General features: G+C 47.0%; 1 protein-coding gene across 1 annotated transcript; it reads right to left on the reverse strand.

The window, feature by feature from the left end:
* Positions 1-14491: 14491 nt before the first annotated feature.
* Positions 14492-39387, reverse strand: LURAP1 (leucine rich adaptor protein 1). The gene is made up of 2 exons (XM_088471614.1): positions 38999-39387; positions 14492-16048 (listed from the first exon to the last, which is right to left on the reverse strand). Exons 1-2 carry the CDS (start codon positions 39197-39199, stop codon positions 15377-15379), a joined length of 873 nt encoding a protein of 290 aa, XP_088327740.1. The 5' UTR covers positions 39200-39387; the 3' UTR covers positions 14492-15376.
* Between the last annotated feature and the right edge of the window lie 32702 nt (positions 39388-72089).

Genomic DNA, 72089 nt, shown 5'->3' on the forward strand with positions numbered 1-72089 from the left:
CCAAGAGTATACGGGTATACAGCCCAAGAGGTGTGTTCACATCCCATCAGGGGCATGTCCAGGATTATAAAGCGCTGCCCCCTTCAAAAAACCCTTTTAATACCGTGATCGTCAATGGCAGGTACACACAGTACCCATTTTATGCAGTGCAGTTGTGAAAGGGATATACCTACTGATTTTCCAAAAGCTGTCTTCAAATTGGAACTGTCCTACCAAACTGAAGACAATTGGGTAGTATGTACAAGGATGTACGTTCAACTTTACTAAAGCTCCATAGTGCAAACAGAGAAGCGGATGGACTTCCGCTGGTCACAGGGATCAGCAGATTAGTTCCAGACATAGACAAATCTTGATTTAAAGCAAGTAGCAAAGGCATACTTGCCTACTTTTGAAAAAGTATTTCAGGGAGATTGTGAAAGCAACACCTACAAGCGTGCGTTAAACTGGGCGTGTACTGCTACATCTGGGGGGCGTGTCATAAAATTGATTTACATCCACATGTAAATGAGCCCCAAAGCTGTTACTAAGATCTACTTGTTGATGAAAATATACTGATACTTCTCAGAAAATGCCTGTAGCAGTAGGGATCATTGTGCCTTATACCCAATACAGGGAAATTATACTAATGATACCATTTGAATGTATATATCTCTGTTTTTTCTTTTATAGAACAGTATCATAATGGGGGTAAGGTGAAATGAGGGAGATTACTGGACTCTTCAGGGAGACAGGGAGATTGCGGCTATTTCAGGGAGTCTCCCTGACAATGAGGGAGGGTTGGCAAGTATGAGCAAAGGTGACAGGTAAATATGGGGTTGAAGATGCTCGGCTAGTTTTAGGCCTCGTGTGCCACTTTGTAGCTCTTCCCTAATCTGGACGGCCGCTTTTCTGCTCACTAGAGATTATTCCCACGGTCACAACACACTGCGGCTGGGGTCAGCACGTTGTGGTGGAAAGATTTCCATGATAGAGGATCAGACTGCAGTTTATTAGTTATCTGGCCATCTGCATTTCATCAGACTAAGTTGTCACCAACACACATTACATTTTAATAATTTTATATCTTAAATGGTTAGAGTGAAGCATATGGGACCGTATTGGGATGTCATTTCCTTGACAATCCCCAATTTTGACCACAACACAGAGAACCTAAGGCAGAGCTGCAGGTAAATCCAATGTACTTTGTTCCAATGAAGAGTTTACATAAAACATGCGTTAAGCACGCCCTAACGCGCAAAGGCGTACAATTGTCTTGTGATACGACTGCCTCTAAGTGTGCGCCTGATTTGCTGCTAATTATCATTATCATCTGTGCGAACTTGCTCATTGCCCATGCTTGCTTTCACCCATTCCTGGAGCACGCACAATGTGAATTCACACTATAGGCAGATGTACTAAGCCAGAGGTTCCGAAACACGGTCCTTAAAGCTCCCCAACAGTTCAGGTTTTACTAAGGTACTAATTAAGTCATCTGTGGTCAACATGGATATCCTTAAAACCGGGCCTGTTAGGGTGCCTTGAGGACAGAGGGCCTGATTCAGACCCAGTCGCTAAGCTGCGAAAGCTCGCTAGGGGCGATTATCGCACATATGCGTATGCCTCAAAGTACACATGCGCGAACCAGTCACTGCAGCTGGGAATCGTGCGCTCGTTGTACACAGACTGGACACTACTTTGAGTGACAGATAGCGCCATTTGTGGGTGGTGACAGGGGAAGGTGCTTGTGAACGGGGGAGTGGATATGCGAACGCAGGCGTGTCTGAGCGTCAAAACGGAGTTTAATGGGTGTGCATAATTAGCAAAGTTGCGTCACTGAACACGTCACTTGGTTGTTTTTTAGCCTGAACTGGTCGCAGTGCTTGCGGTGGGGTAGGGGCTACCTCAAGTGCTGCGCGCAGCTCCGATGGGTCTCCTTGTTACCGATTAATCAGACACTTCCTGGAGATGACGTGTGCTAAGAGAGAAAGGTGGGCGGCTTTATACTCCTGCGTACGCTCACTGCCGTCGCCCTCTAATACATAGAGGGCGTCCTTAAGTCAGACAGTGCGATCGGGGGCTTTGCATACCGGCCCCTTTTGGCAGCGAGCGATCGCAGCTTAGCGACAGGGTCTGAATCAGGCCTAGAGTTTGGGAAACTCTGTACTAAGCTCTGGAAAGTGATAAATTACCAAAAAAATCAGCTCCTGTCATTTTTCAAACACAGCCTGTAACATGACAGTTAGGAGCTGAGTGGCTGGTAGTTTATCACTTTCCAAAGCTTAGTGCATTTCCCCCTAGATATGTCCCACGTATGAGAGTACGTTCAACCCAGCATCAGCCCCCGAGATATTCTATAACCGGCAGGTGACACCAGGTTTATTACTATAATGAATGAAGCATAGCTTTCTGGCATCTTTTCATTTACTAAGTGAAACATTTTTATTGTTTAGCGCAGAAGTTCCCAAACTCCACCATTACAGTCCACGTTTTAAGGATATCCATGCTTGAGCACAGGTGACTTAATTAGCACCTCATTCCATTTGATTTAATCATCTGTCCTCAAGCATGGATATCCTTAAAACCTGGACTGCAGTGGCGGAGTTTGGGAACCACTGGTTCAGAGACTTTCCATGGGTAATTATTGGACACTGTGGTGAAAGCACAACCCCCTCCAATCATGAAACACATGCCCATATAGCCTCCATACATCTACACGATTTTCAAGCAATCGTAAGATGGATCTTGTAAAAATCGTGTCTTTTTTTAGTAACTTATGATCCGATGCGCGCTCCCGCTGTTCGTACAATCGTGTCTTCTGATCATATGTGCAGTACATCTTGCCCGTCATATCCGTATGAGGATCGTGCCGCTTATTTTGTTCATGCGTTCCATCGTGTGGCATTTCAGTGACTGTTTCCCTGAGCCCCTGATGAGCCCGTGAGACAAAGGATCGATCTTACGACTGATCCTGTGCTAGAAAAACCACAAACATGCTGCAGGGACTGCCAGGGAGCTCCGGGAGAATCGTAGGGAAAACGTATAATTCATCTGATCTTAATCTGGACGTTTAGGTGTATGGGCCCTATTAGTCTCCATATAGACTACCTTCCGGCTGACGCAGTGTATTACGCCATTTTCCGCAGCGTGATTTGGCACCGTGCAAACTCAGGAAGCGATTGAACGCAGATGCGCCTATGAAGACTTGTACACATTTTGAACACATCTCATCTTACCACCGGAGAGTCGGATCAGGGGCAGGAAGAAACGTTCTCATGTAGGCTCAAAAAGGGCGTCTCACGCACCTCATCAGTTATACATATACTATTACTCACCTTTTCGGAGGCGTATCATCTTTTGCACCTATAGGCAAGTACACACTGTTGATGATCTCTAGGCTCATATACCGCTATTGCGGAGAAGTAAGTAATTCCAAATGTGCGCGGCACAACCCTTTTCTTTTAAACAACTTTTCTTTGGAGTCTATTTTGCTACCAAGTCTGCACCATCCCAATGTATCTCATTTGTTTATTGATTTATTCATGTTTGAACCTTAAGCACCATCAGATTCTGCTGCCTGGTGCTGTCCGACTGACTACTGTCTCTAATAATATAATATGACTATTGCAGTCATCTTTTTTATCCCTAGATATTAGGATGTAGGCAGCGTGCGAGCCATTAACAAAAGAGAATCTGCAGAATGTGACTAATGCACTAATCGATCCCAATTACTCCTAAAGTTGCTGCATTCAGCGTGGTCCAAATCAGTCATAGCAAGGTCATTCAGTAGATGGCTGGATTACAATGCCCAGAGGACTCTGAGGGCTGATAATTAATAGGGGGCAGTTTTGTACCCTGAACTCAATATTCCCTCCTTCCTCATACTAAGGAAAGAGAATTGATCCTTTGTCCGTCCAATTACGGCAGACAGAATACCCATTGTCCTCATTCCACGTCATTTTGCATGTTTAATTTCTCATTTATTTTTCAGAGAAATGCGATAAAGTGTCCTTTCCCTCGGGAAGACCCTGGTATAGACGCTTTCTGCATGATATGGAGTCAAATAAGGTTACAGAAAATGAACAGGCTTTTATTTCAATTGAAAATGAACGGTCATCTATTCAACTAATAAAATGCTTTCAGGATCATGTGTAAAAGTACCGGGGGGGTGGGGGGGATTGTCTGTATTCATAGGAATTGCATCTGTAGAGGTTTATTTAAATTGGGTTGGGTACACAATCTCGGCGCTGATAATGCCAGCGCACAGAATCCCGGCAACGTATTCCTGATGCATGCAAGTATTCTAAACCTTCCCCATGCCCAACTTTCCCATAGCCTAAAGCCGGGTACACGCTAGACGATAAATTGGACGATTTGAAGATTTTAGACAAAACGTCCTCATCGTCTAGTGTGTATGCTGAATTGCGCGCTCCTGTGCATCGTTCATCGCATATACAGATCTGACAGGAGGCAATCGGGAAGCCGACTGCCTAAATACCGGCAGCCGGCTTCCCGACTGCCATTTCCCGGCAAGGGTGAAATGCCGGGCGTCTAGATGTAGACGCCTGCATTTCCCCGACGCCGGGAGACCGGCGCCCGGCATCCCGATCGTAGGGATGCCAGGCGCCGCGAGCGGACAGCCGCAGGGTGGGGAAGGGTTAGGTTTAGGGCTCCCGTGGGGGACTTAGGGTTAGGCACCCCCCGGGAGGGTTAGGCTAGGGGGAGGGAGGGGTTAGGGTTAGGCACCCCCGGGGGGGATTTAGGGTTAGGCACCCCCCCGGGGGACTTAGGTTTAGGCAGCGGGGAAGGGGGTGGTTAGGGTTAGGCACTTAGAGGGGGGATTGGGTTAGGCACTTGGGGGGGAAGTTAGGGTTAGGCACCCCTAAGGAGGGTTAGGGGGGTTAGGTTAGGTTAGTAAATACTTACTTATCCACGATCGGGATTTCCAGCGCTGTCGGGCTTCCGCTGCGTCACACTCTGCTCCTGTCGGGCTGCCGCTGACGGTATTTCATACCAATTCCGATCTGAATGCGGTGCAGGCATATCTAAAGATATCGCATGCGGTGCAGAGCATATTAACTCAGGTAAATACCCCGACCATCGGCAAGTTTTAGAGGGGAATTCAATATGAAACGTAAACTTCGCTGTTGAAGTTTACGTTTCATATCGGCGCTTTTACCAGGGATAAAGTATCGGTCGCGCGCCCGCTTATCCCTGTATTCAATATGAAACTAACGAAAATGGGAGCCTGCGAAGTGGGATTTGCGTAAAGTTATGAAATTTTCCTTAAAGAAATTGTAGGACCCCCCTAAAGTTGTAAAAACATGGGGGATCACTATGGGTACCCCCGTTTTAGCCTGTAAATGAAAGTCGGGGATTTAAATACCCGCAGGTGTTTTTTCCCGACATTGAAGAAGTGTTGCAGAAGAGCACTTAGGTTATTTTTTTCGTTTTTTTAAGTGGTCCCATCAAATTTGGGGTACATGAAAATGGGTACTAGCATATTTTGAAGTCCCTAAAGTAAGTTTTTAAAAATTCTGCACCTGCCGCTATAAATCTATTCTAGAAAACACCTGTCGCATACTTGCAGAATAGCCCTGAACCTATTTCCCTATTGTTAAACAATTTTTTCCCATTTTTTTTTTTTTCACTTCTATTTTTAAATACATTTTTTGTGGTGTCCCTATTTTTTTTAAAACTTTTTTTGACACAGTTCTTTTTTAAATGTCATTCCCAGGGGTGCAGGCTAATTTTTTAAGCCTGCACCCCTAAACCCCAGTTCTGCACTTTTTTTCGACACCTATTCAATGGTGAAAAGTTATCCCCGTTTTTTATCAAAGACTTTTCGAACCTGCGAAAAGTCTTTGAAATTGAATACGGTGTAAAACTAAAACCTGCGATAATGACATCATAGGTGCTATATTAACGCAAAAACTGAGTTTTCGCTCCCATATTGAATACCCCTATTAGTGTGTACCCAGCTTAACACTAGCTGTCCCGTTTAACAGCCTAACCGTCCCCTCCCACAGCCTAGCCCTAACCCTAATACAGGATGCGGTTAACATCCGAACAACTGGGATGAAACCTGCCTAAACCCCGGCATCGGAATCTCGATCGCTGAGACAACACCGGTGCTGAAATCCCGACATGACGTGGGATGTCAATGCCTGGATCTCGACAGACGGCATCCCGATCGTAAGGACACCGGGGAAAGGTAAGTGTCAGCAGCGCTTGTTAGGTTTAGGCAGCCCGGTGGGGACTTAGGGTTAGGCTGCGGGGGGGGGGGGGGGGGCAGGTTCAGGCACCACCAGGGGGGTTAGGCACTAAGGGGGAGGGTTAGGTTTAGGAACTTACCGGGAGGGTTAGGGTGCGGGGTAGAGAGGTATGTTTAAGGGTGCAGGAAAGGAGGGCTAGGGAGTAAATAGGACAGGGAAACATTACTTACTGTTCCCCTGTCGGGATTTGAACCATCAGGATGCCGCTCTCAGCATACTGACAGCCGGCATGCCGTCCATCGGTATTTCCCCCTAATACACACTGTCGGAATCGCAGCCATCGGGGTTTTGTCGGCTGGCATGCTGACTACATCCCCTGTACATGAACAGATGTCATGCAGTTAGAGGGTTGTGGGTTTTTCTGCATAAAATACAAACTGACATACTGCAGCCCAAAGATATAGATCTGCATGCCAAGTCTGTATGAGATTTGGTAACATCTTACACTTAGAACTCCTAATGCTGCGTACACATGGGACGATCTGTTCAGTGATCGATATCGCTGAATGATCTCCCTTGAAATTCCCGGTGTGTTGGTTGAATGATATAATTCATCCCCACACCAACAATATCACCCACGACCGTTGACCATTCCCTCCTGGAGTCACTGATAGATATTGTCCAGGTTGACCTGCGTGCATGGACGATTAACGATATCATTATTCTCCATGCGGGAACGCGCATCGTTGGCAGCATAAAAATTAATATGAATGATTTAATGATGAACGATATCGTTATTGTTCATATAAATCGTACCATGTGTACGCACCATTACTCTTACAATCACAGACTAACAGGCAAGGGATGGCATGGCAATGGAGCAATGACGTGCGTGAAGTGAGATCAATGGCTGGGGAGGCACACATGGAGATGGGTCTGAGTGCTGGGAGCCTGTTTCACCCCCTACCATACTTGCCTACCCTCCCGATTTGGTCCGGAGCCTCCCGAAAATCTGGTGCCACTCCCGACCTCCCGGGAAGGCAGGCAATCCTCCCGGCCCCCGGCGATGTGCCCGCACCCCCCGCGCTTTTCAGTACAAACGTCGGCAGCAGGGGGGCCGGTGACGCAATTCGTGCTGAATCGCATCATCGTGGCTCTGCCCCCGGCTGCACAATGCCATTAATCACAGCATTGTGAAGAGGGGGCGGAGCCACGATGACGCGATTGTGCTGTCACGCCCCCATGCCGCATCATGTGCCGGGCCCCGCCCCCAGCCCTGTAAGCCCGACAGCTCCCTCCCGGAAGGAGGGAGCTAAATGTCGGCAAGCATGCCCCCTACTCACTGCTGCTGCTGACTGAGCTTTAAACACTGCAGTGCACTTCCTGGTCACATTGCACATCCAAGGTGTCCATAAGTGCTCAAGGCACACACCCCCATACTCAGAGGCATGCCTCCATTAGCTCTCTTGCTGTGCACCTTACTGCCCTTAGTGTGTGGCCCCGCCCCCAGCTCTGCAAGCAGTGTCTGACTACACAGAAGCGAGGCTAAGTTGTTGCTCCAGTCCCAGGGAGCTTCACAAAGCTGGTGAGTGTTAACTATAAAAAGGATTACAATAAACAAAGATGTTATACGTTATAAATATCTTCTTTGTATTATTCTAATAATTTTTACATCAAATTTCTGTAGTATGACAGAAGAGGCTGACTGCACGCCCCTGCAATGAAGTACAGCAGTGCTTCCCAAACTCATTCCTCAGGGAGCACTAACAGTCAGGCTTGCTGACTTTGATAGGTCGGCGCTGCGGGGGCAAGGCGGCAGTGCAAGGCTGTGACTGGTGGGCGGTGAAGGGGCGTGGTGGACTGTGTCATCACAGTCCCGCCCCTTCTATACAATGTAGATCAGGCCTGGCCAACCTTCGGCTCTCTAGCTGTTGCAAAATTACAAGTCCCAGCATGCACTGCCACAGTTTTAGCATACCCCAATTGCAAAACTGTGGCAGGGCATGCTGGGACTTGTAGTTTCACAACAGCTGGAGAGCCACAGGTTGGCCAGGCCTGATGTAGATATTTAAAGCAGGGGGAAAGATACCATGATTCAATTCAGTGTGAATTGCGCCATCGGACTCCTCTGGACAACCCACTTTCGAAAGGTAAATGCGGGGGAAAGTAGTGAGGGTGTGAGGGGGGGGGGCTGGTAGCCAGTCCGGGAGACTTGCCCTCTCCCACAGGGGAATGGAAGTGCTATCCGATTCACGGGAGTCTCCCGGTCATTGCGTGGAGAGTCGGCAAGTATGCTAACAGTGCATGTTTTCCAGGTCTCTTCACAGAATCACAAGTGAAACAATTAACTCCATCTGTTTATCTTTTCAAATGTGTCAGCCAGTAATGAATCCACCTGTGCACCAACTAGGAATAATGGAAACTAATGTATGCACTGTTAGTGCTCCTTTAAGAATGAGTTTGGGAAACAATGGAGTACAGGGTACAGGCGAGTTCATGTAAGTGTGAAAAGGGTCCTTGACAACTCTAACGTTACTGCGAGCAGACGGAGTACCTCCTGCTCAGGTCTGTGATGCATCAGTGCACCCGCTGAAAAGCTGGATCGCATTAAAGCTGCATACACACTTGACGATATTTATTAACGATAACAACATCTTTGATCGATATATCGTTCAAATCGTCCAGCGTGTATGCACTAAGCGATGAATGATGCGCGGGGATAATGTTAAGGATGTCATGGTGCCGAATGCAGCATGGCCTTGCACCCCCACCCCTTCTTCTAGCCGTTGTTGCCGGCGTCAGCAAGTGTGGATGCACTTACCGATGCTGGCACCCCCGCCGGGCCCACCGCTGCAGATATCGCTCAATACACAGATCGTACAGTGTGTATGCGGCTTAAGGCATCATTTAAGGGAGAGATTTACCAAACTTTCTGAAGAGGCAGGTGGGGAAATTGGCCATAGCAACTTTCAATTTTTAGAATGTAGCAGAATAATGATAGTTAGATTCTGGTTGCTATGGGTAACATCTCTACTAATCCTCTTTAGCATGTTTGATAAATCTCCCCCATAGTATCTTTTACCTGTAAGGAGTTTACTGACTTTCAGACATATCCCCTCTGAAAGGGAAAGATGCACTAAGCACTGGAGAGAGATAGAGGGCCTCATTCAGAGGCGGTCGGAGGATGCAAGCGGTCGCTCAGAAACTGGGTGGCTGCTTGCATCCTGACCGCCCGCCTCTGTTTCGGTCGTTAGGCTGTGGGTTTACACCCACAGCCTAACGACCGCTAGGGTGATGGTCGCGATGGTCAGAGACCATCGCGACCATCGGGGCTTACGACGAGACCCTAGGGTAGGGTCTCACTTGTCGTAAGCCCCGGAGAGCTTCTGGCTCTGTCAGAGCTGGAAGCTCTCCACTGACATCACTAGTGATGTCAGTGGGGCCTCCCCCAAACGGTAGGCGTTCCCATGGGAACGCCTCCGTTTGGGCAAACGGTAGGCGTTCCCATGGGAACGCCTCCGTTTGGGCTGCCACCCCCCCGGCCCGCCTTCCAAACGGGGCAAGCTGTCAATCAACATCGACAGCTCACCCCCTTTGGAAAGAGACCCGCTACGACCGGCGCTGTCGGTCGTAGCGGGTCTCACGCATGCGCACGAAGGAGCCGGCTCCCTCGTGCGCATGCGCACTTGACAAACATCGAGGCGGCCGTGCGGTCGTAGACCGTACGGCCGCCTCTGAATGAAGGCCAGAGTACCAGCCAACCAGCTCCTAACTGCCACTTTCCAAACACAGCCTGTAAACTAACAGTTAGGAGCTGATTGGTTAGTGCATCTCCCCCAAAGTACCAACCAATCAGCACCTGTCATTTTAATGCTGTGTTTGGAAGATGGCAGTTAGATGCTAATTGGTTGGTACTTAGGGCCCGATTCAGACCCGCTACGTAGGCTGCGTTCGCACGTAGCCTGCCGATGTTTGCAACCTGCGCATGCGTATAAGATGCAGTGCGCGTGCGCAAACCAGTCCATGCTTTCAAAAACTGATCGCCCCTTGTACATAGACGCCTCACTAGAATGAGTGAACCCGTAATTTGTGGGTGGTGACAGGGGGTGGTGCAAACGCAGGCGTGTCTGTGCGACTGAACGCCGTTTCAGGGGTGTGCATAATTAAGACGCAGCATCATAATACACGTCACATGTCTGAATTACACACAGCAGCACTCGCAGTGCTTGCGGTAGGGTATAGTCAGCCACAAGTGCTGCGTATGAGTCCGATGTTACCGATTGTTTAATACACTTTCTGGAGATGACGTGTAATACTAAGGGAAAGTTGGCATATTGTGACAGGCTGGTGGGCGTCTAAATACACACCGCGATCGCATGCCAAGACATAGTGGGCGTGCTAATGTCTTGCTGAGCAATCGCGGGATTTGATTACTTTGGCAGCTGACGGCTGCGTGTGAACACATCTAGCGAGCAGGTCTAAATCGGGCCCTTAGTCTCTCTCAAAACTTTAATAAATCTCCTCCTAGGAGAGATCTAATTTTGAGTAGTTGCCCAAAGCAACCAATAAGCTTCTAATGGTGGGTACACACCTAGCAGATATATCTGTAGTTGATAGTCGTTCATATACACTGAACAACCATCATCTCCTAGGTAGCCGCGGCCGCATGCGTAAGAGCGGTCGGCAGACCTTCTGTACACACTTGCCGATGGACAGATATATCTGCAGATATATCTGTCCATCGGCTGTGCAGCACATGTCTGTGAAGGAATGGGATTGAAATACTGGCGGCTGGCTGTTCAGCTGCCGGTTTAAATCCCAACTACGGAAGCCCTAAAGCCCCCCCCCCCTTACCCTAGCCTAACCCTCCCCTGGGGGTGTTTAACCCCAAGTCCCACCAAGGGTGCCTACACCGAACTCCCCCCAAACGGCTAATCCCCCCACGGCTAACTACTAAGGCGCTTCGGACTTACCGCGTTTGGGATGGCATCTGACAGGATTCCAGCGTCGGGATTAAGATAGGTGTCGGTATTTCAATGGCTATCTTTCTTAAGTTCCGTGTTGGGCTTGAAGTTGAACCATTGGCATTTAGACCACCGATCTACTAACTACATTCCGTCTGTGAACTACATCGTTCACAGACATATCGCTGGTACACACTGGCCAACAGCATAGGCAAACGCAGGGGGGGTTTCCATCTGCCTGGAAACCCCCATCCCCAGCACACACCATGGCCACAATAGAAATAGTAATATAATAGAATGTTATTAGTGCTGCATGTTCTTCTCAGTATCACAAATTAAATGATTAGCACCAACTGTGGATCTTTTAAAATGTGTCAGCCAGTAATAAATACACCTGTGCACCAACTAGGAGATGTGGAAAACATGCACTGTTAGGGGTGTACTGCTATAAACCATCAATAGGGTTAATAATTAATACTGTATAATAATACACAATCCAGTACATAAGGAGACCGATATGTATATATAAATGTCCAGGGCAGTGCTAAGTTCTTCTGCTGTTACCCCAGACTCCCGGACTTGCTCCAATGCTCTGGAATGGTGCCCACATCTGAAATAAAACCATTCAGCTCAGGCAGGATGGCCCTACTGCCGCATCTAATGGCTCACTGTGATCACTGGTTCTGTATATGCTGGAATTATGCAACACAATATACTTTGTATGTAACATATTAAAGCTGGATAAGTGCTAATTCTGCCCTCTTCATGGACCGGCCACACTCGCTCTAAAATCAAGCATTTGGAAACCCCCCCTCTAGAAATCCTGCGTTTGCCACTGAACGGGCACCGGATATATTGGCCATTATATCTGCCAGTGTGTACCCAGCTTAACTGTTAGTTTATAGACTGGGCTAGATAGATGTTAGCTAGAAGCTGATTGGCTGCTATGGGTGACCTCCACATCTCTGAGACATGGGTGTAAAGTGACAGGAATAAGCAACACACAGTATTGTACATACAGATAAGAGGTTTATTCTATGGCTGCATAGTGACAGAAATTATTATTATTGCAGCTTTCGAGTGGCGCTGAAAGACATTGTCCTCTTCTCTATATGAGCATGGTACACGGCACATCAAGGAAATACATCAGCAGCAACTGACACAAATCAGCCTTATATACAGAGCTGGAAAATAACATTTAGGAAGGGTCAATATAAACAAAAGAATTAACCGTCAACCGGACAAGGAAAGTAAATCCAGTAGCATTTTCCGGATTTACAGAATGAGAGAAATAGATTTGTAAGTGATCCTTAATGCCACAAAAATCTTATGTAAGTCACCAACCAAATGGAAATGCAGATTTCCTCCTGACACACACGGCTGCATTTAATGATTGCGTTTCAGACTTTTGTAAACTGAGTTTTAGGTATTAAAACAATTAAACATTTCTAAAAAAAAGTCATATAAAACCTTACAGAGATATTTAATATTAAATCGATTGGTTTAATAAGGACAATGTATATTGCAGTCTCATTCTCCTAGTGGGTTTCATCCTATTTCTCAAAATGAACATGTCACAAAACATTATTACTAACAAGGATTGATTTAAATATCCGCAGAACTCGGGTCTATTCTGCGGAGATAATGGACCCGATTGTGCCCTTGCGCCTGTTGTTGGGAGTGGCAGCTGCGAGTATATGCAAATGTTAGTATCAGCCGTTCCCTGGTGTAGATGCCTGCGTCTAGCGTTCCCGCTAGGCTGTTTTAGCGGGGTGCCACGCCCTGCCCAATTTCAAAAGGGGAGAATGCGCCCTGCCCTTTTGGCGGTGGCCCGCTAAAACAACTTGGCAGGTACCGTCCACATCTGTGGGCCTCAGTGTCCCCCAGGTGGGAAAAATTGCAGTGCAGTTATCACCGCCGGTGAATAGATGTCGGACGCATGTGTAGGATATCTATTCACAAAGACAGGAGAGCTTGGGGGCAGCACATCTTGGCCGTAAGTGCCGGGCACGCCATCAAGAATGATGAAAAGGGGGCGCATATCAAAGACACGTCCCATTTCCATTGACCACGCCCTCTTTTCGGGCACACGCAAGTCCTGCGGTATACCTATTGTGCATATAGATTGGTCTATATTAAGGGACCAATTAACATATAACTTTTATTTCCATTTACTAACAGATTCACCATGTAAAATGTAGGTTTGGTAAAACCGCAGCTCCGATACTTGGTACATGAGATGGCGCAATGCAGAGACTTTGGGAAAGATCTTACTAGCTAAATAGTTAATTCAGGCTCCAATTATTTGTCATAAAGAGGAAGGTACGTCTAACCAATACCTCTTTTCCACCAAAAACCCGGGTCCGACCTGGGTTTTCAGACATGGTTCCAAACCAGGTCAGACCCAAGTCAGACACAGTTTACACAGCACCATCGATCTGGGTTATTCTCAGGTCAACCCCATTCACACTGAACTTGGGTCTGCCCTGCTAGACTTGTGAGGTCATAAAAAGTGGGAGGTAACTGCTCCACAACCACCAATCAGCTCATTTTAGGCATGACCCAGGTCAGATAACACGGGTTGCGCCGTTTACACTGCACCATTACCCAGGTCCACCCTGTGTCCGACCCTGGTAGCTACCTGGGTTGGATTGCAGGGTCACTTGACCCGGGTTATTTTTCAGGGACCCTTTTACCCTGAGCTGTGACCCGGGTAGACCCAGCAAAAAACCAGGTTTTTGCTCTGGTGTGAAAGGGGTATAACTAACATACAAAATGTATGGCACCATTAAATCCTGTCGGCGGTGAATATGTTCACTCACTCTTATATGTGAGGCGGTCACCGGAACAATTACCTCGTCCCATACACAAACCATCTGCCATATGTATATTAGTGTACGTGATAATGGAGTAATGTCCCTTCCCTCAATATACGATCTTGTAATAAGGTAGAAACAAGCACTTTGCAGGTAAAACATTTGTATATTATAATTTTTTATTATTATTCATTTAGTAAATGTAACTGTCCCTAAAACCTGAGATTCTGCATTTTAAAGGCAACCTGTGGGCACCTTTAGATAATATTGCCTAATTGAACCAGGATCACAATTATTCATATTAATTGCAGTTAGGCTCATTACCTAAAACAGCATCTGTCCTGTGAAAGTCGACCCATTTACTTATCTGCTGCACATATTATAGTAATGGGAACTTAGGGGTATATTTACTAATGTGCGGGTTCATAGAAATGGAGGTGTTGCCCATAACAACCAATCAGATTGTAGCTATTATTTTCTATCTAGTAGGTGCTAGATAAATGATAAGTACAATCTGATTGGTTGCTATGGACAACACCTCCACATCTATAAACCTGCACTTTTGTAAGTATACCCTTCAGAGTAACCTAGGAGGAGGTTCGAGCTCCATGTGCATTATAATTAATATACAAACATCATTCATGTCTCTGTCGCTGTAAATAGCAATTGTTTTGTCCTGAAACCCTGGTATAACCCAGGTGATTGAGAAGAGCCTGTTCCGAATAATCAGGGTGATCTTGGGGACAAGCAGGAAAAATTTGGGACCCTCGGGTTTAGACGATCGTGCAACAAACCTATCTTGTTTAAGCATACACGGAGACCAACTTTACAGCCTTATTAATAAACACTTCTAATGAATTCACTTAGGGAAAGTTTTATACCGTATGGTAATCCATTTTATCAGTGGGATATCATTTTTGTCTCAATGATTAATTCCACAATAATAAATCACTGTACAGGCAAAGTTGACATTGTGAAAATCCCAACAACCAACGTTTTTTTTTTGTTTTTTTTTTAGTTCTGTCAATCTAAAACTTCTGGATTCCCATCATACAGTAGAAGCTAAACTCTGTTTTCAGTAAAGTTTGTACATATGCTGGTTATATTATTTAATTTTCCCTGGATAAATGTACATATATTAATATTACTTCTTAACAAAAAAAATATATAGAAGATAAAACCTTTGAATAATGTTAGGGGACTTTATAGAAAAGGGAATACATTTCTAGATCTTTAAAACCTGTTCACATCAGCATTACACAAGGACTAAAGGAAAACAGAAAGTTCCATTGCTAGTGTTCTATTCCAATCATCTGGTGACGATTAGCTCAAGTACTCGGCTATCAAGGACACGGCACAATTTGCCCCTGAGATCACATGGTCTGCGGTATATCATCACTGCTGGTTATAAAAACGTCACATCGTCCTGAGACTGCACCCAGCGCCAGTGAGCGTCGTACTCCAGGTGGATCTTGCTGGGCAATTTCACCCTGTCCAAGTCCACCCTCCCATTCTGGCAAGACTTCATTTTAGGCTTTGTCTCTGAAGGTCTGACCTCAGTGCACGCCTCCGGCCCATGTTTCAAAGAGCCATTCGGAGTTGGACCAGGAAGACTACCTTGCGAGAGGCCATGCTGCCTGGACAACTTACTTTTGTCTGTGTTACTCTGGCCCATTGGGGTCATCGCCATATAATCTACTTGATCCATTCTGGAAAATGCATCTTTGTCACCATCCGGATCAGCAACGGTCAGGGGGAGCCCATGTCGATGTGGGGTGGAGGACACGACAGGTTCACTGATGCTCAGACTGTACTCATCCATGTCGTCAGCCAGCGTGTCCAGGTAGCTGCCGATGGAAATGCTGTCCAGTTTATCTGTGGGATCCTGTAGACTGTTCCAGCTTCCGCGGCGAGAGGTTTCCTGGCTCTCGGCCAAACTGTACTGACTGCTGGTCAAACTGCTGCAACGGCTGGTCAAGGTCCCCTTATCCTCTAGGATCCATTTCACAGCCTCAATCCCTTCGTTAACAGCCAGGAGCTGCTGTAGTATCTGGACATCGATGGCTCGCAGACAGGCCTGCCAACAGAAACGTAGCATGTAAGAAAGAAATCACAGACAATACCCTGCACACAGTGACTGGAGTTTTTATATTCATGTTAACTTTATTATGTGTCATTAGTCAGTGACTTGAACCCATTTCTGTCAAATTTCAGTCATGTTCTTGTAAGCATTAAATATAAATGACCATTGTGCAGGTTTGTAATTAACTACAGCACATTTTATCATTAACTATTATGCACCAACAAACTATCAGCTGGTGATTTAAAATAAAAAATTAAAATATAATGGAGCTTTGTAATTTATTTCAGTACACAAAATGCATTGTTTTAAATGTTGTATTGTTTGCGGTCATTTTTTATTGGACACACCAAAAATGCGTCACCGGGTCTTATGGCGGGATGCGTTTGGCATCCCGCCGGTCGGGATGCCAACACTTACATTATTGGCGCCAGAAGACAGTCGCTGATCAGAATCCCAGCGCCAGCATCCCGACCGCCAGGATGGCAAAGGTAAGTAGCTGGGTGGGGGAGGAGGGTTAGGAATAGGCACTAGTGACAGGGTTAGGCACTAAGGGGGGAGGGTTAGGTTTAGGGTTCGGGGAGGGTTAGCTTTAGGGTACGGGGAGGGGAAGGTTAGGCAAGGCACCAAAGAGGGAGGTTTAGGGTAGGGACAGGGAGAGGGTTAGCATACCGACCAACAAGTGTCTGTATGTTAACCGTTTCGGGATTCTGACCGCTAGGATCCTGACTGTCGGTATTTCATAACGATTCCCTTATGGGACCCACAGTACAATTCTGCTGGTCAATTTAGTTGTTTGACAAGCAATTGGTAACAGATAAGTGCATATAGGCCCAGAGAGACTGCAATCCTGATACATATTATCTAGATTGGGTCGGCTGTGAATACAGGGCCTGATACAGTATTGGATGGAATTGCAAAGCTGCAGGCAAGAAACTTTGCAATTCCGTCCTTGCTATTATGTTAATACAGCAGGAGGCGTCGTGCCTCCTGCATGCATTAATAATCCGAGCTGTGTCATGGACGCAGCATTGGATCATCTGCGTGATCCTTGGCCGGCTGAATGATCATGGGGGTCACACAGGCCAGTCATCGCAGATTAGGAAAAGAGACCAAAAAATCTCAGTCAGCCAACGGAGATCTTCCCTCCTCCTCAACGGCGGAGACACGTCTCAGTTTGCAAAACGGAGGCAGTCACCGCCCATCCTCTCCCCCAAACAACAGCAGACTGTCAATTACTGCCAGTCTGCTGCCAGCCTGCATGCGAACACGCAGGACCTGTGCTGCACTGTACGGGTTCGGCGCCTGCGCAGATTCCCGATCATCAGGATAAGGTCCTCAGTGCCTGACTACACTTACTGTGCCCCATAGGTTTCAGCTGTTGGGTCGGAGTACTAAACAACAATATACCTTTCAGATTGGCTACAATGTCTATGGCCAAAGTTAGGGGTCTGATAGGCCCGTGAAGTTTTCATGGCCAAGATCTCAGATTCCCATAAAATCCCCCCTACACAGGTAATTATATTCAATGAATAGCCGAAAGTCACTGCTATACAGATAACTCAAATGTCTAATCAGAGTAAGTTCAATACAGCGAATAAATGGAATAAAGAAAATCCACTTACTGAGACAAACATCACTATAAAGGGACCATCCGATTGCTATAACAGGTAACGGAAGGTGACCTTCCAGGTTTGTGGATCAATAGTAAAACTACATTTATCCAGCATAAGAGAAGAGCATTATCCTGATATAAACTTCCTTACTGGTTGGAGTTTTATCCCCCTGTGACATCGGATACGTTTAATGCAACTGTACTGCAAATTCAGATTTAGGATGACATGTATATGACCATTTTTACCCCTTACTTATATATATACATATATATATATATATATATATATGCTATGGTTATTGAAAGCTGTGTACTGTAAGTATATCAAGCTCAGACTAAACATCTCAAGAAATCACAGAACTCTGGAAATTTTTGAACGATGGACGTTAGCGTCCACATGGACAGCGCTGTGTAATATGATGGCACTGTATATAAATATTCCAGTCATTAGGAACCAGCGTCACTTACAGACTCATGTGATTTTATGTTTTATGAGATATCAGCATTACACCTATATAAAGACCTGCTGTATAAGGGGAGACGTCACTCTAAGAAACCAGCAGAGATATGGTTACACCACCGAGGGCCCCCTCCCCAGGTGGTAACAAGATTTTCAGTCCACGGCCTCGTGTCACTTGGATTAAAGGGTCTAGTTGGGAAGAAATAATCTCAGAACTGCTCTATGGAACGGTATGAGATCCGTGGAAATGTACTAATGATTCCACATTCCTGCAGTCAGTCTTTTCAATATATCAATAAACAATAAATACAATCCTTCTACAAAACTACTGCCTCCTATGTTTATATTAGGACTGTATTCATCATTGGTGCCTCGGGGGTGCATATCGTAGCATTACAGAACGCAATTTACTCTCTATTTATCAATCTGGGGACTCCTTTTAGAAACCCCCTGGGGAAAATCCCGCTGCTACAGTATGTGGGGGCTTTTTCCATCTCACCAGCAGCCTGATGCTGCAGCGAGTTCAGCCAATAAGCTGGGTGCACATGCTCATTGCCACTCCCCCGGAGGGGATCCTGCAAAGCTCTCTGGCACCACAGATCCCCCACTGAAGGGCATAGATAAATTGCACTTACTCCGCAATCCCCATAGCAGACGATGGGTGATGTGGAAACTAAGAGGGACTGCAAGAGAAATCATTGACAAAAAACCCAGAGAAAGGGGTCATCATGGCTTCCTAAATAGCCTCCTTATTCCTGCATCCTGATTGGTGAGTAATGAGACGGTTGGTAGCTTAAGCACATATTGGATCATTCGGTACAGTGAGACGACCCTCATTAGCACTTATTCATCATCTGAACCGGGAAGGAAAAGGAAGGACCCTGGATACTCATCAGCCACTCCAAAGGCTCCTCTGTCCTCCCCCTGCCTTTAGGGAGAGACTGGTAACTAGTCATTCAATGATTGATTCAATTATCCAGATCACATTGTGTGTGACCAGCATGAAGATGCACATTGTAAAGTCACGGATGGTAATTGTTCGCAAATTACAAAGCTGCAGCCACCGTTAAGCCGATGCTATTTCTCTCTATCTATCCAACACTGTGGTCTTTCTAAACAACCATAATAATAATACAAATAAGTTATGCCCGAATGTGACATAAATGAGGTTAAAGTACTGTGCAGTACTTTGGGAGATAGCAGGAGAGTTTGGAGCACTGGCATAAAACAGAATATTCTGCAGACGAGCCATCCACAAACCGGGAAAATGAGGCAATTTACTTTGCACATAAAGATGACCCGGCTACCAGGACGAGAGACAGGATCATTTTCAAATGGTCCATTCATATGAATGGCCAAACTGGGAGGAGTTTCCTGTTCCGCAGGTCAGTCTATCGGCTGGCAGACATACAGGTGGATAATGGTGACTTGCTGCTGTGTTTACTAGTGACATTATACAGAATATTCCCTATATGTTTGTGTTCAGCATTAATAAAGAGAAGGTTTCAGTGATGCCGAAAATAACTTCACTCCCCACCAATGTTCCCCTAACAAGCACAGGTTATGTTAGTAAATGGGTTCTACTGTCATATCAACGTCACATGATGTAAATCCATCAATCTATCGGTTAGTAGTTGATGACAGACACAATGGGCCTGATTCAGAGCCGTTCGCTATTTGTGGTCGTTCGTTCAAAAACAAGGGGTGGCTATTCAAATGATCCGTTCGCAAATTGCAGTCTGTTCCCACCTCTAAGTCTGAACGAGCGAGCAAAACATACGCTCGTTTATTTGATAAAAACGCCCCCTGGCCGCACGCACCATACGTCATGTCCGCTATTTATTAGATTAATCGAGTACATCGTACAGCGTATGAACTGCTCGCTATTCTTGTGGTTGGTGTTTTCAACCGCTATTTTGCGAGCAGTTCTGAGTTAAAAAAAACCAAGTGACGTGGTCAATGACGCTGCTGTATTAATTATGCACTCCCTTAAAACGCCCGTTTTGACCTTTAAGCACGCCTGCGTTCGGATCTCCACTCCCCGTTTTCAAGCACCTTCCCCTGTTACCACCCACATACGCCTCATTCTGTCACTCAAAATAGCAGGCCCTCGCTATATTGCGTACCAACGATATTCGGCCGCACTGACTGGTTCGCGCATGCGTACTAAAAACCGTACGCATGCGCAGATGTGCGAACATCGCTCGGAACGAGCGTACTGCCGCTAGCGAGTGGCTCTGAATGAGGGCCAATATTCGCAGAATCCCGAGGAAAACATCAAGTGTTTCAGTTTAGTAGAACTAGTCTGAATCTTCTGCTGTCGATTAATAACTGGGAATGATCTTCCATTCATGGCATTTAATACAGCGAGATCCCCTGACACTTGCTCTCCAAGGATGGGATAAATATAACTGTCTGAGAAACCCGCCTGGGACACACTGACATTACAGAGATAAAACCGTGCATCTAAGTAGATTACAGAGACATAGGGTTAAGGAGAAAAGACATTTCTAGGGAATAAGGACAAACTCATATTCTGGTCAGAAGATAAAACATGGAAACATTTCAGGGAAGTGGAAATATTCTCTGGGAACGGAAATCTGGATCTTCGCTTCTGAAACATCTCAACAATCGAGAAAATGAATCAACACCAACAGCAAAGAAAATAATCTCGTTACATAGGACTTTTATTTGGTAGCGGAGACTTTTGTGTTAGAAGAAAAGTATCCGGTAAAACATTTTGTGCAGGTTGTGTCAATGATCAATGTATCTACTCATAGGGATCAGTGATCTGATATCTCCTCGTGGCAGAACGTGAAGTTACGTTTGCTGCACTAGGGTACCAGGGGAAGGATGTGTATACGCGATTCGCGTCATCATGCGGCTGGGGGTTGGGAAAATAATGACACACTTAGGTGTCAGAAACTGAATCAACACCCCTATCACGTCCACTTCACAGTGGAAGAGATTCGGGAGGTCAGACTACTCTCCTGGCAGAACCGAAGAAGCTCTGAAGTCTCCTACAGGAGTCGGCAAGTATGACCTGAAGGCTGCTTGTAGTATTGGTCATCTACATTTGGGGAAGTTTGTGTATTTGTGATGGCTAAAGAGAGCTGAGCAGGGGCATTTCTTGCCAGGGTTATAACTAGGTGTGTGTGACATGTGCCGTTGCACAGAGCTTAGGGCCCTGGAGCCTGTATCGCTGTTGCAGGCGGAGCAGGAACAGGGTGCCCGGCCAACTTGTTACGGTGCGGTTTCTGGCTGTGTATGGATTAGGAGTGCTCCCAAGTTTTGACTTGCAAGGCAATATTATTTAACCAATATAAATGGGTGGAGAGAGAAAATTCACTGGGGAGCTTTCTACTTTTAGGGTATGCAGTCGGGATGCCTACCATCTAAATGTCGACCGTCGGCATCCTAACTGTCTAATCCCAGCAAGGGTCTAATGACAGGCGTCGAAATCCTGACGCCTATCATTTTACTTACGCCGGGAGCCCAACACCCCGATCGAAGGTAAGCTGGGCTTTAAGCAGCCCCACAGGAGGGTTAGGCTAGGGGAAGGGGGGGTTAGAGTTAGGCACTTGGGGGGGGGGGGAGAGAGGTTAGGGTTAGGCACCCCTAAAGGAAGGTTAGGGTAGGGAATAAGGTTAGCGGTACTTACCTCAATTAGCAGTTGGGATCTTCACCCCTGTCGGGCTTCCACTGTCGGGATTTGAACCGCCGGCCATGCGGCCAGCGGTACATCATACGGATTCCACTTTTAAGGAAGGTGCTCAGACTTATTCCACAAATTAAACCTATGATTTTTCTTCCAACACCTCAGATGTCCCTGTAATAATGATGTCTCCTCCGCACATATGTAATGGGATGGATTTTGCATCTTCCAATTGCAGTGCTGCGTAAAACGTATTTCTAGAGGCCCTCCCTGAAATGTAACAAAAATCTTCACACAAACAATATGGTCTTATGTACTACAGACAGTGCCAACATCTCCTCACTTTCAGACCACATGTAATAAAGACAGCTCCGTAGTCCCCTCAGTCTTAGGCAGGGTACACACCTGAACGATTTGTAATCGTTCCGATTTCCTATCCAATTTCCCTTGAAGGCAGAACTTCCTAAATTGAGCGTACACACTGTCCAATTTCGCATAAGATTTGACAATTTGTTGAATCGTCAAATCAAATGCGCTGTACAGTGTACAGTGGGCTGATCGTCCGGTTGTCCGTACACACTGTGCGATTGGCACCTTATCGTATGCGTTATCTTATGATTGTCTGTGCAGCACAGACAATCATAAGACGTCGCATACGACCAGCGGGAGCGCGCAATTGTGCGTACACACTATGCGATTTACACGATTCACCGTTCCAATTACCTTAATCGTGCCGATATCGTCCTGGTGTGTATGCACCCTTAGACATATGCAATATAGGCAGTCCCAGTGTCCCCACGCTCTCAGGAACTGTGTAATACAGATAGTCTCAGTATCCTCTCACTCTCAGGTCATGTGTAATAAAAAGTCTCACTCATAGGATACATGTAATACAGGCAGTTGCAATGTCCCTCACTCTTAAGACACATGTAATATAGTCTGAGGACACATAACATACAGACAGTCCAGGCGTCATCTCACTCCCAGAACACATAGAATATAAACAGTGCTGATGTCCCTTTACTTTTAGGACACAAGTAAAAAAGGGAATGGGTATGAAATACCGACAGTCAGGATTCCTCCTGTCAAAATACAGACAGCGGCATCCCTATGGTCGGTATCTTGACAGGGGTCGGGTAAGTTTACTGACCCTCCCCCCTTCTCGGAGCCTAACCCTCCCACACCACACCCTAACCCTCCCAGTTAGTGCCTATACCCAAGTCTCCCTACTTCGTGCCTGAACCTAACCCTCCCCCCTTAGTGCCCGACCCCCCCGGAGGTGCCTAACCCTAAACCCCCCCCTAGGGGTGCCTAACCCTAACCCCCCCCCCAAAACCTAACTCTACCCCCGCATTGCTGCCTAAACATAACACTCCCCCCTCCCCTGCGGCTAACAGCTAAGACGCCCCGGCTTACCTAATTCGGGATGGCCTCTATCTAGATTCCGGCTTCGGGATAAAGATAGGCATCGGTATTTCCAAGCCTATCTTTAGTCCTGTGTCGGGCTTGCGACATCGGGTCTCCGAACTACATCCTGTAAAAAAGAGCCCAAGTGTTCCCTCACTCTCAGGACACATGGAATACAGACAGTCCTGGTATTCCTTCACTCTCAGGGCACGTGTAATACAGACAGTCCTGTTGTCCCCTCACTCACAGGACACATGAATACAGACAGACCTGAGGTCCCCTCACTCTCGGGACACATGTAATACAGACAGTCCCGATGTCCCCTCACTCTCGGGATACATGTAATATAGACAAGTCCTGATGTCCCCTCACTCTCTGGACACAAGTAATATAGACAGTATACTGATGTCCCCTCGCTCTCTGGACACATGTAATATAGACAGTATACTGATGTCCACTCACTCTCTGGACACATGTAATATAGACAGTATACTGATGTCCCCTCACTCTCTGGACACATGTAATATAGACAGTATACTGATGTCCCCTCGCTCTCTGGACACATGTAATATAGACAGTATACTGATGTCCCCTCACTCTCTGGACACATGTAATATAGACAGTATACTGATGTCCCCTCACTCTTTGGACACATGTAATATAGACAGTATACTGATGTCCACTCACTCTCTGGACACATGTAATATAGACAGTATACTGATGTCCACTCACTCTCTGGACACATGTAATATAGACAGTATACTGATGTCCCCTCGCTCTCTGGACACATGTAATATAGACAGTATACTGATGTCCCCTCACTCTCAGGACACATGTAATAGACAGTATACTGATGTCCCCTCACTCTCAGGACACATGTAATAGACAGTACTGATGACCCCTATCTCTCAGGACACATGTAATATAAAGTTATAAACAGTTCTGATGTCACTCACTCTCAGTACACGAGGAATACAGACAGCCCCAGTGTCCCATCACTCTCAGTTCACGTGGAATACAGACAGCCCCGGTGTCCCATCACTCTCAGTACACGAGGAATACAGACAGCCCCAGTGTCCCATCACTCTCAGTTCACGTGGAATACAGACAGCCCCGGAGTCCCATCACTCTCAGTACACGAGGAATACAGACAGCCCCAGTGTCCCATCACTCTCAGTACACATGGAATACAGACAGCCCCAATGTCCCATCACTCTCAGTTCACGTGGAATACAGACAGCCCTAGTGTCCCATCACTCTCAGTACACGTGGAATACAGACAGCCCCAATGTCCCATCACTCTCAGTACATGAGGAATACAGACAGCCCCAGTGTCCCATCACTCTCAGTTCACGTGGAATACAGACAGCCCCGGTGTCCCATAACTCTCAGTACACGAGGAATACAGACAGCCCCAGTGTCCCATCACTCTCAGTACACATGGAATACAGACAGCCCCAGTGTCCCATCACTCTCAGTACACGTAGAATACAGACAGCCCCAGTGTCCCATCACTCTCAGTACACATGGAATACAGACAGCCCCAGTGTCCCATCACTCTCAGTACACGTGGAATACAGACAGCCCCAATGTCCCATCACTCTCAGTTCACGTGGAATACAGACAGCCCCAGTGTCCCATCACTCTCAGTACACGAGGAATACAGACAGCCCCAGTGTCCCATCACTCTCAGTTCACGTGGAATACAGACAGCCCCGGTGTCCCATCACTCTCAGTACACGAGGAATACAGACAGCCCCGGTGTCCCATCCCTCTCAGTTCACGTGGAATACAGACAGCCCCGGTGTCCCATCACTCTCAGTACACGTGGAATACAGACAGCCCCAGTGTCCCATCACTCTCAGTACACATGGAATACAGACAGCCCCAGTGTCCCATCACTCTCAGCACACGAGGAATACAGACAGCCCCAGTGTCTCATCACTCTCAGTACACATGGAATACAAACAGCCCCAGTGTCCCATCACTCTCTGGAAACATGTAATATAGACAGCCCCAGTGTCCCATCACTCTCAGGACACATGGAATACAGACAGCCCCAATGTCCCATCACTCTCAGTACACGTGGAATACAGACAGCCCCAGTGTCCCATCACTCTCAGTACACGAGGAATACAGACAGCCCCAGTGTCCCATCACTCTCAGTTCACGTGGAATACAAACAGCCCCGGTGTCCCATCACTCTCAGTACACGAGGAATACAGACAGCCCCAGTGTCCCATCACTCTCAGTAAACATGGAATACAGACAGCCCCAGTGTCCCATCACTCTCAGTACACGAGGAATACAGACAGCCCCAGTGTCTCATCACTCTCAGTACACATGGAATACAAACAGCCCCAGTGTCCCATCACTCTCTGGAAACATGTAATATAGACAGCCCCAGTGTCCCATCACTCTCAGGACACATGGAATACAGACAGCCCCAATGTCCCATCACTCTCAGTACACATGGAATACAGACAGCCCCAATGTCCCATCACTCTCAGTACACATGGAATACAGACAGCCCCAATGTCCCATCACTCTCAGTACACATGGAATACAGACAGCCCCAATGTCCCATCACTCTCAGTACACATGGAATACAGACAGCCCCAATGTCCCATCACTCTCAGTACACATGGAATACAGACAGCCCCGGCGTCCCATCACTCTCAGTTCACATGGAATACAGACAGCCCCGATGTCCCATCACTCTCAGTACACAAGGAATACAGACAGTCCCGGTGTCCAATCACTCTCAGTACACATGGAATACAGACAGCCCCAATGTCCCATCATTCTCAGGACACGTGGAATACAGACAGCCCCAATGTCCCATCACTCTCAGTACACGTGGAATACAGACAGTTCCGGGGTCCAATCACTCTCAGTACACATGGAATACAGACAGCCCCAATGTCCCCTCACTCTCAGTACACATGGAATACAGACAGCCCCGGTGTCCGCTCACTCTGAGTACACATGGAATACAGACAGTCCCGGTGTCCCCTCAGTCTCAGTACACATGCAATACAGACAGCCCCAATGTCCCATCACTCTCAGTACACGTGGAATACAGACAGTTCCGGGGTCCCATCACTCTCAGTACACATGGAATACAGACAGCCCCAATGTCCCATCACTCTCAGTACACGTGGAATACAGACAGCCCCGGTGTCCCATCACTCTCAGTACACATGGAATACAGACAGTTCCGGGGTCCCATCACTCTCAGTACACGTGGAATACAGACAGTTCCGGGGTCCCATCACTCTCAATAGACATGGAATACAGACAGCCCCAATGTCCCATCACTCTCAGTACACGTGGAATACAGACAGTTCCGGGGTCCCATCACTCTCAGTAGACATGGAATACAGACAGCCCCAATGTCCAATCACTCTCAGTACACATGGAATACAGACAGCCCCGGTGTCCCATCACTCTCAGTACACATGGAATACAGACAGTCCTGGTGTCCCATCACTCTCCAGACACATGTAATATAAACAGTTCTGATGTCCACTCACTCTCTTGATTAAAGCAATATATAAATTCAACAGATTAAAGAGGTTAAACCGAGCAGTATTTTAAGGAAAACATTGCAGTTTACACTGATGAAGGGCGAAGCCGCTAAGCAGTCATACATATAGGCATTGATGTGGCATTTAACAGTTTCCACCATGTGCATTTCCCAAAGCGTCGCTAAACCCTAAATAAAGGCACAATCTGAGTATAGAGGGGAGCATTACAAAAGACCATGCAATGGGTGTGTACAACCTGAAGTGCGTCAGGAATGTTAGACTAGGTTGCACTTTAAAAACAAAACAAAGACATGTAAATTGCAGCAATATATTTAATATTATTAGGAACATAACTGATTTAGACAGTGACTTATTGAAGCTGTAAGGTTCCTACATGTGGATCTGTGTTCTCAGACTGAAGAAAACATGTAAAATCCCATACAGTCTGTAGTAAGGTTGCATCTAGTAATGACACAATGGCCCCCTTCACAGAGCTATTTACTAAGGATCCACACCGCCTTACAACATGATTATGTCACTGTCAAAATGCTCATGGGCTCACTGGCTCATTAACATTTGCGCTGTAGCACGGCAACCAATGAGCATTTGTCCGTTTTGTACAAGTCAGGAAATGAAAGCAGGTGTCTGATTGGTTGTTATGGATTAGTATATACAGTCTGAGTATATGAGACCTAAAAGTCGGGGGCCTGTTTGGCAAGTCTGGCAATCTGGCCAGAGAGCAAACAGGATCCTATTATTCTTACACCAGGGAGGAGCTGACAGCAGCCACCTTCAACAGTTTCTACCCAAAATAGACAGTAAGAACCTAATATGCGACATGAGCCAGCGAGGAGACTTCTCCTGTTACCTGACGTAAGTAGCCTCTGATTACCGTGCAGGACTAATGATAGACCAGAGACTAAACAGGCGGCACATCTTACAGCCGTGTATAAACCTGCATTCATTACATGCTTACATTATATGTGTAATACTGTACAACCTTCTGCAGGATATTAAAAGTAACAGAGTAGTCCACAAGCAAAGGCTTTGATAGAGGAAAAATGTATCCAAGGTGACTTCTAACATCCATAGTAGTTTACAGTAGGCGTTCATTATTCCTCATAATGCACTTATGCCTAGAGGTATCAAACTATCTAAAGAGGCCTTGTGAAGTCGCTGGCCATAGCAACCAATCAGATTCTAACTAGCATTTTATAGAATATACCTAATAAATTATAGCTAAAATACGATTGGTTGCTTTGGACACACCTCCACTTGATCTCTATTGAAAGTTTGATAAATCTAGGCATTATGGGGTCTATTTACTAAGCCTTGGATGGAGATAAAGTGAACAGAGATAAAGTACCAACCAACCAGTACCTAACTGTCATTTTGCAAACACAGTCTGTGACATGGCAGTTAGGAGCTGATTGGCTGGTACTTTATCTCCACCCAAGGCTAGTAAATAGACCCCTATTTTCCTCAAGTGATCAATGACATCAGAACATTAATTTATACAGATTTTATTACAGGATTGTATACATAAAGTTATATAACTTGTTTTTAGGGCTCTATTTACTACAATCCACATATTGAATGCAGATTGTAGTGTGATATTAATGACTGAATTCGCATTGTGAATTCAGGCAATATCACAGGGATTTACTACAAATCCCTTGCAGGGACAGAGCTTGCGATAAAGCTCAGTCCCTGCGAATCCCCTTCGGAGCCTTATCACGGTATTTTCGCAAAAAATACTGTGATTAAGTGCCCGCGCATGCGCCAACCGGTCGCCGCTGCTACCGCCCCGGCGCTAAGTCCCGCCCCCCACGATCGCGGACCACCACTTCCGCGACCCCCTCTCCCTTAATTACACTTACCTGCATGCTCCGGGACTCCAGTGAGTTTCTCCATTCCTCCCATACTGCACTGGGGCCCGATCACCTGATGACCGGGCAGCAGTGCACTATGGGACACCAGCTGACCGGAGGGGAGTCATCACCGGAGGCCCGATCACCAGTCCCTGGAGTCACGTGAGTCACGTAAGTCACTTTTTTTTTTTCTTTTTTTTACAGTAATCAGCTTGCGGTCTGCTTAGACCACACAGCTGATTACTGGGACCGACTCCCGGCTCTGCTCTGCCCGTTAGAGCAGGGCAGCAGTCCGGTAACCGGGGGAGACCCTGGATAACGCCACCTCCAGGTGGCGTTATTATCACAGGGCTTTCCCCGATATTTTTTCACATTTTATTTTTAGTAACTTTGGTCGGATCACATTTCCCATTACAGTTATGGGAAATGAGATCTGTTTTACTAAAAATAAGTGATACTTAGGGGTTGGAGTAGAATTTTACGAATTCTACTCCAATTGCCCTGTAATAACTATAGGTGATACTAAAATAATGTGAAAAGGGTGTGAAAACATAATGTTAATAAATAATGTTAATAAATAGAGCCCTCTATCTTCATGTTAGCACCGTGCACTTCTCACAATCCATGCAGTTCCTCTTTCCTGCCTAGGGGTGTCACTCTCTGCTATGGTGCTTCTAGCACACTGTGGTCTGTATCTCGGCAGTTTGTTGCATCAGCTGAGTGTGCTAGAAGAACCAGAGCAGTGAGCGACACCCTGGGCAAGAGAGAGGAACTGCACAGGTTGTGACAGGTGCAGGGTGCTAGAATGAACACTACTTGTCAACTACAACAAATAACAACAATAGTGGCTATTCAATGTCTCCTACAAGAGAGGCCCTCGCTGAACAGTATGGAAAGTGTAGTCTATCTCCAGTTACACAGCACCTTACACCCAGCTCTAAGAACCGTCTTTACAGCATCAGATTACAAGACACCAACTAGTGAGTGATATCTTAATAAGGGAGCTATTAAGTTTTTCCTTCCTATGTAGCAAGACAAGTTTATGGAGTTGTGTTTAATCAGCCTACCTATATTACTCTGTACTGTGGACGCAGAGATGGTAAACGGGGGGAAATAGCGAGGGATTGGGATGTCTCACCCACAAATCCTATTGTGAAATATAATCCATCACTGTTTGTTTCTGTGGGATAATGGTAGTTATAAAGTAGCTTTAAGTGTGAGTAACCGGCTGTTTCCTTAATGCATTATTTATATACTATATAACCGCAATAGCTGCACTAACAATATTTATATACTATATAACGACAATAGCTGCACTAATAAGGCAAAAACTGCTAATTCATCACCTGTGCCTGGAGTGGGGCACAATGGGTACTGGAGGTACTGTGTGGCACAATGGGTACTGGAGGCACTACAATTTGACATATTGAGAACTGGGAGAACCAACTGTGGCAGAATATGAACTGGTGCACTGTGTGGTATAATGTGAACCAGGGCAATATCATGGGGTAGAAAATTAACTAGGGCAATACACATAACATTAATTAGGGCAACACTATGGTTCGTAAAATGGACAACCGGTGTGGAAAGGGGTGTCTTTTTTGAAGTATAGGGGCAAGGGCCCCTTCAAAATGTTGCTGCAGAACCCACAAAGTTCTTGCTACATCCCTGGTGGCACTGAAACAAAGGGGGGGGGCTGCACATAGTATGGCAATCAGAACAAGGATTTCCAAAACAATATTTTTGTCTTTGCCCTATTGTCCTATAATGTAAGCTGCACAGTTACTCTCTGGATCTGGGAGTGGAACATTCAGCCCCTGGGTTGAGCTCTGGCAAATGCCAGAAAAAAGGGACCCAAACCTTGCCATGTAGCACATGGGATCTAAAGTCCAAAAGACCAAAGTATTATTGGTCCAGGAGATGTAAAACAGCCTTTTCTCTATAGGAGGGGCCAAAGACCCTGCCCCATAAATACGTGTATCTGAGTCATTGGTGTCGAATGCATATCAACACTGAACTTATATATTCACATATCTTCTAGTATACCCATCTCTAGGATTCAGCCCCTGGGACATGGGGACTGCAGCTTGGGCCTCTGAAGACCCAAGTACCCGCTGAAGCACTTGGGTCCCGGGAGAGGAGGAAATAATAGGACCCATGCCATTGGCACACTTTATACTGTTTGCACTGTGCGGGATTGGAAGTTCAGCATCTGCATAATGTTGTATATCACATTATTATCATCATCTGAGGGACTATGATCATATATGTGAGAACATTAATATCCAGAGGCGGGCTGGGCCGGGGGGCAGGGTGCCATGTGCCCCCCGGGCCGCAGCGCCATGCGGGCCGTCTGTGTCACTGTGACACAGACTGCACCGCGTGTGTAGCGCTGACCGGACGGAGTTCGGTCAGCGCTACACAGCACAAACACACAGCCGCCGGCCCGGCAGCTGTGTGTTTGCTTTAGCAGCTGATGAGAGTCTGACAGACTCTCATCGGCTGCTGCTCCCACTGCCAGAGCCGGACATCTTCCGGCTCCCGCAGTGGGTATTAGGAGTGACGCGTCACTCCCATAATGCAAAGCGGCGGACGGAGGAGCTGATCTCGGCGGCGGGACCAGGAGCAGGAGCGGGTGTCAGGTAAGTGTTGTTTTTTTTTTATATATTATGTGTGTCTACTGCGGGGGGTCTGGCACTATAAGGAGGAGACCACTACTGGGGGCACTACAAAGGGGGGGGACTACTACTACTGGGGGCGCTACAAGGGTGGGGACTACTACTACTGGGGGCACTACAAGGGGGGGGGGACTACTACTACTGGGGGCAATACAAGGGGGGACTACTACTACTGGGGGCACTACAAGGGGGGAGACTACTACTACTGGGGGCACTACAAGGGGGGGACTACTACTACTGGGGGCACTACAAGGGGGGGACTACTACTAGGGGAACTACAAGGGGACTACTACTAGGGGCATTGCATAGGGGGGAGGGGACTACTACTAGGGGCACTACATAGGGGGGAGGGGACTACCACTGGGGGCACTGCATCGAGGGACCACTACTGGGGGCTCTATATAAAGGGCAATAGTGGGGGTACTGCATAGGGGGAAGACTACAACTGGGGCCACTATTTAAGGGGCACTGCATTAGGGTTACCACTACTGGGGGCACTATATAAGGGGCTTACTACTGGGGGCACAAGGGGCACTGCATAGGGGGGATCACTACTGGGGGCACTACTCGAGGCCTGCAAAAGGGTGTCCTCTCCTGAAAGGGGGGGGGGGGCGCCGTAGCATGCACGTTTTTTCGGGCACCCTGGCTACACGCTACTCCTCTGCCAGGGCCGCCTGCATGCATTTGCCCCCCAGGCTAAAAGTTGCCAGCCAGCCCCTGTTAATATCCATAGGAGGAGTACAGCAGTGTCACTATATCCTGAGTATACAGTAATGTGCTGCCTGTTACAGGGACAATCGTCTGCCAGGAAGTGGGGGGAGGATTTGGGAACTGCTACAATCATGGGCACACTGCTGGAGGTCACTATAATAGTACAGGCCAGTCCTGTATTATAAATTCACTGGATGATAATTACTCTATTTCCCTATACTGAGGTGTCTACAGGAATCATTGCATACGCACACCACAGGCACCCCGGTCATAATGTACACACCACAGACAGCCATGCCACACTGTACACAGGTGTTACCTGCACACCTTACAGACAGCCCTGCCACACTGTACACAGGTGTTACCTGCACACACTACAGACAGCCCTGCCACACTGTACACAGGTGTTACCTGCACACACTACAGACAGCCCTGCCACACTGTACACAGGTGTTACCTGCACACACTACAGACAGCCCTGCCACACTGTACACAGGTGTTACCAGCACACACCACAGACAGCCATGCCACACTGTACACAGGTGTTACCAGCACACACCACAGACAGCCATGCCACACTGTACACAGGTGTCACCTGCACACACTACAGACAGCCCTGTCACACTGTACACAGGTGTCACCTGCACACACCACAGACAGCCCTGCCACACTGTACACAGGTGTTACCTGCACACACCACAGACAGCCATGCCACACTGTACACAGGTGTCACCTGCACACACCACAGACAGCCCTGCCACACTGTACACAGGTGTCACCTGCACACACCACAGACAGCCCTGCCACACTGTACACAGGTGTCACCTGCACACACCACAGACAGCCCTGCCACACTGTACACAGGTGTCACCTGCACACACCACAGACAGCCCTGCCACACTGTACACAGGTGTCACCTGCACACACCACAGACAGCCCTGCCACACTGTACACAGGTGTCACCAGCACACACCACAGACAGCCATGCCACACTGTACACAGGTGTCACCTGCACACACCACAGACAGCCATGCCACACTGTACACTGGTGTTACCTGCACACACTACAGACAGCCCTGTCATACTGTACACAGGTCTTACCTGCACACACCACAGACAACCCTGCCACACTGTACACTGGTGTTACCTGCACACACCACAGACAGCCCTGCCACACTGTACACTGGTGTTACCTGCTCACACTACAGACAGCCCTGTCACACTGTACACTGGTGTCACCTGCACACACTACAGACAGCCATGCCACACTGTACACAGGTGTTACCTGCACACACTACAGACAACCATGCCACACTGTACACAGGTGTTACCTGCTCACACTACAGACAGCCATGCCACACTGTACACAGGTGTTACCTGCTCACACTACAGACAGCCATGCCACACTGTACACAGGTGTTACCTGCACACACTACAGACAGCCATGCCACACTGTACACAGGTGTTACCTGCACACACTACAGACAACCATGCCACACTGTACACAGGTGTTACCTGCACACACTACAGACAACCATGCCACACTGTACACAGGTGTTACCTGCACACACTACAGACAACCATGCCACACTGTACACAGGTGTTACCTGCACACACTACAGACAACCATGCCACACTGTACACAGGTGTTACCTGCACACACCACAGACAGCCATGCCACACTGTACACAGGTGTTACCTGCACACACTACAGACAGCCCTGTCACACTGTACACAGGAGAGAAATGCAAACCACAGACAGCACGGTCATTGTAAACGGAGTCACCTGCATACCACAGACAGCATGACCACGATACACGAGTCACCTGCACACAACACAGACAGCATTGCCACTGAACACTGTAAGGATATCTGCGCAGCCATTATGTAGCCAACAGGTACTTTAACTCTTTTTCCCAGGGACTCCCTAAATCCTGGACTCATAAGGCCCCTACACACTAGACCAGTGATTTTCAACCATTTTCAGCTCGAGGCACCACTACACAAGAGTTTAAAATTGCCAAGGCACACCATCGGGGCAATGCGGTGTGTGTGACGATAAAACACACACATTGGCTCCCACATAAAAAAACTACACACACATTGGCCTCCACAGGAATAAAACACTATGGTTTCAATCCAATTAGGTGCGATTGCCAGTTTGTTTCTTGAAACTCGCAGACTTCGCAGCGAAGTGCGCTCCCGAGAATTCTCCAATCCAATTAAAAATGCCTATTCGCACTACTCGCAGCGGAGGGGTGCGAATTGACTGCCAAATGAGTTCTGCAAGAATGTATGAAAATGTGGGGAGACCATTCTGGGCCCTCCAAAATGAAGAATTTAGTTAGTCGGACCCTATAGAAGGCAGATTGTGGGCATTAGGAAGGTACTGTAGGTTCTTAAATGGTGTCAAATGGCTGATTTGTGTGTGTGTGTGGGGGGGGGGTTAAATGCAAGAAAATGATAAAAAATAAAATAACTTTTTTCGTTTAATCTCAAACGAATTAAAGCGAAAAATGCAAAAAAAAAAAAGTAGGAAAATGGTGATTTGTGGGTACTTTGACGGCACCTTGAAAAAAAAAAAATATGTATATAAAAAACACAATTATTTTTCAACATAAAAATTATTGTAATTAAATTTGGGGTGCCTAAACTACCGAAAAAGCTGATTTGGGGGTAATTTCAGGACATTTTTTTTTACCACAAAAAATGACAAATGGGGGGGGTGTCCAAGAAATGCCCCGACATTTTAACCTTAAAATAAAGATTTTTCCTTTCCATCTCTCACCCTCAGGGAGGTGCAAGTGGAAAGTTGCGAATTCAGTCTGACTGATTCAGTGCGAGTTGCTAATTGGATTGCAAAATGAATTCGCTATGCGAATTTGCAGTGAAAATAGCAACTCGCACCTAATAGGATTGACCCCTATGTTGGCCTCCTAAGGAATGTGCGCGGAGCTGACCGCCGTGGCACACTGGACAACCACTCGCGGCACACTAGTGTGCCACGGCACAGTGGTTGAAAAACGCTGCACTAGACGATAGTGTTGATGATTTGGCCGATTCTGACGCATTGGAAAAAAATCATTCAGTTTGTCCAGTGTGTACACACTATGGACCTCATTCAGAGCCGTTCGCTATTTGCGGTCGTTCGTTCAAAAACAAGGGGTGGCTATTCAAATGATCCGTTCGCAAATTGCAGTTTGTTCACACCTCTAAGTCTGAACGAGCGAGCAAAACATACGCTCGTTTATTTGATAAAAACGCCCCCTGGCCGCTCGCACCATACGTCATGTCCGCTATTTATTAGATTAATCGAGTACATCGTACAGCGTATGAACTGCTCGCTATCCTTGTGGTTGGTTTTTTCAACCGCTATTTTGCGAGCAGTTCTGAGTTAAAAAAAACCAAGTGACGTGGTCAATGACGCTGCTGTATTAATTATGCACTCCCTTAAAACGCCCGTTTTGACCTTTAAGCACGCCTGCGTGCGAATTCCACTCCCCCGTTTTCAAGCACCTTCCCCTGTTACCACCCACATACGCCTCATTCTGTCACTCAAAATAGCAGGCACTCGCTATATAGCGTACAAACAATTTTCGGCCGCACTGACTGGTTCGCGCATGCGTACTAAAAACCGTACGCATGCGCAGATGTGCGAACATCGCTCGGAACAAGCGTACTGCCGCTAGCGAGCGGCTCTGAATGAGGGCCTATGTGCGCTCCCGTGATGTCGTTCGTCGCATCTTCAGATCTTTTGTACATGCAGTAAGATCTGTCAATCTTGTTAAGAATTCCCCACAGATCGTGCAGTCTGTGCGCTCTACCGAACGACCAGGCGTTATGGTTACATTATATAGTTAACGATCTAACCACCAAGAGATGAAAGATATGTAGTTTGGTCGTCTGTTAGATTGCACAGTGTGTATGCACTAGTTCGTTTGCCCGGGAGTTCAAGGGAAATCGTTGACGACATTGCATCGCTTGCAAGTTGTCTAGTGCGTACCTAGCTATACTGTGTCAATGCTGTAACGCAGATGGGGCTCAAAGCAAATCACACTATAGGACAGGAATAGACAACATCCCAGGGAAGCTGCGGGTGAAGCCCCACACGCCTAGGGGAGCTGCGGGTGAAGCCCCACAAGCCTAGGGGAGCTGCGAGTGAAGCCCCACACGCTATGGGGAGCTGCGAGTGAAGCCCCACACGTCATGGGGAGCTGCGGATGAACCCTATACATCTAGGGGAGATGTAAGTGCAAACATGCCCTTGTCTCCCCCATTCTTAAAAAACCTACCCTGGATCCTAACATACTCTCCAACTACCGACCCATCTCTCTCCTCCCTTTTGCCTCCAAACTCCGTGAGCGTATTGTTTACAACCGCCTTACCACCTTTCTTTCTTCCCACTCCCTCCTTGACTCATTTCAATCTGGCTTCCGTTCTCTCCACTCCACTGAAACTGCCCTCACGAAAGTCAGCAATGACCTCCTTGCTGCCAAATCCAAGGGCCACTACTCTCTGCTCATTCTCCTTGACCTCTCTGCTGCATTTGACACTGTAGACCACCCTATCCTCCTGCAAATCCTTCACTCTCTTGGTTTCCGTAGCATTGCCCTCTCCTGGCTGTTCTCCTACCTCTCTGATCGTTCCTTCTCTATCTCCTCTTAGGACTCCTCTTCCCTCCCACTTCCACTAAAAGTAGGAGTTCCCCAAGGTTCTGATCTTGGACCTCTCCTTTTCTCCCTATATATGTCCTCTCTAGGTGAACTCATTAACTCTTTTCACCTCCAATATCATCTCTATGCTGATGATACTCAAATTTACCTTTCCACCCCTGACCTTTCCCCCTTGCTTCTTACCCGTATCTCCAACTGTCTCTCTGCTATCTCTTCATGGATGTCCCAGCGCTTTCTTAAACTTAACATGTCTAAGACTGAGCTGATCATCTTCCCACCCTCTTCCATTACCTCACTTCCCACAATTTCTTTATCTATTTACGGAACAACTATCTCCTCTATCCCCAAAGTGTGCTGTCTTGGAGTTATTCTTGACTCCTTCCTCTCCTTTAAACCACACATTCAGCACCTCTCGCAGTCCTGCCCCTTCCACCTAAAAAATATTTCCAGGATTAGACCCTTCCTCACCCAGGATACCACTAAAACCCTCATCAACTCACTGGTCATCTCCAGATTGGACTACTGTAACCTTCTCCTAGATGGTCTCCCAGTCTCCCATCTCTCTCCACTACAATCAGTACTCAATGCTGCTGCTCGGCTCATCTTCCTCTCCAGACGTTCTGCATCTGCTTCCCCTCTCCTTCAAGCCATACACTGGCTCCCCTTCCCCGTCAGATGCCAATTCAAGGTTCTTACACTCGCCTACAAAGCCCTCACTAAATCCTCCCCCACATACATTTCTGACCTTCTCTCCCTTCACACTCCCGCCCGTACACTTCGCTCAACAAATGTATGCCGCCTCTCTTGACAACTGATTACTTCCTCCCACTCCCGCCTCCAAGATTTTGCCCGTGCTGCTCCCTACCTTTGGAACTCTCTCCCTCTCCCTATCAGACTCTCCACCTCACTGCATATCTTCAAACGGGCTCTCAAGACCCACTACTTCATCAAGGCCTTCCAGCTCTCATCCTAACCAACATAATACTCTCCCCTCCCTATCTTCCCCTTCTGTGTCACGCCTGTCTGTCTGCCCCCCCCCTTTAGAATATAAGCTCTCACGAGCAGGGACCTCTTCCCTCATGTGCTTCTCCTTACACTTTCTTCTACTCCTTACTCATAAGGGCACCTAACACGTCCCTGCCAACTCCCTGCTGCTTATTGTGAGCGTTTTAATCACTATTGCAGCAATGTATATAATGTCCTTCACTGTACTGTAATTTACTTGTTTGGGCTTTTTTTTTCACTTATTAGTTTTATGTACTATGTAAGGCGCTGCGGAACACTTGTGGCGCCATATAAATAAAGGATAATAATAATAATAACCCTATAAGTCTAGATGAGTTATGGGTGTTACTCTATACGCCTATGGGAGCTGTACTTACAACCCTATATATCTAGGGGAGATGTAAGTGCAACCCTATACATGCCTATGGGAGCTATGGGTGCAACCCTATACCGTGGGGGGGCTATGGGTGCAACCCTATACGCCTAGGGGAGCTATGGGTGCAACCCTATATGCCTAAGTGAGCTATGGGTGCAACCCTATACGCCTAGGGGAGCTATGGGTATAACTCTATACGCCTAGGGGAGCTGTACCTGCAACCCTATATATCTAGGGGAGATGTAAGTGCAACCCTATACATGCCTAGGGGAGCTATGGGTGCAACCTTATACATGCCATGGGGAGCTATGGGTGCAACCCTATACATGCCATGGGGAGCTATGGGTGCAGCCCCATACGCCTAGGGGAGCTATGGGTGCCACCCTATACATGCCTAGGGGAGCTATGGGTGCAACCTTATACATGCCATGGGGAGCTATGGGTGCAGCCCAATACGCCTTGGGGAGCTATGGTTACAACCCCATACGCCTGGGGGAGCTATGGGTACAACCCCATACGCCTGGGGGAGCTATGGGTACAACCCCATACGCCTGGGGGAGCTATGGGTACAACCCCATACGCCTGGGGGAGCTATGGGTACAACCCCATACGCCTGGGGGAGCTATGGGTACAACCCCATACGCCTGGGGGAGCTATGGGTGCAACGCTATACGCCTAGGGGAGCTATGGGTGCAAACCTAAATGAGGTGTAGGTGCAAACCTATACCCCTGGTGGAGATATTGGTGCAACCCTTTATGCCTCAGGTAGATATGGGTGCACTCTATATGCCTAGGGGAGCTATGGATGCAACCCTATACCCCTGGGAATATATAGGTTGAACCCCTTATGCATAGAGATGGAATAGGTGCAACCCTATAGCCATATCACATATATAGGTGCCCAGAGATTTAGAGACTGCCCTATATAAGTAAAGCATACAGTCAGAATGTGATTTGTGGACTCACCAGCTCCAATTTTAACGCCTTGATCTTGTCTCCAAGCCCCTGGTTACCCATCAGCTGCTGCCCTGCACTCTCCGCCTCCCTCAGGACAGGGTCCTCTCTCATCCACCTCAGCAGGCCCTCGGGTGTCTTCCTGCCCACTTTGGTCTCCAGGTCCCTCAGGTCAGGGGGGGCTTCTCCCTTGGCAGCTGCAGGCAGATCCATCGCCGGTAAATGTGGCGAGCTGTGCCCACGGGAGCTGGCACTACGGCAACGTGCAGGGCACCCAGATCCCGGGACCCCCCACTCCCATGCAGGCTGCGGACGGCTCCGGGGGGCTCAGCTGTCGCCTCCACCTGCATGAATGAGAGAGCAGACTGCGGAAGGATAGGCTGCTCCAACCCACAGCTCGCCCCCCGTATTGTTCGCAATAGACGCGCACGCACAGCTGTTTCTGTACGAGCCAGGGAGGGAGTTACACATCTATTACCTACAGGGGGCGTGCGTGGGAACGGCTATTATTACCCGAATAAACCCTGGGAGATAATGTATCACATCTACAGTATGTACACACAACACAGTTTCTTCTCATGGGCTGCAGCAAACACAGAAATATTGCTACAGTGTTCTACCCTGTATATACAGGGGGGCATACACTGTAATCACTACCTACACTGTAGCATGGAGTGGGAGCTGTTTGGGCATAGCAAGTCAAAATTGTATTAATATATTTAATAAAATGTTAACACTTAATATTATATGTTTGCATCCAACCATGAATAAGGTCCTCAGTCTGGGCCTGATACAGAGGTGGATGGAAAAGCAGTAGCGGCTGCGAGTTTTGTTGCAGCAAATGCTGCATATTTCTGCCAATACAGCAGCCAATGGACACCCTACTGAGGCGCCCACCGGCAGCGGCTCTAATCCACTGTGGTGCACAAAATGTTGCACCATCGAGCGGACATCGGCCACACCATCGGACTTCTGAGCAACCCCTTTGGTTGCTCAGAATGTCCATGCAATTCTGATCTGTGTCCCGCAGCGGTAACTATAGGTGTCTTTATAATGGGTGTGTGGCCTAATCGCGGGAGACGTGGCCATGCCCCCTTCCCGAAAAAATAAAAGCTTTCGCGGTGCTGCGCGCTGGAGAGGGGGGGCACTCTGAGACCCCTCAGCCCGGCTCAAAGCCAGAGTAGGTGCGATCAGTGTGATCGCTCACCCCCACAGGCATAGGAGACTGCTGTGGCTGCTGCTCACCAGCCACGAACAGTCTGCCACTGCAGCTCAGCACACGCTGTGATTGCAGCCCCGGGCCCCACAGGAAGCCTGGGCCCGGGTAATCTGTACCCGCTCCCCCCCCTCTCGGGGCCCACAACGCACACCCTGCACTCATAGTTAATATACTTACCTCTCTGCAGATTCTGATGAGCTGTTTCGTAGCGCCAGAACGGCGCTTCAGAGCAGCAAATAAGCACTGGGAAAATGGCAGCGGCCATTTTCCCGGTAACCTGCGTATGCGCAGAAAAGATGTCCCTGAGACCCGCGCATGCGTAGATGGCATGAAGCCAGAATCTACAGCGCTCAGGGCCTGATTCAGCATGGAACGCAGATGCTAATATGGACGCAATCGATGTTTGTGCTCTGCGTATGCATTGCAGTGTGCAGGAGGAAATGTTTAAGTTTAATTTAACTTGGCTGGTTAAAGAAAATACAGACAGTGTCGCAAGAAGATGCATTAGATCACAGTTAGGTGGCATGATGAGGTTTTTTTTAGGGCAGTAGTGGGTAAGGGGTGGGGTGGTTTGTCATGATGGGGCTTTCAGGGCAGCAGTGGGTAGGCAGTGACAGGTGGCATGCAATGATGGTTTTCTTAGGGCAATAGTGGGAAGGGAGTGCCAGGGGATGGAGTGGTATGTAATTATGGGGGTAGCTAGTGCAGCAGTGAGTAGGGGAGTGCCAGGGGTGGGCCGGTATGTAATTATGGGTGTAGTTAGGGCAGCAGAGGGTAGAGGTGCCAGGGGGTGGGCTGGTATGTAATGATGGGGTAGTTAGGGCAGCAAAGGGTAGGGGGTGGGCTGGTATGTAATGATGGGGGTAGTTAGGGCAGCAGTGGGTACACTGTTCCAGTATTTCTAAGCCTCCCCCTTCCCTGATCCTGCCCCAATCCTCAGGTGCTCACAGAACCTTCAGTTGCCGGTTCTGGAAAAGAAAGCTGGCAGCCTCGGTTTCTCAGGTGAGCACTGTCCTCACATGAACTTAGCTAGACTGCCAGGGGCTATGAGAGGTGACACAGAGGGCTTTGCCCTCACATAGGTCTGGGAGCATGTGGAAAGGTAAAGCACACACATATAGCCTTCAACAATAAGTGAGTCAGAGCATGAGAGGTGTACTTACTCCTCACACACCATTCATAATTGTTTGTATATGTGAAAATATCTGAAAAACGCTTGCTATAATTTTTTCACCATTAATCAAAAAAGTAAAAATCATCCATGTGACCCCATATAAGAACCTCCAGTACTTTCCTTATAGCCACTAACAGCCCTCTATATGGTCCGTCTACCAGTTGTCACTTTTCTAGGGTCCAGAATGATTTCCCCACTTTTCCATGCCCTTCCCCTAGGTCGCTTATTGTAGGAAAGCCACCTGACCTTCCTGTGAGTCCCGCAAATTGCCATTTCTAATTGAGTCTTGCATTTCTCGTGGGCACTTTGCCTGGATGAACACGAGTTTTGTGATGCAGGTTTTCTTTTGCAAACTCGTATCCCATTGAATTGACCGCTATAATGTCAAGGTGGTCTGCAGCTCCTTAGGGACAACCTATCCAACTAATGTGAATAAATTGTAAACAGGGCTGTCAGAATAATTTTATGTCGGCGGGGGGGGCATCAGACTCAACCAGATGCCCCTAAATATACAATCAGATCCCTGCAGGTGCTCCTCATATATGTGTCATCAGACCAATCCAGGTGCTCCTTTTATATACTAAACTTTGACGCTCCTGCGGTCGCACCCCCTGCACCCTCCATCTGCCGGGCACCCGCTGAGTGTGTTACCAGCGGGCACCCGGCTCCTATTCAAACCCCCGGCGGCAGCCGGAGGACGGAGCTCCCTCCGTCTTCCGGGTCCCGCAGGGCACTATGGGAGTGACGTAATGACGTCACTCCCATAGTGCCGAGGAGCGGACGCTGGGGTATTGACGGCAGCACCACTGGAGCGGGGATAAAGGTAAGTATTTGTGTTTTTTTCTTTTGTGTGTGTGTGTTTGTGTGCGCAGAGGGGGGGAGCAACTACAGGGGGCTAACTACAGGCGGCTAACTACAGGGGGCTAACTACAGGCGGCTAACTACTAGAAGGGGCACTACAGGGGGCTAACTACTAGAAGGGGCACTACAGGGGGCCCTGCATAATGGGCACTACTACAGGGGGCACTACTACAGGGGGCCCTGCATAATGGGCACTACTACAGGGGGCCCTGCATAATGGGCACTACTACAGGGGGAATTGCATAAGGGGCACTACTACAGGGGACATTGCATAAGGGGCACTACTACAGGGGGCATTGCATAATGGGCACTACTACAGGGGACATTGCATAATGGGCACTATTACAGGGGACATTGCAAAAGGGGCACTACTACAGGGGGCATTGCACAAGGGGCACTAGTATAAGGTGCACTGCATTTTGGGGCACAACTACAGGGAGCACTGTATAAGGGGCACTAAGTTGATACACAGTTTACAGGTTATAAACTATGTTCCCAATAATCTGGTTCTACACGGACATAAAAACTGTGCAACCTGTCTTGAGCTGAGGTGACGGACTGGCAGGAGCAGAAAGGAGGGTTGGTGAAGTAGATCTGTCAGGGTGGGATGTAATGGGCATTACTGTTTGGCATAATGTGTATTTGGCATTACTGTGTGTACAATGTGCTATTAGGGGCATTACTGTGTGGCATAATGTGTAAGGGGCATTACTGTGTAGCATAATGTGTTGTATGTGGCATAATCTGTTGTATGTGGCATTACAGTGTGGCATAATGTGAAATAGGGGCATTACAGCATGGCATAAATTTGTTATAAGCGCTTTACTGTATGTCATTATGTGTTATATGTGGCATTATTGTGTGGGATGTGTAAGGGGCATTGCTGTGTGGCATAATGTGTTGTAAGGGGCACTCCGGTGTGGCACACTGTGTTATAAGTGGCATTACTTAGTGTGTCATAATGTGTAAGACACGTTGCTGTATCATGTAACCACACACCTTAAACTTAGTCTTTGGGTGTGTGTGATCTTTGGGCGGGGGGGGGCGCCTGAAACTTTTTTGGCATGGGGGAGCAAAATTTATAGTTATGCCACTGGCCCCTATGATTGCATACCCCTGGTGGGCCCTTCACTCCCCAGTCCAACATTGTTTGTATACATAAATGGCATTAATGCTGACACGCAGCTGGCACCATGTACAATATGGGAAAAACCGGTATATAAAAGGCCTGGGGCAAATTTACTAAAGGTCGATTTTGATCGATTTTAAATCAATCTAAATCAATGTTGTGTTTCAGGGGCTAAATCGCACATTTACTAACATACGCTTTTTTATATTGATTTTCAAATGTTAGTAAATGAGTGATTTAGGCCCTGAAGCACAACACTGATGTTGTTCGATTTAGCTCGATTTAAAGTTGATCAAAATCTATTAAAATTGACCTTTAGTAAATTTGCCCCCAAAGTTGGGTGTAGCTCACCATCAGCCCTTGTCTTGCTGTTACTCTCTGTACCTGAGAGGTGAGTGCATTAAACTTCAATTTAATGGTGTGTTTTGCATCATGGGCTTCGGAACAGGGGAGGCAAGGGGGCAGCCTAACCCCCCAAAAATGTGAAAGGCGCGGCACATTACACTTCCTCCTGCGTGCGGTGCAGGGGCTGTGCAGCCTAATGCTATAAAGCACTGCCTGGGCCTGACCGTCTGTGGCCGTTGCTCATCAGCTCACGTAAGGGAGAGGGACGGAGTGGAAGGAAGGGGGAGAAGGGAAGAGGGAGGAGAGGGGAGGGCGGACGCCGGAATGATTTTATGTCACCCCCCCCAACATAAAATCCTTCTGACACCCCTGTTCGGTATATATGCTATGAGGAAACTTGCAGTGAATTGAGGTTCCTTGACGACGGGCTGCATATTATTAAATATTTTAATCAAAATATGAAAGAAATCCCCATTGCTTTTATTGCTAGATACACACAGATTTCCAGTTATATTATTGTCAGCACTGATAGCAAAAGTCTTTACAGTATGTGCAGGATGGATCCGGACACTAAACAGGGAATAAATGCTTCATGCGCAGAAGGGATTTTCTCCAAAAGTGTCTGTATTCCAAACTCCCAGAAAAATAATGCTTAACACGAGTGATAATAAAGTAACTTTAAATAGAAGCGAATCAACACAGATGGCTGTATTCCAACAGGCGTGACTAGGTCATGCAGCTTTTTATCATAGGTAAGGAAAACTAAAAACACACAATAAGACCACTTTTTATCTAACAACAGAATTCAAGTCTATATTCCATTATCATATCGAATTGTTTATGCTGGAATGTAGTCATCATCGCGGTACTGAGAATGCCAGCAGTCAGAATCCCGACAGGAGTCAGAATCATGGCGGCTGCAATCCCGACAGTGGCCCTGATTTAGCAAGATGCTATTGCAATTGCAATTATGCACGCAGTCTCACTGCGATCATATGCTAATTCACAGCGATCAATATACCGTCGCAGCACAACATAAGGACGCCCACATTACCTTACACACACCCGTAATACTTAGCAAAACTGCAATACCATCGTAGCCTCACACACACTTGCACAAGGTCTGACCTTACTCAGAAATTCCTAAACTTCCGCTACGCAGTGAGAGCTCAGGCTGTATATGGCATCGCAGTGGATAATTTATGCACGCCCCTGCAACGGCGTTCAAACGCACTGGCACGCCTGAGTTTCGGCGATCACCACCCCCAAATGGTACTTCCTGTCAATCACTCTGCGATGGGTCTGCATAGCCACTGGCGAACAGTGGAGTGTTCGCCAACGCCCACTGCAATGCATATGCAGTACCCAGCAATCGACCGATTGCATGGGTAATCGCAGTTGTGAGCCTTGCTGAATCAGGCCCAGTGAGTATTAGGGTTAGGCACAAGGGGGAGTGTTAAGTTTAGGCTGCGGGGGGTAGGGTTAGAGTAAGGATGCGGGAGAGGATGGTTATGCCCCGGTAAAGGTAGGTTAGGGTTAGTGGAAGGGTTAGATTACTTTCCTGCATGCGTTGAGATTTCAACCATCGGGATTACGTTGCTGGTATTCTGACCGCCGCCATTATCAGCGCCAGGATCGCGTACCCATCACTTTATTCACTTTATGCACCTTTTTCCCGGGGACATCTTTTCTGCACATATGGCCGCCGCCATTTTCCCTGTGATTTTTTGATGGTCTGCAGCGCCAGTCTTGTGCTGCAGAACAGGACGCCATGATCTGCGTAAAGGTAAGTATAACGATGGGTGCAGGGTGTGCTCCACTGGACACACCCATTATAAATCCGCCCCTGGCTATAGCTCTTATGCATTCAGATGCATGGCTGTACACCAGAGAGATGCATGGCTGTACACCAGAGAGATGCATGGCTGTACACCAGAGAGATGCATGGCTGTACACCAGAGAGATGCATGGCTGTACACCAGAGAGATGCATGGCTGTACACCAGAGAGATGCACGGCTGTACACCAGAGAGATGCATGGCTGTACACCAGAGAAGGGCTTATATTAGCATGCGCATTAAGTCGCAGATGCGACTATAGCTAATGTGGTTGTAGTATTGAATTACATAGAAACTTAAATACACTTGTTGTTTCACTCTGCTCCACATATCCAAACCCGGCAAGACCATATGCAATCAACGGTGGAAGTAGGCGGTGGTCTGCTACAGTGGGCTATAAAGGTAAGAATAGCCAGAGGGAGCACTTACCACTGACTCATACTTGCCGACAATCAGCCCCCTCATTCCGGGAGGGAGCTGATTGTTGGCTAACAGCGGGGTCGTGTCCGGATGGCTGTGACACGTTGGGGGCGGGCCGCATCATCGTGGCCCCACCCCCTCTTCACAATGCCTTTATTTTTGGGACAGTTAGGTAGGGGGAGGGGCCACGATGACGCGATTCAGCGCAAATTGCGTCACCGGCCCCCCGCTGCGGGGATTGCTAATGTATTCTGTGGGGAGGTCGGGAGGGTTGGGGAATGTCTGGGAGGCTTGCCTGCCTTTCCGGGGGGCCGGGAGGCTCCCAACCAAATCGGGAGGGTAAGTAAGCCTGCACTGACTGTGATTCTGATCTCCGATACCCAGTGAGCCAGGGCGGTTTAAAAGAGGAGGGAGCCCATGTACAGCCTCCGTGTGGGTCCCTTTCTCTCTGGCAGTTCAGTAGACCCTGTACCAGGGTCTACTGCGCATGCGCTGGTCTCCGGGAACATGGGACCCACACTATGTTCCCGGAGTCTTCTATAGCGCGCATGCACAAATCTCAGGGAAAACGGTCGCCACACCATTTTGCCCGTGAGTTCTGTCTGCAGCATCGGCCAATGCAGGACTCCGGAGAGGTGATTACAATTATATGGGAGCAGGGTGCACTCATTTTATACACGCCAATACCAGTGAGGTCATACATTTATTTTGATATGTTACGGTATATGCATAATAATGCTATATTGTTTTTTTATGTATAGAAAGTGCTGTTAATATGTGTTTCTTTAAGTTTTCCTAATCTTTAGGTGGAGATCTTATATTTAGAGCTGCTTACCCCCACAAAGAATAAAGCAGGCAATCAAGCACACGTTTTTGTGTTTTAGCATGGTAAAGACCTGAGGTCGTAACTTTCAATTAGAAACCCACAGTAATTGAAAAAAAAATGCGCCTTTTAGTACACACCATCAGACTAGGTAAAAAAAAAAATCCTTATTTTAATGTAAAAACTGCAGGATACAGTGCAGGACCCCTGCCAGTGAATAATAATGTCATTAGAGGTGCTTACATAGGAAAATGTGGCCAATGAAGACATGTAAATTTTCAAGCCATTTTCTCTAAAAATCAGAAAAATGGGTTTAATCCTGTGGGACATGTATGCCGAGGTGTACTGACGGGAAATGGGTCTTTGAACTTGCAGATGGGATTACAAGTATTCCCATAAGAGGGTAGCAGCGCGCATTGTGCCTGCCTTGAACGCATGACATCATGACCTCGCTCTGAGCGGGTGGGGCCACTAACACGGGAGTACAGCACTGCCTGGAGCATACTCAGGACACCCCAGGCCGCTGTACAGACTGCAGGGTGCATGCCTGGAACATCCAATGGATGCCTCGGGTGGCACTGAACCAGTGATACTGGATGCCCTGCTAGCCAGAGGCAGGGGTCGTGGGGCAGCAATAGATGTGCAGTGCGACTCAGACTAATGAGCAGTAGTGCAAAAATCGCTCCATTTGCGAAAGCATCTGCATTGCGTACAAGTCTGATCCAGGCCCTCAAACCAAAACGTTACTTCAGTACAGTTAGGTTTTCGTTTGATAGTTTATATCACATTGGAAGGGTGAATATCATAAATAACTGGTAAATGGTGAAATTGATGCGATTGTTTCAAGCTACCTGCTATGCACATTCTCATGTACTGTAGATGACCAAATCTAGGGCTCTATGGGGCCCCATTTAACAACAATGCATAACCCCCTTTTAGCACTCCTTTCTGTATTTAGCAAACAGCGGTAATCTTATCACTGCAATACTAATGATACTAATAATGATACTAATGGTATTTAGGATCATTGTTAAATGGGACCCTATGTACTAAGCCTTGGAGAGAGATAAAGTACCAACCAATTAGCTTCTAACTGCAATGTTGTATTTGAAAAATGACAATTAGGAGCTGATTGGTTGGTACTTTTTCTCCATCCACTTTTTTCTCTCTCTTAAGCTGCATACACACGGGACGATCTGTTCAGCAAACGATATCTCTGAACGATCTCCATTGAATTTCCCGGTGTGCTGGATGAACGATATCATTCATCCACATACAAACGATATCACCAACAATGAACGACCAACAAGCATTCCCTCCTGTGGACACTGGGCCTGATTCAGAGCACTCGCTCTGAATCAGGGCGGCATTTTTTTTTGTGAGCCGGCCTCCTGGCCGCTCGCTATGCTGTAGGTGACCACCCACAGCTTTTGCGAGCGGCCAGGTGATGGTCGCAACCATCGGGCTTGTGATGAGACCCTTGTGGTAGGGTCTCGTCCATCGCAAGCCCCAGTGAGCTTCCGGTTCTAGTAGAGCCGGAAGCTCACTACTGTGGCCTCCCCCAAACGGCAGGCGTTCCTTCGGGAACGCCTCCGTTTGGCCAGCTATCCCCCCTGCCCGCCTCCAAAATTGGGGCAAGCTGTCAATCAAAATCGTCAGCTGCCCCGTTTTGGTGCGAGACCCGTAGCAACGGAGCGCCCGTCTCTGGCCGGGTCTCGCGCATGCCAGAGCCGGCTTCGGCGTGCGCATACGCAGTGAGGGACCATCGACCCTCTTGGGAGCGCTGTGCGCTCGCGAGCGGGTCTGAATCAGGCCCACTGAACGATATCGTACCATTGTACCACAGACTATACTGCAAAGCAGCTCTTACCAAACATCTGCCTAGCGGTGATTTGTGTTGTCTTGTGAATTGCGTGTTATTGGGTGGTGCTTCCTGCTTCACATGTTCTGTATATGCATTCATATTTTGCATCACTAGTGGGAGCTTCCATTCTGTTTTCAACGCTCAGATAAAACATAATATCAGCCACTGACTCCAATAAAACAGCTCCCCCTGTGGCCACGATATCGTAAAATGGAAGAATATTTGTTCAGATTAAGCAGCCAATAACATTTGAAGAAATGCTGATATATTCAACAGAAAAAGATGTAAAATGCCTAAAATGAGTTTGGGGGACCTGTTAGTGCAGCCATACTTGATGGGTTGGGGATATTAGGGGAAGAGCAGAACGCTCCAGTCAGAGACAGATTTCTCACTAGCCGCTGACTGGGCTTCATCGTCGTAGATCCTCACACAGAACTTGGCAGAAGATCAGAGAGTCTGCCAGCACATTTCTTACACAACAGCCAGGCCCGTTCCCACACGCCAGCCACTGCTCGGTGATCAGCCAGAGACTATTACCCACAATCCCCTGGCTGCATTCATGGGGCACACATTTGCAATTAAAATGATAAGAAATTGAGCCAGGATTTATGTAATCTATATCTAATATTTGTTCTGTCCTAGCCTTGTAATGTCATATAATAGCATTAAATGACCATACAGAAAATATTTACTCCACGCAGATTCAGTTTAGAAGCCCAAGTAAGAAATTCAGTTGTTCATGAATTTAGGGATCTGGATAAACCGAATTGGTTGCAGCCCCTAGAAGCCAGATCGGGCTGCCGTCATAGCAGGGGACTGGCTTCCGAAGCACTCTCTCTGCCAATTGCAGTCCGGACTGAAAGTCCCAGGGATAGACACCACCTCTCATGCTGCGAAGGAGATTGCAATGGCTGATTTATGTTTTTAAACGGTGAGACACTCCTGCGTTTTTCTAACCACCCGCCGTTACCTCCCCTAAACCATACTTGTCTACTTTTGAAAAAGCATTTCAGGGAGATTGTGAAAGCAACACCTACGAGCGCGCGTTAAACTGGGCGTGTACTGCTACATCTGAGAGGCGTGTCATAAAATTGATTTACATCCACATGTAAATGAGCCCCAAAGCAGTTAGTAAGATCTATTTGTTGATGAAAATATACTGATACTTCTCAGAAAATACATGTAACCATAGGGATCATTGTGCCTTATAACTGTCGAAGCTGGATAATTGGCTGAGACAAGATCAGTTTAAATTTGTATCGCAGCGACCCCATCTTGGAAATGAGATCGCAAGATGCCATTTTGCGAATGGCCGCCCAAGCGCCATTTTAGATAAACTCACACTTTAGTACATGTGGCGATATTACTATTAGCATCATGCGATTGCATCTTACACCATTTCTCATACACACATTAATACGCACAATTGCGCTGTTAACTAGTCACATATTAGCGAATGCATAAGGTCCTGTATGAAAACGCCAAATATTAGCTTCATGCACACGCATCTGCCCCCAAGTTAACTAGCGTCTTTACATCAAACCCCACATACTCACACATTACATATTCACATACAAGGTTCTATAAGCTTTAAGGTATAAGATTCAAGTATGCACATTTACTATAATTGCTATGAAATAAAGATTATTTTGTAACTAAGGTTTTATACGTAATAAGTAAGCCATGTTTGGTATTATACTGATGCGTACTCTCTCAACAGTATTCCGGTAACGTCGATGTAGAGATCGCAACATGCATTCTCAACTTATGGACCGCAGAGAATTCAAGCAACAAAATGTACATCATATGACCAACTGTTAGGATTTGCATGAGGCGGGAAACCAGAGACCACCAGTTGTTAGAGGCTGGACTGTGTCTATTTGAACCAACCTGTTTGATGCCTTGTAACATATGCCCTCTCCTTTAGGACCAATGGTATTAGCAACAAACTTCTCTATTGTGTTGTCTACTTCTGGGGGGTATAAATATGTGTGCTCTGACCCTGGGTTCCTAGTCTTCGTGCTGAATGCTGATTGACGGGGGTTTCTTGCTGATGCCTACATCTGGTCCAGAGCGCTGCGTATGTATAACTGTACTTGGGTCTGTATAATTCCTTTGCACCAAATTGTACTTATAACTAGCGTGTAGCTGACTGTACTTTTACTTGAATAATACTTTGTGCTTTGGAACCACAGGTTCTAGGTCTGGAGTCTTTATTTACTGTATGACTGCGTACGCAAAATAGCGTCATCCTTAGAGGTTTATAGGCAGGATATCAGAAGGTATAGGCAGGGGTATATAGAGGTTCAAAGTAGGGATGTGCAGGCTCTGTTCTACTCGGTTCCGTTCGTTTTTTTTTTACCGAATCTTATTGGCTATCCAAAACTCGTGACAGCTGAAACCCAATAAGATTCGGGAAAAAAAAACGAACGGAACCGAGTAGAACCGAGCCTGCACATCCCTAGTTCAAAGGCAGTATCGTTAGTTGGGGGCCCGTAGTGAAGTCACTTACCCACTGACACGGCACATACGGTTATTGATATCTCACCAAAGTGTGGAGTGGCCACATGCAGGGTTTACCTGCAACCGCTCGGTGCTGAGAAATCGCTATCCGTTTTCGTGTGAGCCAGGGATGCTGACTAGAATCCAGGGACAAGAGAGGAAAAAGTTTGTTTTCCTTTGTTGATAGAACCTAACATTTAAAGAGGTGCCGCAGTATTGAACACGCGGCCGAGTCGCAGTTTTGCGCACAGTGAAGACGCACTTTTGTGTACGCAGCTAAAGGTTGTCATACGGTTGTGTGGTAGTCGCATTATTGTGTATGCGACTGGTCGCACAATAGCGTATACGTACTTCTGGTTGTGCTGCCACGTGTTTAAACAAAGCCATTGAGTTTACATTATCAATTGTTGCTAAATATCTAGGTTAACGTGTATTTTTCTGCGCAGGAAAAAAGTGTGCAACTGTGAGTGTTTGTTTAGGGTGTAACACGGGACCTAAATGTTAAGGGTATCGTTGGACCCTTAAGTGCTAGGCGCAGGAGTTGGCCTAGTGACTCGGTAGCAGCATACCGTTTACTTTAAACAATTCAGGTGTATGGGTTGTTATTTTTGTTAGGGTTCGGCCCCCAGCGTGATTATAGCGTTCAGTAATCAATGTGTGTGATCTGTTAGGCTTATTTGAACACTTTAATTGAACCGCATAATCTTGGCTAGATTGTGATTGTGAGCTGGTGGGAGAGTGGACGAAATCAACTGGAACACAAAGGGTACTTTGCTGCCCCATAGCAGTTGAAAATTAGTCAAAAAGGGATTGCTGAGCGGAAGCGGCCTTTACTTCCGTAGGTGAGTGGAAGCTTCTAGAGGTCCTCCATAAGGTTTGCGAATACGCTTTTTTTCCAAGACGTTCGCAGGTAAGTGAAAGTATCTTGACTGTCTTTCACCAGTTTAAATCTTTATTGAAAAACATAGGAGTTGTCTCAGAATGGGAGCCAAGCAAACAATAGAGATGTTAGACAATGATGTGCTGCTAATGGAAGCGCTGCTTGGATCGGCCCGTCGTATTATGCATACTAAGTACGGTACTTATGCAATAAGGTATTGTGACGTATGGTTTAAAATGACGATGAAGAGTGTTAGACCGTTTCCCAGAATTGGTAGTTTTGATAAAGATGTATTAGATAATGTCCGGGATCACATCAGTCTGATGCGCTCCCGAGAGAAAAAGGTCAAATATTATGAATGTTTAAAGTTATGGCAGCATGAAGCGGATGCGTGGCTTAAAAATGTGCAAGCGACGCAAACTAGCGCTGCGAGCGCATTGCCAGAGAATACAACCGCGACGCTGAATTGCAATGCGGGCGAGCCGCAAAATGGCACGCACGTGCAGCAAGGTAGCGTTGTGGAAGGTATTACCAGCAGTTCACGCGCACCACCCCCACCTTATGTGGATGGAGGTGCAAGTACAATTATCAAAAATACCCATAAAAATGTAACAAGCAATTTGTACCCTATCTTAAGCAACTATAAAGAAAATGTTCATGATGTGGATGATGAGCCTATTGTAATGTCTGCCATTTCCCATGCTGTACAAATGATAGATGCTACGCCACGACATCTCCATCGGTAACAGCAAGGGAAGTGCTAACACCCTCTGCACCCGTAGAGGAAGTTGTTAATACCATACGTAGCAGCAACAGATTAAACCCCCAGCCAGGTAACAAGGTCAAAGGTAGCAGCGCTGCCGGTCTGCATCCCATTCGGACGATAACTGTTCCGAATGGAATGCAGATGCGAACGGTGTAGTGCCCACGAGGGAAGTAGTAATGCATTGTCCTTGGACAAGAGCAGAACTAAATTCCTTCATAAATGATTTCCCCGATCCCAAAAAGGAATTAGCCAAATGTCAAAGATTTTTGAGGAATTTGGGTAAAACTCATGAGCCAACTAATAAAGATTGGTGTGTGATGTTAAGGGCCTGTCTACCACGCAATACCGGCGTGACAAAATTTATCACGGATTGTGTATTGGATGGTGACGTTCCCTTAACAGACCAAGTAAACCAAGGTAACATTTCCCGCATTGTAACTCAATTGGGTGTATATTTTCCGGTAGTAGTTAACTGGAACAAAATTTTCACCATAAAGCAAAAGGAGAGTGAATCTGCAGAAGAGTATTGCGACCGGGCTCTGCAGGCTATCACCCAGTACAATGGGATAGAAGATATTAAAGATAGCACTCACCACAGGGGAATGATAATCACGATACTCATGGACGGTCTTAAGGAAAATTCGGGTTCAGACCTCGCAACCTGGCTGGAGGAGAGTCACAATAGATACACTCATAGAATCTGCCATAGAACATGATAAGAACATCTCAAAGAAGAGAGAGACCCAGAGCGAAAAACTAATGGCTGTCAGTATTCAAGCTCTGGAAGGAATGACAGTAACGTCATAGCCAACAGATACACTTGCATCTACACACACACCTACACCTGAACAGTTATATTCCCTCACTAATCCCACACAACAGCAAACACAGCTCTATTCTACTAACCCTACACAACCACAGGTCCCACACTACTCACAAACTTCATATCCCCCACAATACCCTTATCCTCCATATCCCTACCCATATCCACCACCTTTTCCCCCTGCTCAAACCTCACAACAACCTGTGTCTTCATCCGATCCACGAATATGTTTTAATTGTAACCAGCCAGGACATTTAATTAAAAACTGCAGAGTAAAAAGGGTAGGACCCCCAAACCATAGAGTACCTGGATATCCCCATAAGGGATATGCACAGAGAACAGCAAATGTCCAGCAGGCACCAGCTCCAATTGTGGCCATCAATGCTTTATTGGAGAATGGTAGCCAACGCTAGGGGTCAGGTTATACCTGTAGTCTACAGATAGTCAGGTTGATGGGAAGTACCGGTCATGATGGTTGATGTAGTTGGTACTAAATATCCTTTTCTTGTAGACACAGGGGCGACCAGGTCAGTGATAAAATCTCCAGTTAATTTACAGGTGACCAACGAGACAGTACCAACAATGGGTGTAACAGGTAAAGTGGAACATTATCCTTTAACAAAGTCCACAGAGGTTAATATTGAGCCGTTGCATACCAAGCATTCTTTTCTATTGGCTGCTGCGGCTGCTACTAAGCTGCTGGGCAGAGACTTGTTATGTAAGATGGGATGTGTTATATATTGCACCCCTGATGGTGTATTTTTAGATATCCCTGAGAGAGTTGTGCACGAGATGCAGGATATGTTGGATACTCCCCAAAGGATAATGTATCACTCTAGCAGTTTAAATGAAAATCCATCCCAGGTAGATCAAATGTTTTCCCAAATCCCAGATTCCCTTTGGACTAAGGATGGACAGGACACTGGATTAATGGCAAACGTAAGCCCCGTAATGGTAAACTTAAAAAGCGGTAGGCAAGCTCCAAAAATTCCCCAGTACCCACTAAAACAGGAGGTAGAGTTAGTGGTTTTTCCAATAATTGAGCGACTATTGCAACAGGGAATTTTAGTCCGTACAGCTAGTGTAGCCAAAAGTCCCATCTTTCCGGTGAAAAAGAGTGCTGGGAGGGGTTATAGGCTGGTACAAGACCTTAGAGGTGTTAATAAGGTCGTAGAGAGCCAATTCCCCGTAGTGCCAAATCCAGCTGTCATCCTGATGCAGATCCCACCAAATGCAACCCATTTCACTGTCATTGACCTCTGTTCTGCTTTCTTCTCTGTGCCTCTCCACCCTGACTGTCAGTACCTATTCGCATTTACATACAGAGGTGTACAATATACATGGACACGGTTGCCCCAAGGTTTCATAGACAGCCCCAGTATCTTTTCCCAGGCATTGCATGACTGTTTACAATCTTTTCAACCTGCCAATGGATCTGTTCTAATTCAATATGTGGATGATTTATTGCTGTGTTCTGATTCGTTTATGTCATGTTTGAATGATACTAAACTTTTGTTGCTTCATCTTTCGCATACAGGACACAAGGTGGCTAAGGACAAACTACAGCCATGCCAATCCAGAGTAAAATGTTTGGGACAATGCCTAACCCAGGGGTTAAGTCATCTCACAAATGATAGAATCCAGGCCATACAGAACATGACACTGCTGCAGAATCAACAGCAAATTCGTACCTTCTTGGGAATGTGTGGATATTGTAGAATGTGGATCCCAGGTTTTTCTATTTTGGTCTTGCCTTTACAGGACTTAATCTCTTTCTCAAAGCCCGATCGTGTCATAAACACAGAGGAATCAGAGCAGGCTTTCCTTAATCTGAAGGATAGTCTGACAAAAGCACCTGCATTGGGAATACCTGATTATGAAAAACCTTTTGATTTGTATTGTACGGAAGCCAATGGTTGTGCTGCAGGTGTCCTTACACAAAAACATGGTGATGCCAGTAGGCCCGTAGCATACTACAGTGCCCAATTGGACACTGTGGCGAGATCACTCCCCACCTGTTTGAGAAGTGTAGCAGCTACCGCTCTATTGGTGAGGACTTAGTATTGGGTCATGATATGATTGTATACACTCCCCACGCTGTATCTGCTCTGCTGAATTCTGCTCAAACCAGACACGTCTCTTCGGCTAGGTTTACAAAATGGGAACTAGCTCTAATCGCACCTGCAAACATCACTGTTAAACGTTGCAGCACACTGAATCCAGCAACGTATTTACCATATGTACAACAGGATGTACAAAGGGTGGAAGGAGACGAGTTGTTGGCTGGGGGTGAGTTCAGCGGACATAATGATACACACGATTGTATGGAATATCTGAATCAGACCTTTACTGCTAGACCTGACATACACGACACACCTTTAGAGAATGTAGATGTGACTTTTTACACGGATGGGAGTTGTCATAGACAAACAGACACAGGTGAATTATGTACAGGTTATGCTGTTGTAAATGACACAGACATCATAGAAGCTAAACCTCTTGGTCCACCTCACTCAGCCCAGGTGGCAGAGTTAGTAGCACTAACTAGAGCGTGTGAACTGGCAGCAGGCAAATCTGCTAACATTTACACTGACTCGAGGTACGCGTTCGGGGTGGTGCACGATTTCGGGGCTCTATGGCATCTGAGAAATTTTATGACAGCAGCGGGCACACCAGTTGCACATTCCCAACACATAAAACATCTTTTAGAAGCAATCCAACTGCCCAAAGTGGTGGCAGTAATCAAGTGTAAAGCCCATACATGTGAGGATGATCCAGTGTCACTGGGCAACAACAGAGCCGATGAAGCTGCAAAGTGGGCAGCAGGGTTAAAAGTGTTTTCTTCAACTGAAAAAATTATGTCTTTCCAAACAAATGATATGCTGAAATTAATTGAGATGCAAAATTTGTGTTCAATTCAGGAAAAGTCCATGTGGAAGTCCAAGGGATGTGGGCAAGAGTCCTCTGGGCTCTGGAGGGACGGATAAGGTAAGCAAGTAGCCCCCAAGGCATATTACCCCAGCCTGGCTGAGGCAGCACATGGTCTGACTCATCTGGGAAAGCAAGGTATGTGCAAGTTGGTGAAAGCATACTGGTGCGCACCAGGTTTTTCTTCACAAGCAGAAAAGATAGCAATGTCCTGTCTGACCTGCTTGAGGAAGAACATAGGGAAAGTGATCCCTACCGAACCGTCCCACATTCCACCGACTGATGGACCTTTCCAGGTGATACAAATTGATTTCATCCAATTACCACACTGCAGGAACCTTAAGTATGTATTAGTGTGCACTGACGTATTTTCTAATTGGGTTGAGGCCTACCCAGTGGCCACTAATACTGCTGCGTTTACTGCCAAGAAAATAGTTCAGGAATTTGTATGCAGGTACAGTATCCCTAAAATCATTGAGAGTGACAGGGGTACTCATTTCACAGGTGATGTTTTTCAAAATATGTGTTAACTGATGGGTATTAATAGTCGACTTCACACCCCCTACCGACCGCAAACCAGTGCCAAGGTAGAGAGGATGAACGGGACTATTAAAAATAAGCTAAGTAAAATCGTGGCAGAGACTGGACTAGGATGGCCAGAAGCGTTACCTTTGGTCCTACATAGCATAAGGACCACTCCTAGACCCCCTCTAAATCTGTCCCCATTTGAAATACTGTTCGGTAGACAACCTCATTTGATTATAAGTCCATAGGAAGACTTGAAGGGTAACAACGAGGTAACTGTAAAGTATCTTATATCAATGAGTAAGTAGTTAAAACAACAGCAGCAGAAACTGAAATTGTTGTCCAATGATATGCCTGAAACTAACTGTCATGATGTTGAACCAGGAGAATATGTTATGATCAGAAATTTCTTGCGTTCAGGTTGTTTGACTGATCGGTGGGAAGGTCCATACCAGGTGCTGCTGACAAGTACTACATCTTTGAAGGTGGTTGAGAGAGATACCTGGGTCCATTCCACTCACTGCAAAAAGGTCAACCAACCTGTGGAGAAACGAATCGGAGACAAGGCTTATAGCGTGTACCTGTCGCTCGTGAGCTTGTTCCGGGAGGATTGAAAAGGTTGTAGTGAGATACCTGAACTAAAAGAAATCTGCAGGTCTTGTTGTGGCAATGGATGGGCCTGCTGTGTTAATTTTCATGTTCTCTTTTAGAGTGTTCACCATCCTGGTCAGTCCGGAAATGTCCGTTTTCTGTGAAGGGGGACCAATTGTGGAGAGGGGAGTTGATGGCAGTGCTGAAGGAGTGGAGTCAGAAGGAGTGCAATGCCAATCAGGGGAGTGTCTGACCAATCTTAGTACTGTTATTGTTAAGAGAGCTGTTATTCTGGATGCTCAGGGACGGTGTGGAGGTTTATCGTCTGAAGATTCCTGTATTTGTGAGCTTTGTGGGTCCCTAGTTGATGAGAATTGTATCCAACGGTGCCAGCCTAAATATAACCCGTACTGGGGTGGGTATCCTTTAGAGGATTATCATAGCATGGTAGGCAAAGTGTTAAATCAAACTGATTGCTGGGTGTGTTCACATGTGCCACAGGGACAGCATAACGTAGGGTTGGTGCCATTTCCGCTGAATATCACGGAAATTTTAGAATTACAGAAAGGGAAGACATTGGATGGAAAATTCCTCTCATCCAAACCACCTCATTTCAAACTCTATCAATTCCAAGTAGATAGATCACTTTTGTGTTTAAACATAACCAACCCCAATAAACCCGGGAGTTGGGAAGTGACAGGTAATAATCAGACGATGACCTTCTCACAAAGAGCTGATGATGAGTCCATAAACCATGATCTGATACGCTCAATTAAATCTAGTGGGAGACATTTTAGGTACCGGTATACATTGAGTTCGACCAAAAAAAATATTGGTAAGGTGCCAGATGGTTATTGTGCTAAAATAATACAGCCAGAGACTTGCATGTACCAGATGGAAGACCCAGAAATAGGATTGTTTGCAAGGGAAATGTGCTTGAATGATAATGATGCATACCATTCCTTATGTTCTCCCTGATAATGTATATATTATATGTGGAAGAAAAGCGTATAAGTGGCTCTCCCCGAGTTCCGAAGGTTTGTGTTACCTGGGAAGAGTAGTCCCAGAAGTTATGACCCGCACACATGTTGAAATGCTTGGTATACATAAAAACACACCATCACCATATCTTCACACGCAATATGAACACAGAGGCAAACGAAATATGATACCTGGTGACGTGCATAAAGCCACTCAGTTAATTAGTGAGACAACTGGCTTTCAAGTTTTAGTCGCATTGGATCCCACCAGGATCGCTCGGGGTACATTCAATTTTAGATATATTCAGGAACTTGCTAAATTAATAGATAATATCACCGAGATGTACAATGACACATTCAGGTATACAGGGAGAGAATTGCAAGCGTACAGGAAAGAACTTGTGCAACACAGGCTAGTGTTAAATTATTTAACTGCTGTTACTGGAGGGTATTGCGTAACATTGGCCACCCAATTTGGAGTAAAATGTTGCACCTATGTCACCAATGATACCAGCGACCCCAAGGAGGTGATAGACCGAAAGATGGATGAAATTCTGCAGCTAAAATGGGAATTTCGTAAGAACCATAATGCTTCAGTGGCTGAAGTAGGGGAGAAGATAGAAGGATGGGTTTCATGGCTGAACCCAGTGAAATGGTTCTCAGGTCTAGGGGAATGGGTCCAGGAAGTGATCGCCAGCATAGGCAAATTCTTAATCCTTATACTGATTGTCATCATAATAATTGGAATATGTGTCCGGGGTGTTCCTATTGTATTGAAGTGTGGAAAATGTAAAAATAGAGTAAAACAAAATAATTAAATTATGATGGTGGTCAGTTTGAATACCGAGGTAAATACAGAACTGTATTACAACCTACAACTAGGAAATACCCTCAATTAATGTATTATATTTAGACCTGCATAGAATGCATTATTGAAAGGTTATTCTCTTAAAATACTTCAGATAATGTAAAGTCTCAAATTTCCCCTTCAAGACTGCCTTTATAGGACTGGTGTATCCCCACACCTTTCACATGATCTTCCAAGATCCACGGTGTGCGTATAATAGTAGTTCTATGTCCCCACTCAGATACACATTATTGATGGATTAAGCACCACCTTGTGCCATTCCATAATAGCACTAAAATAGTATATAAATGTAAGCCTAAATTATATTTTAAAATCAGATTGTGATAGCATGTTGTTCGCTATCAAAGGGTGGACTGTCAAAGCTGGATAATTGGCTGAGACAAGATCAGTTTAAAATTGGATCGCAGCGACGCCAACTTGGAAATGAGATCGCAAGACGCCATTTTGCGAATGGCCGCCCAAGCGCCATTTTAGATAAACTCACACTTTAGTACATGTGGCGATATTACTATTAGCATCATGCGATTGCATCTTACACCATTTCTCATACATACATTAATACGCACAATTGCGCTGTTAACTAGTCGCATATTAGCGAATGCATAGGGTCCTGTATGAAAACGCCGATTAGCTTCATGCACACGCATCTGCCCCCAAGTTAACTAGCGTCTTTACATCAAACCCCACATACTCACACACTACATATTCGCATACAAGGTTCTATAAGCTTTAAGGTATAAGATTCAAGTATGCACATTTACTATAATTGCTATGAAATAAAGATTATTTTGTAACTAAGGTTTTATACGTGATAAGTAAGCCATGTTTCGTATTGTACTGATGCGTACTCTCTCAACAGTATTCCGGTAACATCGATGTAGAGATCGCAACATGCATTTTCAACTTATGGACCGCAGAGACTTCAAGCAACAAAATGTACATTATATGACCAACTGTTAGGATTTGCATGAGGCGGGAAACCAGAGACCACCAGTTGTTAGAGGCTGGACTGTGTCTATTTGAACCAACCTGTTAAATGCCTTGTGTCACGGCTTGGCGTGCGCTTGGACCCGGAGTGGAGTCGGATGAGGAATGAGGACTTGTTTGCTGGTACTTGAAGGCAGCCGGCCTTAGGGGAGTATGACTCATGAAGCAGTGGCACGCGACGGGATCAGAACCAGGCTGCGAGACACTGGCGGAACTTAGAGACCCGGGGTAGGCTGGGTATAGCAGGTAGACGGGATCAGGAGACAGGTAGTAACAGGAGCAAACTGCACCAAGGCTGAGAGGGGAGTCTGCAGAAACACACTGGTACTGACACTTTAAATGAGCAAAGGAGCACAGAGAACTAGCTCACAGCATACGCTGTGATAGAAGTTGCACTGGCAACTAAAGAGCCTCTGGACAGCCCTTTAGTACCCTCAGGTAGTGCAGGATTGGTTGCTAGCCTCCCCAGCCCAGACTGAACCTGATTGGCCAGAAACAACATGTGACCCAAATCCAAGATGGCCGCGCCCAGTGGTCACAGCATGGAAGCTCTGCCAGTCTCAGCCCCTCTCACCTGCCTCCAGATGGAAGCCCTTGGTCTGCGGAGACTCACAGCACCCAGCGCTATTCTCCAGGACCTGCACCTCTGCTGGAAACACCATGCCACAGCGCCCGGAGCGGTATGCGCCGCGATCTCAGCAGCCTGTCACCCCTGGTCGTGACAGTACCCCCTCCTTTAGGAGTGGCCTCTGGACACTTCTTCGGTTTACCAGGATTCTCAGAGTGAAACTTAAGCACTAGGCGAGGAGCGTAGACATCCTCAGCTTTCACCCAGCAACGTTCTTCGGGACCGTAACCTTTCCAATCCAGTAGATATTGGAGTTGCCCATAACGAAAACGAGAGTCCAGGACCTGTTTGATCTCGAACTCTACACCCCTCTCAGTCAAGACTTTGGGGGAGCGTGGCAGAGTCTTGCGAAAGCGATTCAGGATGAGAGGTTTCAGCAGGGAAATATGAAAGGAATTTGGTATTTTGAGGTAGGACGGAAGTTTTAATTTATAGGCTACTGGATTGATCACTTGAACGATGGGAAAAGGACCGATGAAACGAGGAGCAAATTTCATAGACGGCACTTTAAGGCGAAGATTACGAGTGGATAGCCATACTAAGTCACCTGTTTTTAGGTTGGGCACCGCTCTCCTTTTTTTGTCCGCTGTTAATTTATATCGAAGAGAGGCTTTTTGTAAGGAGGAATGGACCTGAGTCCAAATCTGAGAGAATTTCTGTAGGGTGGAGGTCACTGCTGGTACATCGAAGACTGGCAATTCTTGAAACTCTGGTACTCTGGGATACAGTCCAAAAACTATAAAGAATGGGGTTTGCCCCGTAGATGAATGATAGGAGCTGTTATGGGCAAATTCGGCCCAGGGTAAGGTGTCCGCCCAGTTGTCTTGTGATGAAGACATGTGAATTCTTAAGAAAGTCTCAAGGTCTTGATTGACCCTCTCTGTAGACCCGTTAGACTGAGGATGGTAAGCTGTTGAAAAATTCAGTTTGATTTGAAAGATAGAACATATAGCTCTCCAAAATCTGGCTACGAACTGTACCCCTCTATCAGAAACAATCTCAGTTGGAAGTCCATGGAGATGGAAGATGTTGTCGACGAATAACTGAGCCAACTCTGGAGCAGACGGCAACTTCTTGAGGGGAACGAAATAAACCATTTTGGAGAAACGATCCACTACTACCCAGATGGTGGTAATCCCATTAGAAACAGGTAGATCCGTTACAAAGTCCATGGAAAGGTGTGTCCAAGGATGGGTTGGTACTGACAGAGGTAGGAGTGAGCCGGCAGGAACCTGTCTGGATGTTTTATGTTGAGCACACTGTGGACAGGAGGCGATAAAAGCTTCAATTTCCGACTTCATAGCAGGCCACCAGTATGATCGTTGCAGGAATTCCAAGGTCTTGCGTATGCCCGGGTGTCCGGCAAACCGAGAGGTATGAGCCCACTTCAAAAGCTGCTTGCACATATCTGAGGCCACAAATGTCTTCCCGGGAGGAGGTTGAATGCAAGTGGTAGCGAATACTCTGGAGTCTAGAACTGGAGTTTCCTTATGACTTTCGGAAGATGTGTCGGAGGAGAGTGATCGAGAGAGGGCATCTGCTTTTTGATTTAGTGAGCCTGGGCGAAAAGTTAAAGTAAAATTGAAACGAGAAAAGAATATTGACCATCGAGCCAGGCGGGAACTCAGACACTGAATATTTTTTAGGTATAGGAGATTCCGATGATCTGTATAAACGGTGATGGGATACATCGCGCCCTCAAGAAGATAACGCCACTCTTCAAAAGCTAGTTTCACAGCCAATAATTCCTGCTCTCCAATGGGATAATTCTTTTCTGCTTGGGAAAATTTCTTTGAGAAGAAGCCACAGGGATGAAACTTGCTATCCTCGAGTTTCTGGGATAGTACTGCCCCTACCGCTTCAGAAGAGGCGTCTACCTCAAGAAAGAATGTGTAGTTAATGTTGGGTTGTCTCAGCACGGGGGCGGAAATGAAGGCTTGCTTTAAGAGTTGAAAGGCAGTTTCAGCCTCTGGAGGCCATCGGGATGGATTTGCCCCCTTGCAAGTTAGGGCGGAAATGGGTGCCATGAGAGTGGAAAATCCTTTGATAAACCTTCGATAATAATTTGCGAAGCCCAAAAATCTTTGTACTGCCTTCAAAGAATTCGGACGAGACCAGTTCAATATTGCCTGAACTTTCTGGGGATCCATTTCAAGGCCGGCACCTGAAACGATGTAACCTAAAAAGGGAACTGAGGGAACTTCAAATACGCATTTTTCAGCTTTGCAGTACAGGTGGTTCTTTCGTAGGCGAGTTAACACCTCCTTGACTTGGGATCGATGTCTGACAATGTTGGAGGAGAATATCAGAATATCGTCGAGGTATACTACCACAGAGATATATAGTAAGTCCCGAAAGATCTCATTCACAAAGTTTTGGAACACAGCAGGAGCGTTACAGAGACCAAAAGGCATTACCAGGTATTCAAAATGCCCGTCTCGAGTATTGAATGCTGTTTTCCATTCGTCCCCGGCTCGTATCCTAATGAGATTGTAGGCCCCTCTTAAATCCAGCTTGGTAAAAATAGTAGCACCTTTTACTCGATCGAAAAGTTCGGTAATGAGGGGTATCGGGTAGCGATTTTTGATGGTTATATCGTTTAAGCCCCTGTAATCGATGCAAGGACGCAGGCCTCCATCCTTCTTAGACACAAAAAAGAATCCTGCCCCTGCCGGTGAGGAGGATGGTCGAATGAACCCCTTTTGCAGGTTCTCCTGGATGTATGCTGACATGGCTTCAGTCTCGGGCAGGGAGAGTGGGTAAGTACGACCTCGCGGAGGAGTTTTGCCAGGAATCAACTCAATAGGACAGTCCCACTCCCGATGAGGAGGCAGAATATCGGCTCCGGTCTTACAGAAGACATCGGAGAAGGAGCGATACTGGTAGGGAATTGGAGTAGTGGTTGCAATGTAACTACCTTTGACGGGTTTGATTTGAGGAAGGCAGGATACTTGACAAGTTTCTCCCCAGGACAAGATCTGCATGGTGCCCCAATCAATATTGGGGGAGTGCTTGCGTAACCAGGGGTATCCAAGGATGACCTCATGGGAGGCTTTGGGAATTACTAGGAATCGGATAGTTTCAGTGTGGAGAGCTCCGATACGAACTGGCACAGGAAGGGTACGTTGAGAGACGATTCCGTTGGTAATCTGAGTGCCATCTACAGCAGATAGAGTGATGGTGTGGTCGAGAGAGGAGACAGGAAGCCGGAGTCTCTGGACAAGTTCAGCGGTGATAAAATTTTCAGCGGCCTCTGAATCGAGGAGAGAAAGAACAGTTTTAGAACCAGTGGAGATCTCAAAAGTAATGGAGAGGGTAGATTCATTTTTTGTCGGAGACATAGACATCACTCCTAACCTGGTGTCTCCGGCACAGATTAGGATCGGGAGTTTCCCGGACGACGTGGGCAGGCTGCAACCATATGACTGGTCTCCCCGCAGTACATGCATAGATTTTCTCGTCAGCGTCTTTGCCGTTCTTCTACCATGAGGCGGGCCCGGTTAATCTGCATGGGTTCGTCACCCGCAGGTTCAGACGGAGGGAGGGTTGGAGTAGTGGTCGGCCGGAACCTAAAGCGATCTCCCCTAGTTTTTTCACTCTGGCGTTCTCTGTACCGCAAATCCACTTTATTGCAAAGGGAGATAAGATCATTGAGGGTAGCCGGCGGATCACGAGTGGTGAGGTCATCTTTTATGCGATCTGTCAATCCATTCCAAAAGGTGGAAGTCAGGGCTTCTTCATTCCATTTTAGTTCCGAAGCCAGCGTTTGAAATTGAATGATATACTGACTGACTGGTCGGTTCCCTTGGCGAAGTCGCAGGATTTCCGTCGCCGCGGAGGTTGTTCTGCCGGGCTCGTCGAAAATCCTCCAGAAGGACGTGAGGAATCCAGAGTAGTTGTCTAGTAACGGGTCGGACCTCTCCCAGAGAGGCGAAACCCAGTCCAGGGCAGAACCGGTCAGTAGAGACACTATGTATGCCACTTTGGATTTTGGAGATGGAAAGTTCGCAGGCTGTAGTGTGAAGTGGACGTCACACTGGTTGAGAAACCCTCGGCACAACTTGGGGTTCCCGTCAAACTTATTGGGAGTCGGAAGGTGCAAATGAGATGGTGCAGGTGGAACAGGGACAGCTGGAGCTGCTGGCTGGTTGGTGGCGGCAGGCAAATTAACAGTAACCAGGGAAGCTTGCAGCGTATCCTGACGAAGAGACATTTCCTGCAGGAACTGAGCCATTTGGCGCTGAGACGCCTCTAGTCCCTCTAGGCGACTGGCGATACCCTGGAGCAAGTCGGCCCTCAGATCCTGTCCACTGGCCGAATCCATCTGGCCAGTGCAAACTGTCACGGCTTGGCGTGCGCTTGGTCCCGGAGTGGAGTCGGATGAGGAATGAGGACTTGTTTGCTGGTACTTGAAGGCAGCCGGCCTTAGGGGAGTATGACTCATGAAGCAGTGGTACGCGACGGGATCAGAACCAGGCTGCGAGACACTGGCGGAACTTAGAGACCCGGGGTAGGCTGGGTATAGCAGGTAGACGGGATCAGGAGACAGGTAGTAACAGGAGCAAACTGCACCAAGGCTGAGAGGGGAGTCTGCAGAAACACACTGGTACTGACACTTTAAATGAGCAAAGGAGCACAGAGAACTAGCTCACAGCATACGCTGTGATAGACGTTGCACTGGCAACTAAAGAGCCTCTGGACAGCCCTTTAGTACCCTCAGGTAGTGCAGGATTGGTTGCTAGCCTCCCCAGCCCAGACTGAACCTGATTGGCCAGAAACGACATGTGACCCAAATCCAAGATGGCCGCGCCCAGTGGTCACAGCATGGAAGCTCTGCCAGTCTCAGCCCCTCTCACCTGCCTCCAGATGGAAGCCATTGGTCTGCGGAGACTCACAGCACCCAGTGCTATTCTCCAGGAACCTGCACCTCTGCTGGAAACACCATGCCACAGCGCCCGGAGCGGTAAGCGCCGCGATCTCAGCAGCCTGTCACCCCTGGTCGTGACACCTTGTAACATATGCCCTCTCCTTTAGGACCAATGGTATTAGCAACAAACTTCTCTATTGTGTTGTCTATTTCTGGGGGGTATAAATATGTGTGCTCTGACCCTGGGTCTCTAGTCTTCGTGCTGAATGCTGATTGATGGGGGTTTCTTGCTGATGCCTACATCTGGTCCAGAAAGCACTGCGTATGTATACTGTACTTGGGTCTGTATAATTCCTTTGCGCTAAATTGTACTTAAGATCATAGCATGTAGCTGACTGTACTTTTACTTGAATAATACTTTGTGCTTTGGAACCACAGGTTCTAGGTCTGGAGTCTTTATTTACTGTATGACTGCGTACGCAAAATAGCGTCATCCTTAGAGGTTTATAGGCAGGATATCAGAAGGTATAGGCAGGGGTATATAGAGGTTCAAAGGCAGTATCGTTCTAACCAATGCAGGGAAATTATACTAATGATCCCATTTGAATGTATATATCTGTTTTTTCTTTTATAGAACAGTATCATAATGGGGGTAAGGTGAAATGAGGGAGATTGGCAGACACTTCGGGGAGACAGGGAAGTTGCTGCTATTTCAGGGAGTCTCCCTGACAATGAGGGAGGGTTGGCCAGTATGCCCTAAACCATACTTGCTTACTCTCCCGAAACGGCTGAGAGCCTTCCGAAAATCCCCCCCCCATGTTAGAGTGTGCAAGTCTCCTGGCCGGCGTCGCACACCAGCCCCCCCTTGCCGTTTTATGCTCCTATGTATCAGTGGGCGGTCCGATGACAAGATTCGTGCTGAATTGCGGTATCCTGGCCCCATCCCTGTCTGCACAATGCCGGTGATCTCGGCATTGAGTAGCGGGAGCATCACACCCCCACCCCCGCGCTGTGCTGGAGGAGACGGACAGATTTTCGGAAAGTCTGCCCCAAACGCTGACTACCCGTCACTCACTTTGCAAGTGAATCCTCTGTACGAGCGTAATCACAATACAATCGCCGTGCGTGTGCAGCAGGGCATTCACGCATTGGCTCACGATCTGCGTAAACATTGGCTATGCATGCATCAGGGCTTTAGTGTGAAGTTGTTTGCAGAGTAGTTGCCCATGGTTAGAGAGGGCTGAAGCAGTGAGTTAGTGTCCTGAATGTGGGCTAAGCGGCTTATTATTTTCTATTCGCTTAGGCTACCATTAAAGCATTACTTACTTGTTTGAACCTGGACTAGCTGTGTGGAGACCCTTAGAGCTATTTCACATTATCCGGTTTTGGCGGTCAGGCAAGAACTGGCTGGTAGCCGGACGGCTTTTTTCTGGCACTCCGTGCCTTTCATAAGCAGCGGCTTTGAGCCGCTTTTTATGTGAGGTTTTTTTTTCCCTATTGGGCATACGCAGTAGCAGCTGCTGCTGCACAAGCCCGGCCGGCAGAAGCCAGTGTGTGTGAAACGAAACATTGTTTCCTTCACACTACTGGCGTGCAGGGACGGCATGGCCACGGCACAGCACCGTCCTGCATAGTAGTTTTTTCCGGCTCTATCACGGCGACCGTGCCGTGTGAAAGGAGTCTGTCCTTTCCCTGCAGTGCTATATTTCACAGCCGGTTAAATACCGGGCAGCTTTTTGCCGCCTGGTCAAAACCGGCATGTGTGAAATAGCTCTTAGGGCGTGATTCAGAGATAGATCTAGGCGCAGCTCCGTCTTTTGCTGCAGTTGCGTCTGCGTCTTTATGCTAATGCTGTTGATATGTCCGATCAGTATAAACCCAGGAGGTTAACAATAAGCACGAGTGGAATTGTGAAATGGAGTTTAGACCACACAGTGATCTTTAGCTAGGCTCGAGGGTTTATTGAGGAACAGCAGTGACAGTGGTAACATCAGTAACATACAGAGTAGTGTTGTAACTAAGGATGTGCGCCTGACCATTTTTCCCGGATTTGGATTTGGTTCTAATTCGTCGTCCGGCTTTGGATTTGGATTTGCCAAACTGCGGTGACTGGCTTTGGATTTGGATTTGGATTTTTTTACAAAAATTTACAAAAAAAGCTAAAATCACATAAATTGGTCTTTTTTTTCTTCCTAGAGTATTATTAACCTCAATAACATTAATTTCCAGTCAAATTAGACCATATCACAGCTTATAATATTGTTTTCAACATTATTGGCCAAAGGTTACAGTGAGCTGACTGCTTACTAAGCGACAAAGCAACGGCACAACGACACAGACACCACAGTATAAAGCACATCTATGACACATTGCCACACAGCAGTGGTAGAAATGAAAAGTAGTGCACCCACCCAGTGGGGTACGGCCAGCAGAGTCACAGTACTTGTTTACATAGTGGGCTACGGCCCAAGGAGTCACAGTGCACAATTTTATTCACATTACACCGCACATAGGGCCTGATTCACATTACACCATAAAGTAGTGTCTCTTATTTATGTTACGACACACAGTAGTGCCCCTTTTACACAATGCCCACAGTAGTGACCCTTTTACACAATGCCCACAGTAGTGGTGACCCTTACACAATGCCCCCAGCAGTGGTGCCCCCTATGCAGTCCCCTTAGTAGTAGGGTCCCCTATGCAGTGCCCCCAGTAGAATACCTCCCAGTAGTATGCCCCCCATTAGCAGCCCCCCCAGTAGTATGGCCCCCCCAGTAGTGGGCTGCCCCAGTAGCAGCCCCCCCCAGTAGTATGGTCCCCCCAGTAGCAGGCCCCTGAGTAGTATGGCCCCCCCAGTAGCAGACCCCCCCCCGTAGCAGACCCCCCCAGTAGTATAGCCCCCCAGTAGCAGGCCGTCCCCAGTAGTATGGCCCCCCGCACCCCCAGTAGCAGACCCCCCCCAGTAGCGCCCCCGGCCCTTACACAAGTAAAAAAAAATAAAAACTTACCTGTATCCCCGCTCCCGCGCCGTCCACTCTGCTGTCACACGCTGAGGAGGGAGCCGGAAGACGGAGCTCATGTGTGAGCTCCAGCCGGCTCCCTCCGTGCAGCAGCCAATGAGAGTCTGTGTGACTGGCGGCTGTGTGTTTGTGTCTGTGTAGGGCAGACCGCTATCACAGCGCTCTGCCCTACACAATAGGAGCCCTGATGTCGATTTCTCTAGTGAGAATCCGACATCAGGCGGCCGCCGTTCGGCCCCGATCCCCAATGTTCGGAGCGGTTCGGATTCCACAGAATCGGAACCGCTCATCTCTAGTTGTAACTATGCAGTGGTGGTGATATCAGCGGTAATAGAGGTAATAGGTAATCACATCCTTATAGAGCTTAGTGCTGCACGCCCGTGCAGCACTGCAACACCCAACACAGTAAAGAAGTGGAGTGGCTGCACATGCACAGTAACACCATACTTGCCTACTCTCCCAGGAGGCTCCCTATTTTCAGGTAACCCCCCGCACCCCTGAAGGAGTAAGCAGATCTCCTGCATCCCACCCACTTCCTAGTGAAGTGGGCAGGATGGAAAGATTTTCAGAAAAAATTGTGGGTCTGTAGGCAGGGGGCGGGACTACACTAGTTTAGCCCCACCCCCTCATCAAGGACCTGCAAATTGCAAGCTTTTCCTGTAATGGGGGCAGGACCAGACTATAGCCGTCATAAGACCCCACCCCCTTTACAGGAAAAGTCTGTGATTTGCAGGTCCGTGATGAAGCGGCGGGGCTAACTGATGCAATTTGCCCGAAGCTTAGAAAAGCAGCTCCTCTCTGGCTGCTCCCAGAAAGGATTTGACAAAAGTCAGTAAAGTATGAGTAACACACCCGGCGGCCATCTTGGTAAAGGTGTTTGGCCGGCTTCACTACAATGACAGCACTTCTTTACAACACCACCCCCCTCTCCGGTCACATAAAACATATCTTACCTTATTCAGAATGAACTTTGGTAGAGTTCTCCAGTAACTGAAAACATGAGGTTATGCATAAAGTAAAACAAGCAATGAAACATATAAACATATTTTACCTTACTTGGAATGAACTTTGGTAAAGTTCTCCTTTACCTGAAAACATGAGGTTATGCATAAAGTAAAACAAGCAATGACACAATCAACACATCAAGTATATTCCAGTCCACATTTCATTAAAAACATGGTGGGCAATTGTGATATCAGTCCCTTTGTCAACATATTCACTTGCTACAAAGATTATACTAATCTTCTCCACTAACTCACAAATTAAGTGGCATCTAATAGCAATGTTCTTGGGCCATCCATGGTGCTTGGTGCTGTAACACAAGTCAATTGCAACTTTGTTGTTACACTGCACGTTGATAGTATCATTCTGACTTAGAAGACTCAATTCAAACAAAGAATCCTTTAGGTATATTGCTTCCTTGGCTGTTTCTGTGCCATGTATTCCGCCTCTGTGGTGGTGAGGACTACAGCTTTCTACTTGACCAGCTGATGGCCGTGCCTGCTAGCACAAACAGATATCCCATGTATGAACATATTTCATTCTCATCTGATCCCTAGTCAGCATCACAGAAAGATTTTAATGGAGAATTCCTAGGCTTGGAATATTCGAATTTAAAAAATATATATAATTTCAGAAAATTTTAAATATCCTTCAGGTATTTAAAAATTCTTTTAACTGCAGTCCAATGTTGTTTGCCAGGGTTAATGACAAATTAGCTCACAGTATGTGTGATGACTGGACAAGTTCCTACACTTACATACTTAGTGCTCTAATATGGAACCTCTTTCTTGTCCTTTATCTCTTCCTTGCCTGCTGGTGACATGGCTTCAGTTAGTTAGTGCCTTGTCAATGGCAGTATTCACTGGCTTTGCATCTGACATTCTATACTTTGTAAGTATTGCTTCAATGTATGTCTCTTGATCAGTAGTGACAGTTCCTGATTTTGTAAGATCCTCAAGCCTAAGATATGATGTACAGGCCCTAGGTCTATTAACTTTAATTTCTGCTATAGCAACTGCTTGATAGCGGTTATGTGCTTCTCCTGGTCTGCTTGTAACCGATCATCCATATACACAATGATAAACATCTTATTTATGGTAGAGATAGTGATCAGTTTTTGAAAGTACAAAGTCCATCTCTAATTATACAGCGTCTAGCTTAATGTACTAACAATGACCACTCTGCTTTAAACCTAACAAGGGACCTCATACAGACCTGGTCGCAAGCACTGAGCGCTCGCAACCGGGTCGATGGTTAGGCCCTGCGCACGCGCAGCGGCTGCACTGCGCGTGCGCAAGCCCCGGAGCGAGAAACTCTCTCGCTCCGGAGCTCACTACAAAAGGGTCGGCTCTCGATGTTGATCGACAGCTCGGCCCGTTTTGTAGGTGGGGCAGGGGGGTAGCTACATGAACGGAGGCGTTCCCAAGCGAACGCCTGCTGTTTTGTGGGCGGCCGCACTGACATCAGCAGTGATGTCAGTGGGGAGCTTCCTGCTCGATCACAGCACGAAGCTCCCTGGGGCTTGCGGCTGCCGAGACCCAACCTTAGGGTCTCGTCGCAAGCCCCGATGGTCTTGACCATCGCGACCATCACCCTGGTCGGTCGCTAAGCTGTTGGTGGTAACCCACAGCTTAGCTAGCGACCAGGATGCTGCACTAAAAAAAAGAGGCGGCTGCCCTCATTCAGAGAGAGCGATCACTTCTTGCGACTGCCTCTGAATGAGGGCCTAGGTTTTCTTCAACAGACAGACTTCTCCCTCTTGGAACATATTTTCACAGCAATGCTCAGGGGGTTCCATGTAAATCTATTCTATAAATTCTCCATTTAATAAAGTCGTGTCAAAATATAATTGGTATAGTAAGAAATCATGCATGGCAGATATGACAATGACTGAATGTAATGTACTGTACCATGACACAGGTGAGATGATTTTACTGTAGTCAATCCTGGATTGCTGTGTGTATCCTTGTGTAACAAGATGGGTTTTATAATGGGCAATGGTTACATTTGCATTCAACTTATATAAAAGACCCACTTGTTTTTAACTGTCTTGCGTTGGCTCAG

This window comes from Taudactylus pleione, unplaced genomic scaffold, assembly GCF_031769625.1.
Source record: "Taudactylus pleione unplaced genomic scaffold, aTauple2 ptg000115l, whole genome shotgun sequence".
NCBI lineage: Eukaryota > Metazoa > Chordata > Amphibia > Anura > Myobatrachidae > Taudactylus > Taudactylus pleione.

Excerpts from the sequence above, each read along its gene's own strand:
- LURAP1 (XM_088471614.1), bottom strand. The coding sequence starts at position 39,199 with ATGGATCTGCCTGCAGCTGCCAAGGGAGAAGCCCCCCCTGACCTGAGG. Across the intron at positions 16,049-38,998 it reads AGGCGTTAAAATTGGAGCTG|GCCTGTCTGCGAGCCATCGA; the intron begins GTGAGTCCACAA and ends TTCTGTTGGCAG.